The sequence below is a fragment of the Rhipicephalus sanguineus genome, chromosome 6 (assembly GCF_013339695.2).
Source record: "Rhipicephalus sanguineus isolate Rsan-2018 chromosome 6, BIME_Rsan_1.4, whole genome shotgun sequence".
Lineage (NCBI taxonomy): Eukaryota > Metazoa > Arthropoda > Arachnida > Ixodida > Ixodidae > Rhipicephalus > Rhipicephalus sanguineus.
In genome coordinates, this window is record NC_051181.1 from 123038519 (window position 1) to 123110607 (window position 72089).

At 48.3% G+C, this 72089-nt stretch overlaps 1 non-coding gene across 1 annotated transcript; it reads left to right on the plus strand.

Moving 5' to 3' along the window:
* Positions 1-7067: 7067 nt before the first annotated feature.
* Positions 7068-7140, plus strand: Trnaf-gaa (transfer RNA phenylalanine (anticodon GAA)). Its single transcript has one exon. It is a non-coding gene; the product is annotated as a tRNA-Phe (tRNA).
* Positions 7141-72089: the final 64949 nt, after the last annotated feature.

Sequence of the window (72089 nt, forward strand, 5' to 3'; positions counted from 1 at the left end):
GCGCGTACACACATACACGTTCCCGGCAGTGCGTATTCATCGCAGGAAGCTCAAGATAACGTTTTTCAAGACGAAGTCCTCCCGTTCCACGCATAACTACCCCCCTTTCTCCCCTCTAACGAGCCGTTGTCCAACCACCAATGCCTCCACGTATACTGCGCTGCTTATGTGTGAGATATTCCGGTATTACTCACTCGTCAGACCTGTGTTTTGCTGTTTGGAGCTTACTGAGAGAGAGATGCGGATATCATGCCACTCCGGGTGGCTACGACGGAAAATGTTAATGTTGTTTTATTTTTATTGTATTTTAATTGACGTTCATAGACATCTTATTATTGGCTGGGGTGCACAAATGTGCTCGCCCACTACAAAGGGTATGCCCTCAAAATAATAATAATAATAATAATAATGGATACATGCATAGCTAAATTCCTTCGAGACAGCGGCCCTTTCCTTTCATCTAAACCCGTCCATCTCTTCCTCGCCCTCCTCCTGGCCGCCAAAGTCCATTTCGTGATTGGCTCAGTTATGTCACGTGGTACATTCCGGCCGTTTGGCGGCGGCACTTGTTTCTTTAGAAGTTGTAAAGAGTGGTCTTACGGCAACGCATGCATGATCAAACGTTTACTGCATCGTAATAAAGTTTTAAAACGAGTACCGCTAATCAGTGCTGGTATACGACGCAAACTATAGCAACTGCTTGTTTTTGCTCGCGCGTTAGGAGACTTAAGTGGAATTTTTCAGGGGCGCGCTAACGGGCGCTGCACGGAGACGGATTACAGAAAGAGAGGGGTGGGAAAAAAGAGGTTATCGTTGCCTTGAAACTTATCTATATCATACAGGGACGTCGTATTTATGCGTCACTTGCTGGCTAGTAAAAGAGGAGAGACCTTGGTTCGCAGTCGCCCTTTTGCGTTCTTATAAGCGTCATCGAGCTCCATGCATTTGTTTACGCAAATAATCTGGCGGGGACTGCTCCTGTTTTCAGCGCATCAACGAAGCGTGTCACGTTTCCCGGTTGCGAAGCAATTCGTTCTTTTTAAACTGTTGCGTGCGTCGCACGCACGGCATGCGTGGCAAACGCGTGCAAGGCGCCCTCGCGTTTGGCTTTCGGCCAGATTCCTAGAGCGCCCTGTATGCCAGAGCGAAGGAACCAAGCGCAATAGGGTGTTTTTAAATGCTGTTACGTTTGGCCCTGGAATTAATCATTGCATATGTCATTGTGCATGGACCTGTCGGCTAGAAAGCTTTGCCCCCGGGATCGGCGCCTGGACGGGGGCGCTGAGCCCCGCATTTTCCTCTAAGGAGCTTATATGCACCTGTAGTGGAGCGAGCGATGCGGCCTGTCGTCGTGCTTTACACGGAAGCCCGACAGGGGAGTCGCGATCACCCCTTCGGGCGAGGCGGCTTCAACGTGAGACGGCGCCGCTGGAGAGGTTCCCATCGAATCAGAGCCTGTCATCACCTGAACCATGACCTGAACCAGACCTGAACCAACACCACCCAGCAGGCGGTGTTGCCTGAACGCAAACATAAGCGATTTCAGGTGCTCGAGACAGTGGCCGTTATCTTCTCCGGAATTAGCCTACCTTTTACCATAGTCCTATACGCTTTTACCAAGCGACGATTTCATGAGATGATGTGGCGTCACAAAATTTGGATATCCGTGACGTCATGGTGAAGTCGTCGCATGATGACTTTCCGCATCACTGCGCGTTGTGGCCGCCGGCGCCGGACTGGTGGCACCACGTGATGCGGAAGAGCTTAACCGGACAAACACATGGCTATAAACACAGGAACTAAATATAAATCATACTTCACTGCTCCATGGTGCAAGTTTTCGCGAGCGCCGCAATTATTCAAGCGCTGTTCTTGTAAAGGTTTTTGGCAATGACACTAACGGAAAACATGTTTATGAATCATTGTAGTCAGACGAGGCGTCAAGAAGATGGCGCTGCCAGCGTACTTTAATTCGCTGACGCGCAAACCCAACTGCGCCATACCGGATACGCCAGAACTTTCTTATCGCAATGAAGTGTACTTCGGGCGTTCTGGTTGTCGTTTAAAAGCTTCCAGCTTTTGGCGGCGCAGCACACAAGTCCTGCCGCGCTCGCGAGCGCCAGATAAAAAACGTCGCACGGAAGTATGCAGGCATATAAGCGGGGGCAACCTCTGCATCAGGTTAGAAGATCGCTGCAAAAAGGAGGCTGGAAGGCTCTAACAAAAGGTGACGGCGCGTCTGTTCTGTTTTGACGGGAGACACGCGAGATAGGCTCACGCGCACGCGTGAGATTGAAGCGGAACAAAACGAACAAAAACACTCTAGTACAATTAAAGAACGAGGTGAGAGAGGGAGAGAGAGGAGGTGGAGGGGGAAAACCGTGTGGTTCTGCATTCGGGCGTGTATTTCGGGATCGGGGAGAGAAGGAAGGCTCTTGTTCGGGTCTTCGAAGTAATCACCGTGGCACGGCAGCGATTCCGAGACAAAGGACTTCGGAACACAGTGGTGCGGCTTCGCGAAGAAAGACAATCCTTTAGTTTTTTTTTTTTTTTTTTAACTTAGCCTGAGAACTAGGAAGTGAGGAAACTGCTTTGGGAGAGCAACGGCGGCGCGAGGTCCATGTATATGCACGGTGGCGTTGTCTCGAGAAAAAAAAAGGGGAGTCCCGTTGTTATGTTGGAGAGCTCGAGAAATCCGCGTGGGAAAGCGTCGACAACCTGCGCGCTACGGATGCAGAGGCAGGCCTCGTGGTATACTTCCGCGCTGCGAAGCAGTTCCGGATTATAAGCCGTCAGTTCCGGTATATGCGATTGATCCAGTTAGCAGTGTCGGGGCAGACGCTTTCGCTTTGTGTACCGTAAACGTCGGTGTTGTAAAGTCTGAATGCTTGGTTTTAGGATATCGGGCCTTCCACTTTTTTTAAATGCGAAGCATTTCTTAGCGAACTTCTGCGACTTTGAGCGTATCTATCTATCTATCTATCTATCTATCTATCTATCTATCTATCTATCTATCTATCTATCTATCTATCTATCTATCTATCTATCTATCTATCTATCTATCTATCTATCTATCTATCTGTCTGTCTGTCTGTCTGTCTGTCTGTCTGTCTGTCTGTCTGTCTGTCTGTCCTGTCTGTCTGTCTGTCTGTCTGTCTGTCTATCTATCTATCTATCTATCTATCTATCTATCTATCTATCTATCTATCTATCTATCTATCTATCTATCTATCTATCTATCTATCTATCTATCTATCTATCTGTCTGTCTGTCTGTCTGTCTGTCTATCTATCTATCTATCTATCTATCTATCTATCTATCTATCTATCTATCTATCTATCTATCTATCTATCTATCTGTCTGTCTGTCTGTCTGTCTGTCTGTCTGCCTACGACTTTGTGCTCTCCTGGTCGCTTGGTTCATCGAATGTGCACCAAAATTGGTATGGCGTAACATGACTGTATGGCGAACATAAATGACAAGTCATAACGTGAAAATCATGACACGCTTGTCATAGCATGATTTACATGCTACGCTCATGGTGCGCTGGCGGCCGTTTCGCTAGCTTGATATACACCAAAATTGGTATCTTGCGACGTGACTGTGTGACGAACATAAATAACACGAGTTAACATGCAAATCATGACACGCATGTCATGTACAGCATAACTTACGTGCCACGCTCATGGTGCGCTGGCGGCAGTTTCGCTAGCTTTATATACACCAATATTGGTATCTTGCGACGTGACTGTGTAACGAACATAAATAACACGAGTTAACATGAAAATCATGACACGCATGTCATGTACAGCATGACTTACGTGCCACGCTCATGGGGCGCTGGCGGCCGTTTCGCTAGATTTATATACACCAAAATTGGTATCTTGTGACGTGACTGTGTAATGAACATAAATAACACGAGTTAACATGAAAATCATGACACGCATGTCATGTACAGCATGACTTACGTGCCACGCTCATGGAGCGCTGGCGGCAGTTTCGGTGGCTTGATCTACCCCAAAATTGGTATCTTGTGACGTGACTGTGACGAACATAAAAACACGAGTTAACATGAAAATCATGACACGCATGTCATGTACAGCATGGCTTCCGTGCCACACTCATGGAGCGCTGGCGTCCGTTTCGCTAGCTTGATCTACCCCGAAATTGGTATTGCGCGACGTGACTATGTGACGAACATAAAAACACGAGTTAACATGACAATGACACGCATGTCATGTACAGCATGACTTACGTGCCACGCTCATGGGGCGCTGGCGGCGGTTTCGCTAGATTTATATACACCAAAATTGGTATCTTGTGACGTGACTGTGTAATGAACATAAATAACACGAGTTGACATGAAAATCATGACACGCATGTCATGTACAGCATGACTTACGTGCCACGCTCATGGGGCGCTGGCGGCGGTTTCGCTAGCTTGATCTACCCCGAAATTGGTATTGCGCGACGTGACTGTGTAACGAACACAAATAACACGAGTTAACATGAAAATCATGACACGCATGTCATGTACAGCATGACTTACGTGCCACGCTCATGGGGCGCTTGCGGCGGTTTCGCTTGATTTATATACACCAAAATTTGTATCTTGTGACGTGACTGTGTGACGAACATAAAAACACGAGTTAACATGACAATCATGACACGCATGTCATGTACAGCATGACTTACGTGCCACGCGCATGGGGCGCTGGCGGCGGTTTCGCTAGCTTGATCTACCCCGAAATTGGTATTGCGCGACGTGACTGTGTGACGAACATAAAAACACGAGTTAACATGAAAATCATGACATGCATGTCATGTACAGCATGACTTCCGTGCCACACTCATGGAGCGCTGGCGTCCGTTTCGCTAGCTTGATCTACCCCGAAATTGGTATTGCGCGACGTGACTATGTGACGAACATAAAAACACGAGTTAACATGACAATGACACGCATGTCATGTACAGCATGACTTACGTGCCACGCTCATGAGGCGCTGGCGGCCATTCGCTAGCTTGATATACACTAAAATTGGTATCTTGCGACGTGACCGTGTGAGGAACATAAATAACACGAGTTAACATGAAAGCCATGACACGTACGTCATGTACAGCATGACTTACGTGCCGCGCTCATACGGCGCTGGCGGCCGTTTCTCTAGCCTGATCGACCCCGAAGTTGGTATTGCGCGACGTTACTGCGTGACGAACATAAATAATAGGAGCTAACATGAAAACCATGACACGCATTTTCCTCCATGACATACAAGACTATGTATGCAGCTCTTTGCTGGCTGCTTCGCATTACATCGATTCCCACAATGCGTGGGATCTGCCGGCTTTTCTTTTTTTTTTTTGTCGTCGTAAAGGTAGTCGCTTAACGTTATCAAGGCGAAAGCCTCAGATGCCTCATCGAACGCGAAAAGTGGCAGTCGACGTCAGCACAAGTGATGAACACAAGTCATCATCATGTGACGACGTCCCAAGATGACGTCATCATGACGTCACATGTCGCCATAATATGTGACGTCTTCACTACGTCACAGGATGACGTCGTCATTTGACATCGTCGCTTGGTCAAAGGTGGGCCGATCCCGGAGGCACTGCAAAACCACGTGAGGTGCAAAAAGCTTCCATTGCCTCCGATCCTGGAGGCAGTGCCAAAACCACGATGGATGCCGAAAGCTTTCGCTGGAAGAAGAGGATTGGGGGGGGGGGGGGGGGGGTGCGTAATACAATCTACTGAGAAGAAAAAGATGGCTTTCGCCTTCGAGTCGTCTTAGGCAAATGCATAATAAGGGTCCGCGTGACTTTTCTGATCAGCGTGACCTATGAGCAAAGCTTTTTTTTTTCTTCGAAACCCCGGGTGATGAAAAATAATCCAAAGTCCTCCCCGTTTCATTGTTTAGTCCATTGTCTCAAAAAGAAGAGAGGCTAGGGCTATCATTTGTAGCTGCGATCGCCTCAGGGAGCGCGCAAATGTTATTCGCGTATCAGTGGGCAGTCACTTGGCAAGTCACTGTGCAAAGTGTAGGTGCACCCCCATGTTTGATGATTGCCAAGTAATGGCAAGATATAGGAACAAGAGGGCACGTGAAATACATCAAGCTTTTTTTTATTCGCAAGGCAGGAACTGAGTGTGTAAGTGCCTCGTATATCAACTTGTTGGACATTTGAATACGAGTATATTCTTAGTTGAAACGTGATTTCAAGATGTGAATTAGATGTTTTGCACGTGCGCCGTAACTTTCCAATTCTCTTTGTGTCATCTCCTCGCCCTCATGATTGTATATACTTTCGCGCCATCTGAGCAATAAACTGATTGTAAGTGTGCGCTCTGTCCTAGCTATCTGACTTCTTTTCTAGAACGTTCTGCGCACAAAGTATTTTCCTTTTAGAATGCGGAAAGTTATGGGTCACCGCAATATCCTGCAGCGTTGCTTCTTTTGTCTTATAGGAAAGAGGCGGTATCGGTTCGACTACCTTTGTATGAAACAATTGCAGTGTGAAACTCGTCCGCGGTTGTTTCACACCACCTTCGATGTTCCGTTGTTCTCGCCAATCGCTTCTCGTTGAACTGTTCGCTTTCTTTTCAACGTGTACGCGCCTTTGGAGCATACACCTGGCATCTTGAACGGAAGTGAGCTTTTCAAAACTGCGTCAATGATTTTACGCAGAGTGATTTGTTTTATTTTATGCACGTGGGGGATGAGCGCTGGCTTGAACGCATGAACGTCACAACCTTCGGCGGGAGGGGATGAGTCACAGAAGTAGCGAAAAACAAAACAAACACAAACACTAAGGTGGTTATTTATATATTTATATTTAAAAATAAATAAATAAAAATAAAACACGGGCAGGTAGGATGCGCTAAAGCCGGCTAACACAGCATCATGATATTAATACGGTGAAAAGAAAAGAAAAGAAAAGAAAAGAAAGAAAGAAAGAAAGAAAGAAAGAAAGAAAGAAAGAAAGAAAGAAGAAAGGCGACAGGCTTGCGTTCTTTAGTGTACGCGTTGTTGACAATAGATACGACATTGCAGCGCAGAGCGCGCGTGTCGGCCGAAATAGCTCAGTTGGGAGAGCGTTAGACTGAAGATCTAAAGGTCCCTGGTTCGATCCCGGGTTTCGGCAGCTTTTTTTTTTTACTTTTTTTTCACGCATTATACTATAATGCTGTTTATCAGTGCGTAACCATATACAATAAAGAATATTTAAATTATTTCCTTATATATTGAGCACCAAGACCGGGATGGTATTGTAAGGCGCTCAATAGTGGGTGTCGGCCATCAGCGGCTATTTAAATCAAAGAGCACGAATTGCGTGTTTGTGTTTGTGAGTGTATGATGGCAACCTATAGCTATCCACTAATCCATCCGGCATCCTTGATCGAATGGGCGGGTAACGGGTGGAATGACTAGTGGCACACAACTGGTACATGCCAGCAGCTCTCGATTCCTAGTTGCTGATGTGTTACCGGCGTCTTTCGCTGCACTAAGAATATAGTATTTGGCGAGATCCTCGCTGACTTTTTTTTTTTAAACGGCAGAGTTGTTTATGCCAGCCGTTAGTTGTAATCCGTCTACAGAAAGCTGTCATCGTCATGAATTGGCGCGCGCTATCTTCGTCCTCTACGGCTTCGCTCTCAGAACACGTGCGCCGATTGTTCCGTCGTGTGATGGAATAACTCTGATGGCTGAGAGAACTATAGGACAGAGAGAGAGAGAGAAAGAAAGAGGAAAATTCTTGGCGAAAAAAAGTTTCTTCACGAGGCGTGATTCGAACCCGCGTACCCACGATCCGAAGGCGAGCATCGCAACCACTCGGCTATCCAGGCACGCTAGCAGAGCATAACATAGCCTTGTATACTATAGTATACCAAGGGGGTGGGGGTGGGAATTGAAGGTGAGGAGGAGGGAAATGAGGAGGGGAGAGAGAAAAATAAAGAGAAACAAAAAAAGGCCGTCCAGCTCCGCTGATCCTTCAGGCTTGGCACCACTAGTGCTAAGCTCTCTTTAATTTTTTCTTTTGTTTCGTTTTCTTGGGAAGGGACGGGGGGGGGGGGGGAGAGAATTATGAGTGTGGTTGCACGTTCGTGCTCAGGTATACAACAGAACACAGAAAAAGACCATCTTCAAGATGCTGCATCGAGTAATGCAAGAAAGAGTTAGTTTTTCCGCAAATCGTACCGTTCCTGGATTACTGTATGTTACCAGAGGCGCAAGCGCGAGCGGCACGGAATTCTATCATACAACCACGGAGCTATTGCTGCAGTATAATGAGGCGCATAGTCTGCTATATATACATAGCTGTCGCAGTACATATCCGGAAGTGACGTAGTCGTGAGCGCACAGTCTCTTTCGATGCCTTCTTTGTTTAGTGGCACGAACAACGAATGACTCTTGTTTCTCTTCCAAACACTTCCGGTTTACCGAATACTCAGAAAAATGTCCCTAAAAAAATAATGCTGCACGAGATCAATGGTTCCGGCTCAAGCTGAGGGTTACATTGGATACATATTACATCGGAGTGTAAATTTACTTAAAGGGACACTAAAGAGCAAAACGATTTTTCTCATATTAGTAAAGTACTCTTTCACGATACCAAAAACACCACGCTTGCTCCGAGAAGACGCTTAGTAAGCGAGAAAACGCGCAAAAACAAAATGTGGATGGCGACGCCACCTCGAAGTTTCCGCACCGTTCGCCGTGACGTCACATGTTCTGACGGCGCCTACTAGGGACTACGTAGTTCCTAATCGGTAAAAATGAAGTATTGTCCTCTGAGGGGGCCATAGACTTAACATACCAAGTTTGGGGTAATTTTGTTGAGCCAATGGCGCCAAAATACGATAAATACACTTTGAAATCCCTGACGTCACGCGGGGAGATTTCGGCACGAAATTAAAAAAAAAATGGATCTTAGACCTTGATTGTCTCCAGTATTCGTAAACGTATGATGGTGAAATTAACGACGTTAGAGTTCTCAGAGCACAATTTATCGATCTAAACGGATTCATTGTTTCTCTTTAGTGTCCCTTTAAAGGGGTCATGAAGCACCCCTTGGGCTGATTGAAAAAACACATCCTGCGGAAAGCTGACACGGCTATGAACTGCTCTGCCAAATATTACAGTCGTGCGCGCCGCGTAATGGCCACAAGCGGAGCGCGAAGTTGCCGTTTCCCCAGGCACCCTCTTTTCAAACAGAGGCCGGTTCTCACTCTCGTCGGTGGGCGGGGCGTCTGTCCGCTGTACGTCGCAGAGACATAGCACGCTTATTGGCCGATAGCCGACGTAAATCGAGAGCGGCGTTCGGATCAGATGCGCTTCTTGCCGCGGAATGCCGCCACTTGCCGGCGCCGCACTCGCGCAAGCGAATCACAGCGGGAGAGCGATCGCGTTTCATGACGCGCGCTGGCGTAACTTCTTTCCCCCATGCCATCCCTCCCTGTCTAGCTTCCAGTGCGCTCGTCGGCACGAGAAAAGAGAGAAAGCGCTGGGAGCGTGCGCCAAAGCCCCGTAACTCCGCTGATTCTTGACGGATTCGAGAAATTTTTGCGGCAATCGATTCGGGAGGCAGTACACTCCGATACTGAGGCCATTAGATCATTACTTGGAAAAGTGGTTCATGACCCCTTTAAAAGAAAAAGGCGCAATTAACTGTTAGGATAATTAATTAAATTAACTGAATGAGTTCATTGAAAGGGCGGACAGTTTTCTTGTGAGCAGCTTAGGGAGCCTACATGAACGACCGTTTTTAGGGTGGTGTCAGCCTTTGACCCACTACATGCCGCCAACGCTCCTCCGCCCGCCAAAACACAATGTTGCCAGACGGAAATGCCGCGGTATCACGCCATATTGTGGCCCCGCACTGCGTGTACGCCTGTCCTCGAGAGTACGGGGCCGGTAGCGTCTTGAACTGGTTGAATCAGTTGTTCTGTGGGTGAAGGCTGCCGTTAGTCTTGCAATGCCTGGATGCTGCGTACCGTGCTGCACTAATCACAGCAGAAAAGGCAAGCGCATGTTCCGCTTCCCCGCGAACCCTGGCCGACGACGACTTTGGCTGGCTCAAGTAAAGCGAGACGACTGGGAGCCCACCAGCGCGTCTCGTATTTGCTCTGTGAGTACTGCGTATTTTCTTTACTCTCTTTTGCTGCGGGACACGTTATATGTGTTGAACGGTGTTCGCGAGTGCATAGAAAATCTAAGGTGTCGTTGCTGAGGTCACGCATCGCGAGTAGAAAGCTTACATGCGGGACGCGGGCGCGCGTCCGTTTGGAGACGCGTTTGGGACGCGCTGGCTAGTCGTGAGCTGTTGCCTCCCTTCCGTGAACTCGCGTCAGCTTAGCTGATGTCGGAAGTGTCTGTGCGTGGGCTGCGTTTTTTTTTCTTTTCTGCCCTCGCTTTGAGAACTGGGTCGTCTACACGAGCCTGATAACCGGTGCTGTCAGAAGCCCAGGTGTTCCGTGTTGTTGTAAGGGATGGGCACCAACGCCGCACGTCAGTACACTCGAAGAAATCGCGTCAATTTACTGACAAAAAGGCGGACATGGAGTTAAGAAAAAACACGGACTCCAACACTTTGCAAATGTCATAGATATAGCACTCGTTGAACAATCGCAGACCCCACCACTTCGTGAATAATATTGTTGCGATCCCTAATAAGTAATAAGTAGTACGCGTACCAATATGTATGCAGCACACGTTTAACAATGATTTTCTTATACTTGCGGGAAACGCTTTAGAACGGACTGTAGATGAAAAGCAGCACGAAATACGTTCTGTCTGTTCGATTTCACATTAGACAAACACTCAAGCAACTACTTCGCATACTGGCAGGGCTGATAAAAACTACCTGCTTACGCAACCTGTTCACGGCATTGTCCTTTCGTTTTTTCACGCACATATGGTTGCATGATTGTTTTAAATGAGGTGTGGCGGTGTTGTTATTACAGGATCACTTCAAAGATTCCGACTACGAGCTGAGGAGGCAGGATGGCTTGAAGAAGCTGAGGCCGGACGCTGTTCCCACAGTGTTTCCTGTTCGCGGTAAGTGGGAAATAAAGTGTACTTTGATTTCGTGTTTGGCTGTATTTTGCACAAGCCGAGCAGAACCGTTTCAATGTTCATGCTCGCATACTTGCTATGGCTGTGTTATGAAGGAAATGCATCCAGTTCATGTGGGTGGCCGTTATGATTTTTAGCCTTGCGCATAATGAGGTGAACTGAGAATGCGAAAATAATTTGCTGTATGCGAGGAATTCTGTGTAGTGTGCTTGCTGCTTCTTTTTATTCTTGGCCTAGCTTGTGCGCGTTTGTGCACTTCAATGCATAATTGCGGTTCTCCACATTCATTTATTGTCTAGATGCGAAACGTTTATTCTTAATGGGATGTCAAGCACTGGTTAAGCTTGTTTTCTCAGAAATTCTTCTATAAGGGGTCAATTTCAGCTTCGTTGATAACTTCAGTACTAACTGTATTTACAAATGGGCTACTCTTCCTGAGTAAGTCTGAACACATACATCTCATGCATGCAATGCTGCTCACTACAGGTGTCCTCGAACAACCGGAGCCATTGGAGATGTACAGCTCTCCTGTGTTGCCGCCCTGGCATGCTCACCCCGCAGCTACTCTGCAGTCAACCCAACCTGTTAGTGACAGTGCTCGTGCGCAAGTTCTGGCTCCACCGGATTTCTCCTGTAACCCAGGTACGAAAAATAACTGTGATTTTACGTCTGTGTAGTGAAATCTCGATAGAATGAATCACAAGAGAATGCTAAAAACAATGGCCTATTTTGAAAATTTGTTGTGAAGACAGTACTGAAAATTTGCACAAAACGTAAACACAAACACGGGAGTCACCTACCTGGGCTGTGTGTACATTCGCGACTGTGTTATGTGTTAGTGAGTGCGAAAAAGCAAGAAAACACAATATTACGGAGCCAGCCCATGTTTCTTTGAGGAAATGCGTGATCTATCTTTATGTCTGCAGCTCGACTGCTGAATTACGAGTTCTTAAGTCAGGGAATTCTTCTTCTGCACTGCGAAGCATCGCGCTAAATACAGATTCCTCATTTTAATTCACGCATGCTGTTTCACCGTCGTCGTCGCTCTCGGCGCCATTTTCTTATCACAACAAATGCTATGGCTCTTATCGGTCGTCAGCTATAATCACGTGCATGCTTCGTCCTCGCTCTATGTGTAGCGTTCGAGTATTAGTGAAGCATGCACAGATAATCATTGGCAACTTCAGCCCATTGGTCATTCGCGTCGCATTTTTCACTCTGTCGTAGCATTCTTTTTATGCCGCTGCCAGAGCTGATCTTTACCGTTCAACCACCAACCAAAAGGCTAGAAAACAGCCGTTGACAAGCGTGCAGGTAATGCTGCCCGACGAAAGCAAAGGCTCTGCATAAAGTGCTCTGCAATTCTATAACAACGAAGATGCCTGCAAATGAGTATTATATGTCATTTTTGCCAAAAAGGATGCGTATATTTCGGGGCTGCCTTTCGTCGAAAGTCTGTTCGACACAATCCACACATTAGCGTCACACTAAAAAAGCCGCAAAGAACTGTGCAAAGCGATTGGGAAGCCTCATTGCTGAAATAACCATGACGCATGTTTAATTTTTGTACAACTACGCGCTTAATTATTAGGAAGAAAATGCAATGCGAATTGCGCATAATGAATGGCAAATTTGTGACATCTTTTGAAACCGTAATATAAAAAAAATATTTACTCGACTTTAACATTTGTGCGTAGTATTGCGGTGGCATCGCTAAATACTTGTGCAACGTTTCGATGCCACCAATTGCAACTGAAGCCTCCAAATTTTGCAGCTGTTCCACAGGACCACCCCCGCCACCACACCTTCCGGTACAGGATTCCTTCAAGTACTGCCGAGCTACGTCCCTTCGGATATACCTGCAGGTGTGTCTTCGACGCCCAGCCATTGCGCAGCTGCTGCTGCTTTGGAATTAGATATTGATGCTGTCACTTTTACCTGTGCTCCAGAAAAAAACACCATTATTTGCTGATACTTCCGCGGCTTCGTTATGCAAGGCAAGTCTTGGCCAGTCATGTGTTGTTATCTGCAGTAACGTTGGCGAGGAAGCTGATACAAGTTCTCAGCACACTACAATCTCTATTACACCAAGTTTGTTATCACAACCACTTCGTGCAAGGATGTGTACAGAAGGTGAACCTGCGTGTGCAGAACTGTGCAGTTTGAGTTCTCAGGACAGCTGCACTACCAGTAGTTCGGAGGGTTTGATCACATCAGAACAGGAAATTCCATTGCAACTAGTTCAAGATGCGGCGCAACCATGCCATGCTTCCCCTCAGATCTGCCATGGGCGCGTTGTCCCTACTAGGGTTCTTTTAGACACTCCAGAAACGACACAGCAGATAATTCAGGTCCTGTCAACTGTACCGTTGCAGAACTTCGTAAGAAGTGCGCTGACCTTGCGAGAAAGCACAAGAGGCTGCAGATGTTGCACAAAAACGCAAAAGCTCAAATTCATAGCCTGAAACAGCAATTGAAGTCCCAGAAGAATGAAAGGTTCTTGAATGCAAAATTTTTGAATTATGACCAAAGAAAAGCAATCACACGAAAGACTAGCAAAGGGAGTGTTTGGTCAGAAAAAACAATCAAAACCGCCCTCCAAATAAAGCATGCATGTGGAACCTCCGGCTATAAACTTTTGAGGTCACTCTCATATCCTCTTCCTTCGAACAGAACTCTGGTCCGGAGATTGCAAAATATTCATTTTCTGCCAGGTATCCTTCATGAAGTTTTTGATGTGCTCAGGCAGAAAGTGCAAGCCATGGAAGACATTGAAAAAGACTGCGTCCTTTTTATGGATGAAATGGAGATCGCGCAAGCATATGAACATGATCGCTCCCTTGATAACCTTTTTGGCTGTACAACGCTTCCCGACTCCCCTGACACGGTTGCAAATCATGCTCTTGTATTCATGGTGGGCGGTCTTAACAGACGTTACAAGCAAGTTGTCGCGTATCACTTTACCGGCAGATCTGTCAATGCATCACTGCTGAAAGACCTCATCTTCTGTCTAATAGAAATGCTTTACAGCATATCGCTCAGAGTTCTAGTTGTTACGAGTGATATGGGAGCGGCTAACAGGGCAGTCTGGCGCTTGCTAGGCTTTTCAAGCCACAGGAGTTCAGAAACAGTGCACAGCCCTCCGCATCCTCACCTCGAGACAGACAGCTCTACTTTATGGCTGATCCAGCCCATGTTCTTAAGAATGTGAGGGCTCAGCTATTGCGAGCAACATGCTTTTACTTAGGAGGGAACACAGTAACAAAACAAGGTCTTCCAGGGAGCAAAGTCGACATCAGTGATGTCCAAGCAGTCGTCGATCATGACTCAGACAGCGATCTGAAAATTGCACATGGCCTCTCTGCGATACATGTGAGCACTGGTCATTTTACAACTATGAAAGTTGGCATTGCTGTTCAGTTTTTTTGTGAAGCACCTCCAGGTATTCGGTATCTCATTCAAAGGGGCACCTTCCAGTAGAGGCAGAGGCAACTGCATGGTTTTTAGAGCTTGTCTGGAAGTGGTATACTCTTATGTCATCTCGTTGTCCAGTCGTAGCCCTGAGTAAAATAGATCCATCAAGGTACCAAGGGGCTGTAGACACGTTGATGCTTGCTCAGGATACACTTCGACACATGAAAATGGAGCCAACAGCGCATTGGAAGCCTTCCCAAGCTGGCCTTCTCATTTCTACATCAGTTGTGCTGAGCCTTGCTGAAGAGCTGCTTAGCTTGCGTGGCTACAAGTACCTTCTGACAAGCCGCCTCATCCAGGATTGCCTTGAAAACGTTTTCTCGATAGTGCGCATGAAGAAACCAGTTCCAAGTGCTTACGACGTGAAGTCCTCGCTTAAGCTGATTTGTGTGGGCCAATTTCTGCATACGCCAAAGTCATCAAGTTACGATTCTGATGACGGCCTTCACCTTGCTGACCTACTTGGCGCAAGCCTTGAAAAGAGCCTTGAAGAATTTATAAATGATGAAGAGCACCTGGAGAACCTCACGCTGGATGAAGTATCATCTGTAGAATGTGACATCCTTGCTTATGTTGGAGGGTTTCTGCTCAAGACAATAATCAAAGCCATTGGCGAGTGCCCTCCTTGTACTGCTGTTCTACTGGGAGATGGTCAGTGCTACAACGCACTGATTGAATTGAAAGAGTACGTGAAAGGGGCCACCAATCTGTTGAGGCCCAGCGCTGCTGTGATGGAACTGTTAGTTCACTACGAAGAACACTTTAAAGGATTGTGGGCAGAGGATGCCATCTTGGACCTCAAGGCACCATTCCGGACCATATCAAGTTTCTTGCAAATAATGTGGAAAAATAACCTTGACTTGTGTAACATTCACCGAGAGAAGGTTCAAAGTTGCTGCTTGAACGGTATGTCCATTGTCGTCTACGAATGCATCTCCGCAACAAAGGGCGCGGCATGTTGAAACACATCTAGCAAAAACGTGTGCAGGAGTAAACCTTCAGTAGGCTTTCATTAACCTATGTGCTGTGCTTCGACACTTAACGTCACAGAAGAGATTCTACCACACAGTAACCAACACATTAACCATTGTCCTTGTGGATCAATCCTACGCATAGCCAGACTACACTTATTCGGCTGAAGTGCATGCTGCCGAGCGTAATTAGTTGTGTGCGGTCATCAGCACATAGATGGTGGTCAGTCTCTGCATGTTAACCTGTATTATTGGTGCATTGTAATTTGTAAACCCAGTTCGAAGTTACTCTGCTGTATTAGGCACATGGGCAGTTGCGGTTTGAAATTCTTCAAAGAATACGAGTGTTGTGTATACTGTGTGATGTCATGAGCTCATGTACATTGTATTGTATTGCCACAGCGTAATGTAAGCGAATAGCACTTGATTTGAATTAATATCACTTTATGCACATCGGGGGCGCAGTTTTGCTGGAGCAAGCCCTCAGTAGGTGTTGGATAAATCCATGCAATGTTTTTTTTCTCGAGAGGTTAATCGTACAACGATGGTACCCGGCGGGCACTTTATATGGTTTCTGGTATATTTTACTCGTGGCTGCTACAGCCACCAGAATGGCTTTTTTTGCTTCGTGAATTTATGCTCCCTGGCGTGATTCATGTCATAATGTTGTGTAACTGCTGAACCCGAAAACAGCAACGCCTACCTTGGCCTAGGCCAGATGACAAGAAATTTGTAAATACTGTATGAAAAGTTATGCAATGTCCATGTCACGATTGTGAAATTTAGTATTTCGTGTCTTTGCGAAAATGCTGTATCTACAATGCGAAGCAGCCTTTTTTGTACTGTGTGATGTACGGTAAGAATAATTGTGTCAATAAACATTGTAATGATTGTGTCCAGAGTTGTGCCGTGTCTTCATAAAGTCTGTTTTGCCGTTGCCTTGAAGGTGCTCAATTTTCTGAGCTGTATTTTCAAAAGGTACGGTTTGATGGACCCACGTTGAAGCAGCGCATTTTTCTTGCAATAGTGCTCGGTTTCATCTTACGAAGGCTTGGAGGCTGGTGATAGTTTTTTTCAGTTTCAAGTTGACATTGCATCCGGGGACATGCTTAGTGGTTACACGACTCCAACAGTTATTGCTCTTAAAGGAAGAGGACAGTTGAACTGGGCTATATACAAGATCTACAGAATATAGCCTTATAACAGTTACGGTTGCTGATTGCTGCTTCGTCACATTCATGAAAAGGAGCAATTATCGCATAACACCTAATGTAAATTGACTTACGTCAACCTTCGATGCCTAAAGTCTACCAGTTCTAAATTTTTTGGCAGTGTTCAATGAGGACCCGAAGGAATTGCATTTAATATGCCTTCAATATTAGCATTGGCGAATTTTATTTCCACAATCACTATGAACTGCATAGAGGACAATGCAATACAAATTCTGTTTTGAGTAATGCAGTGGATGTGTCATTATTACCAATGCACTAACAAAACGTTACTCAACACAGCAATTGAATCGATCTTTCCAGTAATTGTGCTAACAAGTAGCCCTGACACCGGTGATAATTCGACGTAAAATTTCGGTCACCTGATCTGAACAAAGCAGTTACCTTTGCCTGTTGCATTTTCGTCGCGAAGACACCAGTAGACAAGCAAATAGTGAATACATGGGTGAAAGTATCTACCAGAAACAATTACAAATTCATTTGGCTTAATATGCCCACCCTCAACGTCCCTTGTTCAACTGTTGTTTAAAGGAACACTAAAGAGGAACGATGACTGGTTCAGATCGACAAACTGCACTCCGAGAACTCCAATGTCATGTTTCACTATCATAAGCTCATTATTGGCGACGAAAATCAAGGTTGCAGTTCAATTTGTTTTTAATTTCGCGCCAAAGTCTCCACGCGTGAGATAAATTTCAAAATGTATTCTGAGAATTTCGTGAAACTGGCCCGATGAAATTTTTCCAAACTTCGTATGCTAGGTCTATAGTACCCAAAAATGATTGATGATTGATATGTGGGGTTTAAAGTCCCAAAACCACCATATGATTATGAGAGACGCCGTAGTGGGGGGCTCCGGAAATTTCGACCACCTGGGATTTTTAGGGTGCACCCAAATCTGAGCACATGGGCCTACAGCATTTTCGCCCCCATCGAAAATGCAGCCGCCGCAGCCGGGATTCAATTCCGCGACCTGCGGGTCAGCAGCCGAGTACCTTAGCCACTAGACCACCGCGGCGGGGCAGGTACCCACAAATTAGGCGGTCATGTAGGCTCCCTACCACAAATGACAATGTACATGCTTCATTTTTATTGAGCAGAAGCTATGCAGAACCCAGTAGACATTTTCCAAATTTCTAACGTCACGGTGTTTGGTGCGGGAATTGCACGATGGCGTCGCCACCAACGGTTACGTTCGAGCTTTGCATGTAACGTGCTGACGCCGACGCTGGACGCCACCGATGGTTACATTTCACGCTTTGTGCACCTAGGTGTTCGTGTTGACACCGACGCCGGACGACGCCACCGACGGTTACGTTTCGAGCTTGATGCATGTAACGTGTTGACACCGACGCTGGACGACGCCACCGATGGTGACGTTTCGAACTTGATGCATGTAACGTGTTGACACCGACGCCGGACGACGCCACCGATGGTGACGTTTCGAGCATGATGCATGTAACGTGTTGACACCGACGCTGGACGACGCCACCGACGGTTACGTTTCGAGCATGATGCATGTAACGTGTTGACACCGACGCCGGACAACGCCACCGATGGTGACCTTTCGAGCTTGATGCATGTAACGTGTTGACACCGACGCCGGACGACGCCACCGATGGTGACGTTTCGAACTTGATGCATGTGACGTGTTGACACCGACGCCGGACGACGCCCCCGATGGTGACGTTTCGAGCATGATGCATGTAACGTGTTGACACCGACGCTGGACGACGCCACCGACGGTTACGTTTCGAGCATGATGCATGTAACGTGTTGACACCGACGCCGGACGACGCCTCCGACGGTTACGTTTCGAGCGTGATGCATGTTACGTGTTGACACCGACGCCGGACGACGCCACCGATGGTGACGTTTCGAGCTTGATGCATGTAACGTGTTGACACCGACGCCGGACGACGCCACCGATGGTGACGTTTCGACCTTGATGCATGTTACGTGTTGACACCGACGCTGGACGACGCCACCGACGGTTACGTTTCGAGCATGATGCATGTAACGTGTTGACACCGACGCCGGACGGACGCCACCGATGGGGACGTTTCGAGCTTGATGCATGTAACGTGTTGACACCGACGCTGGACGACACCACCGATGGTTACGCTTCGAGCTTGATGCATGTAACGTGTTGACACCGACGCTGGACGACGCCGACGGTTAGGTTTCGAGCTTGATGTATGTAACGTGTTGACGCCGACGCTGAACGCCACCGACATTTTACTCCTGATGTATCGAAGGCTTTTGCCTTAATAAGGTTTTAGCCTAAAAAGGCCTTTGAAATACACTGCAAATCACTACTAACCATGCAGATCATGAGTAGCTGGGAGGGAGGGGGGGGGGGGTGTTGAACGGCTGGCCCCAAAATGGCGGCGCACAACCAAATTATGCTAAATTTGGCGGAAGCTGGCAACAGCGTGCCCGATTGCCCGCTGATTTTGGCTGAGTTTTTTTGAGGGCACTTTTTGAGATGTCTCCACCCTAAAAACGGTCGTTCATGTAGGCTCCCTAGAGCAGCTGGGATCGTTGCGGCACCTGGTGGAGGAGATCTCAACCACGCGCTTCTCTCTACGTGGCCTCTGAGATCAGCTTCGGCAATGCGTTAAAACACAAAGCTTACCCAGGGAATACATCAGTCAAACGAACGCCGAGGTGGGAGTGCCACCATCAGACACAGCATGAAGGGATTAGGGTCTCCTCCAATTTGTTTTCTGTTGATTTCTACTGATTTAACACCATAGAAGGTGTTGTTAGACGATGCGTCGCACCCGCCACGGTGATCTAGTGGTTATGGTGCTCGACTGCTGACCCGAAGGTCGCGGATCGAATCCCGGCCGCTGTGGCTGCATTTTGGTGGCGGCGAAAATGCTTGAGGCCCGTGTACTTAGATTTTAGGTGCACGTTAAAGTCGAAATTTGCGGTGCCCGCCACTAAGGCGTCCCTCATAATCATATCGTGGTTTTGGGACGTTAAACCCCAGATATTATTATTATTATTATTATTATTATTATTATTATTATTATTATTATTATTATTATTATTATTATTATTATTGGCTGTTGTAGAGGAAATTAGCCAGCAGTGCGCCAAGATTATCCTACTGGTATTACGCAAGAAAATGTGGTACGTTTCACGTATTTCAGGCTTGCGACAAACTCGCACACTACGTTTTCTGTTTTGGCCTCCAACGCATTAGAACTCTCTCGAATCACGCGATGATGCCGTGTGTGCAACATGTCAACGTTTGCGTTTCGCTGTGTTTCCGGTGCGCAAGGCCATCACGCTATGGGCACATTTGTCGTCATGGGCTGCATATAGAAAGCCGCCTGCCCTCGTAAACGACCTCAAGGGTAGCCAACGCGCAGGGGTCGACCGTCCTCGTGCGGAGGATGTCGTGAGCGACGACTCCCAGCGTGTGCACATACGTGTACGCACGACGTGACGCGTGTATTGTGCGCGTCGCTTTTTTGGCCGTGAATCCTGCCAGGTTGCGGCTGCTAGGTGTTTCTGCTGCTGATGTTGTGACGACAACGTGCGATGGCGGGAGTGTGAGTCCCGATTCGACGGTCACGCGATAAGGTCACGCGCGTGTTGCCTCGAGCTTTATAATATAGTCTAGCGTGGTCTAGCCCACGTCTAGACCCCCCTCTCTCGTGACCGACGGAAGCCTTTGACAGTCTCGAATGCTGCCTCGGTTTCCCTTCGGGGCAGCATTCTTTTTTTTTTTTCTATCTTGTCGTTCAGCGAGGGCTCCCTTGCCTGCTGACATTCAATTAGCGTGCGCCTTTCGCCGTGAAGAACAACGCGGTTCTTACGCAAGAAGCGAGGCTGCTCCTATAGGCTCGTGGTTCCCGGGCACGCGTTGTTCCGTCTGCGCAGAAAGCGAACAAACAAAAAAAAAGGTGAAGATTTAAAAAAAGACAAAAGGAATGACGGGTCTCCCGAGCGATGACACCGACGTCACGTGACACCGTTTGGGCGCGCTCCTGTCTTCGCAGTTATTGCGTGACTGTTTATATTTCTCTTGCGACTTCGCTCACGCGTTTGCCTCCCGCGCGCGCGGGACCCCGCTACCTCTTCTTGGCGTCTTGCGAGCGGCGTGCCCTTGCTCAAATGTTCTTTTTAAACTACCTGCTTGCCTTTTTTTCGAGGCTAGTGACAGAATTGTCGCTTTTGCTTGGAGCAACGGCTTCTGCAGCCTAGTCGCAGGCTGCGCTATGCGAAACGGACAGCGCTGACGATGGTTTTGAACCGGTGGCTCGTCCGCACAGCATGAGAGTTCAAAGTTGAACTGAGGTCGGATTGCTGCCTCCGCACGTACCGTAGAAATAGCACCGAAGAAAGGTTTTGCTGTTGGTATATAGCTATCGCTTTTCTGTCTTTGTCTATTTCACTGCTTGTTTTAGCTCAAGCTATAACAAGCCGTCTGAAGACGTGTCAAGCATAAGCTACCAGCCAACTTTGGATGGTTTCTTGGGTACGCAGGCAAAGCCTAATACTTTTTTGGAGTTAAGTATATATTTCCTTTACGTGCGCCGACCGACTTGTACGAGACTGGTCTTCCGGTTCCTATAAAATGGTTCTGTATAACTCCTAGAGCAGGTTTTGGAAGGTAGAAGGGTACAGATATAAATTGTATAAGACGCACGCTTAATGTCTATTTCACTGCTTGTTCTAGCTCAAGAACAAGCTGTCTGAAGCTGTGTCGAGTAAGCTATAAGCCAACTTTGTACATATGGTTTCTCGGGTACACAGGCAAAGCCACCGTTAGTCTAGTAACGTTGGGCAAGGCCTCATAGATTTTCGGAGCTTAGCGATATATTTTCTTTACGTACTCCGACTCGTACGAGAATGGTCTTCTGGTTCCTAAGATGGTTCCGTATAGCTCCCAGCACAGGTTGCGGAAGGCAGAAGCGTACCGTTATACTCCCCTGTTGGCATATGCTGACGTTATGAAAAATAAATATACCGGGACAACCTAGCTGCAGTGATGATCATGTTCTGAGGTCGGGCTTCCTGGACCAAGCAGCCAATTTTGGCAATCGTACTGGACAGGTTCGGCTACCGGTCACTCTTATTGGCTGGACAGGTTCGGCTGCCTCCGAAAATGTGTACCGCGCAGTAGAGCGAATGCCGGAAGATGTGTCTTCGCGAAGGCGTACACACGTACGCCTGATGGACTCTCCGCAGCGCTCGTCCTAACTGCAAATGCTCAGACCGAAATACGCCCGCGTCGGTGACCATCCTCTCTTCGGCGAAACTTGTCAGCTGCAGAGCGACCTCCAGCAGGTCATCGTCGTCTATTCGGCCTCCGAGTCACTTGCGCAGCCACCACTTGCCTGCCACGCCAATAACGTTGGACGCGTCCTTCAGCTCGAAGTTCGCATACAGGGGGCATACGACCCCAATCACGACTACGCGCTCGCTGTCCAGCGTTGACGCAGGCAGCAGCAGACTCGCTGATATGCAGCGCGAACGAACGAACGAGTCGCGGCAAAGGGCATTCCACTTTTGCCGCTTCTCGACTCGAGAGGGCGCGAGGGGACTTCGCGCACGCGCGCCGCCGCGTTTGGACGTCCCGCGTGTGTGACGGAAGCGCGGCCGCTCGCCGCCACAGCCGTCGTGTAGGTAGTTTCGGTTGCGAATTTAGAAACGGCGTCCTTTCTCGCGGCTCTCAGAAGTGCGCCCGCTCGCACAGGCTTCGTTATCGTTACGACGAGGCAGCAGCCATATATACGATGCCTCCCTTCCATTTCCCTTGCTTCGCGCTTTTCCTTTGACGGCCATGGCAGGGTGTGTCATTCGGGCGCGAAGACAGTCGTCTTCCAGCCCCCTTTTTTTCGGAGCAGGTTGAATTTAGCCGCCTTCACACTGGCCCACACCGAACGCGAGAACGATTCGGTGTTAATCACCAATTCCGTGCAGTGTACCGAAAGGTGCGAGCGCCTGTCCCAAAGCTTGCCAGTTGCCGCTGGAGGCGGACTTGGATCTTCTGAACGGTGTAAACGGGTACCGAGCGGGGGTACACGAAGGATCGAAATCGGCGCTCGTAGTGCGCGCAGAAAGCTTGCGTTACACGCAAGTGCCGTCCGCGAATGTGTCATTATAAAGTTCCTCGCTAGCAGTCATGATATGCGTTAAACCACTGCATAGTGCGTCCGCACATATCTTAAACCTCTGGCGTTGCCTGGAGGGGGGTTGGAAGGGTTTCAAGCCCCATCCCGAAATTTTCCAATTTTACACGCGTACAAGAAACGCACGCACGAACATACATAAAGTATGGTAAACCCCCCCTCCCCCCAAACAGAAAAAAAACAAGAAAATTTCTGGCTATGCTACTGATCAGCAATATGCCCACACCTTTTGCATTGCGATGTCGATGTTCAGACAGGACAGCCCGTATCATGGCTTTGCCTGTAGATCTACACCTGCTTGCAGGCACTAAAAGTTGTTCGTGCAAACGCGGGCACGCGTGAGGCCCCGAAAAGCTATCTTGTTCACTGCGGAAGAGGTGGCAAAACGCCAACCGCACAGCGACATTCAAGCAATATATGTTTCTACTTCCGACTGACTCGGCCTGCCAGGCCCGCTGGGTTCACGTCACTGCAGGGAACTAATCAGAGTTGTGCGTGTACGCGGTGTCAAGTGGGAGGAGGCGTGTTGTGGTGAGGCGAATGCGGCGAGAGTTTTGCTGTCTAGCGAGAGGGGGGCGTGCCTGCCAGGCAAGGCGGTCCAGAGCATTTCCGCGTCTGACTGTCACTGACAAGTGTGCTGCGGGTCATTTCTTTGCGATCGATCAATTTACTTCGTGACGGACGCCCGACCGATTTGGAAATGTCTTCGGGGCGCACGCTGACTTGAGTCCCACCACCGCATCCGTCCAACTCACCCCCGTGGCCTCCTATAGTGTGTAGTGACGGGTGTCAGAGGTGTCTTTCGCGTTCCTATAACGTCGAACGGCAGAGCAATCTCGGTTCAGTTCTATCACGTTTCCATCGCATTTACTTGGAATAGGCACGTGCGTCGCAGCTCTCGGACCGCTGTTCAGCCTGTCCTCTTTCATGCGGAGATTGCGTTCTCTGTTGATCGGAGAAATTCCGTGCTCCGATTCTGCACGCGGTCACCAAATTACGGGGGTGGCGGAGGTTGTTACGGCCCCTCTTCAGATCACGTAAAGGTGGCATGCGCAGTTAAAACATTCTTGTGGAGTGTGTGCAGCCGTCAGCACGCTTTACGCGAACGCTCCGTAGCGGCCTGAAACGGTTTGACCGACGCCTGCGCCGTGTTGTGGGCATGGGTCGGCAAACTCACCCATGAGTCGACTCACCCAGACTCACTCAGACACGGATCGGGCCGTGAGTCTGGGTGAGTAATATTTTGGTGAGATTGAGTCCGAGTGAGTCCGGTTAAGGAAAATATTGGTGAGTCTGAGTCCGAGTGAACCCTAAGCGAAACATATATTACTTGAGTGAGTCTGAGTGAGCTCCACCTTTTATTGCCGTCCTGTGGTCCTGTCTACTCACCTTCATCATTACTTTCAGCCTTATATCGGCTTACGTTTATACTGAAATCTATTCACACATATCTCAACGCACTAGCGTTCATGTGCCACCTCAATGTTTACTAATCACAGGCGTGAGTTGGGGGGCGGAGGGGGAAGAGCGCCATGACCTCCACCCACCAATCCCTTTCATGGGAAGTTCTTGATAAAAATGTCTCGTGGGAGTCGCGTATTTTATAAATATGTCCTTCCTGGATTGGTACCACTGATAACTCGTATTTCAAGGTACAAGTAGAGCACCGATTAAGAGAGATATTGGCGTTGAAGAGCATTGATACCATGATCGAAAAAGCTAATTTTACACTAACGGACTCATGAGCCGACTCAATCAGGCTCACGTCAAGCAGGAAGTCCGAGTCTGAGTGAGTCCGGCTGAGTAATATGTTGGTGAGTCTGAGTCCGGCTGAGGAATATTTTGGTGAGTCTGAGTCCGAGTGAGCCCGCAGAGCAAAATATATTTCTTGAGTGAGTCTGAGTGAGCTCCAGTTTTTTTGCCGACCTATGGCTGTGGGTTCTGTTGCCGAGATGTTACCAATACATGCCGACATACTGTCCAAGCATTGCGAGGTATTATCTCGGCAACAGCGCCGTGCACTTCGCGGCTGGCATCAGTCAATTCCAGCCGAGGCCACGCTGCGGAGCGTTAAGCGTGCTGACGGCTGTAAGTACATAGCTCGGTTTTACTTGTCTGCCCAACCGGCCTCGTACCCGCCGCGGTAGTCTAGAGGTTGTGGTGCTCGACTGCTCACCCAAAGGCCGCAGGATCGAATCCTTGCCGCGGTGGCCGCATTGCGATTGAGGCGAAATGCTAGAGGCCAGTGCACTTAGATTTAGGTGCCCGTTAAAGAACCCCCAGGTGGCCGAAAGTTCCAGAGCCTTCCACTAGTACGTCTCTCATAATCATATCGTGGTGTTGGGACGTAAAACGCCAAAAATTAATTGACCGGTTTCGTGGGTCTATCTCGAAGGCACTTTAGTCTATATGATTTCTGGAAAAGCGTGCACCGGTGCTCTTCCACAAATGATAAATTGTTGCTGCCATCTGCCTGACCATTATCATTTAACCTCTTTCGAGGTGCCCTTCGATGGCTTTTTTTCTTTAATCCTTTAAGATTTCACCGGTGCTGGGGAGGAATCGAACACACGTCACACGGTTTCGTCAAGCACAGCAGCCCGACGTCTTTAACGCGCTGCGGTATACAAATGTCTCAGAACTAAAAATCCTCTCACCCACTCAGCTGAGACTGAGTTAGTAGGCTGGCACGTTTGAGGCCCGTCGCGCTGCCCTAATCAGGAACAAGAACGGATCGCCAAACGTGAACACGCTTCGCCGTATATACCAGGGGTCTCAAGAACGCGGCCCGCGCGGTTCGCGCATGACTGTTCATGAGCTACACAGGCATGACTGGCCTAAAACATATATAATAGTGTTTTCGTGAGGCACCCCATGTGGTCACCATGTGTTGAAACATAACCGTGAAACAAAAGCTATATTGCAGAATCGGCGTCCAGATATTAATCATATTGGAGATCGGTGTTGACATGTTGGAATCCTGGCGCCAAATCTCATTCAGAAATCGCCCCTATATGAGATATGGGGAAGGCTTTCTTTCACGTGGGAGCGTTTGCTGACAATTTGTACTGGCTTCTTTTTTCTTCTTAGTCGATGTACTGATTCTCCCCCGCTCCCCTCCGAAAGCTTTGTGCACCTAACGTAGTTTTTGCATTGTCTCCAGCATCGGAGGCATTGCACGTCACCTGGGTTTGCACTGCCTCCGTGATCGGCCCACTTTTGACAAAGCGACGATGTTGTGTGATGACGTCATCATGTAACGTCACGTTATCGGACGTCCTGATATCGTCACAAAGTGTGGCGTGAACATCCGAGCACCTAATCACTGTACCACTGAGGCGGACACATGGAGCGGCCGTGCGATCGCCATTTCACACCACGAGGCTAACGCGCTTCGTGTAAGGACTCTCTTTCTCACTAAGCAATGTTTTAGACGCGCGTCATGCTCGAACTGCTTTGGGTTGTTGCTGCCCAAATTTCTTAAATTTGTTAAAACTACGCTACTTTTTTTAAACGAGATGCGCAAATACGAATATGTCGAAGGGCGCCACGCAATGTACACGCGTTATAATTAAGTCAGGTAAATAAGACGGAGGTAACGAAAACATAACTGCGGATACGAGAAATGAAATGTTGTTTACCGTCTGTGTGTGCGGGCGTTTGCGCAGTTGTATGTGTGTGTATGTGCACTGGTGTTTGAGAGTGCGTCTGTGTTTGTATGCGCATGTGCGTGCGTGTATACGTAAATGTGTGTTGGTAAGCGTATGTGTTTTCTTTTTCGCTCTCCTCCTCCTCACTTTTTTTCAATCGGAAATGGTGCCCCCTCGATTTCTACTCGGTTCACGGTTGACCGGAAACCACCCTCTCCACCGCCCGCTATTTCTCATCGCTTACTGCGCAGTACATTATAAAGGAACGTTTAACGTGAAGTATGTGTGGTCAGAAACGTAAACAAGCTTCTCTCGTAAGTGACCTCGACTCGCGAATTTCTCAATTCGCGCTCGCGGCTCGGGCAATGTTTTGTTGTTGGCGGAAGGCCGGATGGAGGGTGAGGCAGTGGCCAATGATAGAACCGGCTTGTTTTTCTTTCTACCGCTGACCGCAGCAGTGGCCCGTAGGGTACACTATATATCGCGTTGTGTTTGCGCAGCGCGTCGACGTCGTCGTCCACTTGGCGGCGTCACTTCGTTTACCGCGTTGGAGGCGGTCGCGCTGAGATGAGACCCCGTAGGGAATCGGACGCGGCGAGGGCGCCGAGCGAAGGCCACGCGTCGTGTCTCGAAGCGGGCTGTTGGACGTTTATTTCTGTGGTCTTCTGTGTTGTGCCGCATGGTATTGATCTGTCCGCTAGAACCACAGTGTCATTTTTTTTTTTTTGGTGTGTGTGTGTGTGTGGTGTGTGTGTGTGTGTGTGTGTGTGTGTGTGTGTGTGTGTGTGTGTGTGTGTGTGTGTGTGTGTGTGTGTGTGTGTGTGTGTGTGTGTGTGTGTATGTTGTGTGTTTTATGGGGGGGGGGTAGGTTAGGAAAGGGGATAGAGAGGCACTAAAGACAAATATTGTGTCAGTATAACGCGTGCACAAGTCTACGAAGTTATATAGACTGGGCTCCGGTTCGGGTCAGGGACGTGTTTTTCTATCGGCCTATTGTAATTCGGTGAAGGGTTATATCCCAGGGAGCATTGTCTGTGGTTCCGTTCTTGTTTTTGTTTGTTTGTAATAACCCGCCACGGCTGTTTAGTGCGTATTGGTGCTCGACTACTAGCTGACCCGAAGGTCGCGGGATCGAATCCCGGCCGCTGCGGCCGCATTTCGATGGAGGCGAAAATGACTAGAGGCTCGTGTGCTTAGATTTAGGTGATCGTTAAAGAACCCCAGGTGGTCCTAATTTTACGGGCCCTCCACTACGGCGTCCCTCATAATCATATCGTGCATTTGGGACGTAAAACCCCAACAATGATTATTATTGCTTGTGTTCGCTTTTATCTGTGTGCATGTGAGATGTCACATGCACACAGATAAAATGGCTACCGCTGCTTTTCTACTACTCCTCTGTCCATTTTCGTTCTTTTCTTTTTGTACATTTATGCCATTGGATTTGGTCGTTCTAGCTTGGCAATTTCTATATAGCGCACTCATTGCAGCTCCTGTCGCAAGGTGTGAACTACTGTAGGAAACTATTGGGTGCTTTTTTGATGCTGTGTTTGTTCGTTTACCGTAGGCGTAACCATGTCTGTTATATATTCCGTATATATGGAGAGAGAGAGAGTGAAAGGGGGCTGAACCCTCTCCTCCCTTGCGGCTATGCCAATGACCACGATCACTGGTTAAGCCCATCGTCAGTCCATCGAGCTCGTCACATCGTCGTTCCGGTTTGCAAGAGCTCGAAGAGCTGCAGTTTCTAGTCTAATCATACCAGTAAATCGTGCTCCGAAGCCGTGTACAACTATAGTTATTGCAGATATTTGACTTGGATTACTCGCTACAGCGGTTTTTTTTTTCTATTTGAATGACCTGTTGCGTGTACCTCCGCAATCTCAGTTCGTAGAGGCGATCGTTCTTGCGTCTTTTTTTCGCCGCTGGCCGGCCCCAGCGGATTTCTCTCACGCGATCTTGTGTGTACACTCGCAGGACGAGTGAAGGCCAGCAATGGACGAAGTACTCTATACTTAGGCCCGGGGCCGTTCTTCGACGGCAACCCGCCATGGGGTGCTCCAGGGGCTCTTCTTGGCCACCGCTAAAAGTACACACCCTCGCGTCTTTTCTATATCCACGCCATCACTTCTCTCAGTCTTTCTTTCTCGATCTTTCCTCGTTCTTTTTGTTCTTCCCCCCTCTCTCTCTCTTTCTCTCTTTTTCTCTTCTTTTTTTCTCTCTCAGCTATCTTTTTCTGTATTTTTTTCTTCTTTCTTTCTTTCTTCCCTTCTCTCTTTCTCTATCTTTGTCCTTTCTTGCTTTCCTTTCTTTCTTTGTACCTTTCTCTCTCTTTTGTTCCTTCTTTCTCTCTCTTTCGTTATTTTTGTATTTATTTCTTTCTTTCTTTTCTCCCTTCTTTCTTCTGCTGGCAAAGCGGAAATTGGCTTCTCGGCCCGTCGGCTCAAGATGAGTGTTTTCCTGCCGTGCGGGGCGATGCGCCCGGCAACAACTGCAGGCAACGGCTACGCCAGTATATGTCGCCACGGTGCCCGGTTCAGCGCTATAGCGAACACCCCGGCGTTTAGTGCACGTATACGACAGCCCCTGCCGCGATTATGACACATGGTCTACGTACTTTTACGTAACTAACGGCTTCGACCGCACTTTCATCTATGGCTCGGCAAAATCACCCAGTCAACCCGTTGAGACTCGATCAAACCGACACCTTGAGCCTGTGTGTGGTGGTTCTTGGGCCCTCAGATGCAGGAAAACCAAGACACGAACAAGAAACACATTTATCGACTTGACACTCACACAATTACACACGCTTTGTCTCACTGAACAATACAAATATCCTTTAAGTCCTAAATCTCAGAGTTATTAACCTACACGCGAGAGGATCGGCGCGTCCTGACTTCTAGGGCCGTCGATCGTCACTCACAGTACCGCAGTCAGGTAGCGATGATGCCAGCACGAGGCGGAGAGGTGAGTGATGCAGTCGTGCGAAGGTGCACGAACATACGACGGACGACCTGCTCGTCACGGTACTCACAGGCCCACGCTGACGACGGCGAACTCGGACGTGGCACCACGGCCACGATCTCGGCTCCAGAACGGAGTCAGCCTGACGTGGCACCGAGGCCACGATCTCAGCTCCGGAAAAGGCTCAGCTCTGGTTGCGCCTGAACCGCTTGGACGTGGCGCCGAAGCCACGATCTCGGCTCCGGAACGGGGTCGCTCGGGTTGTGCCGGAACCGCCTGGACGTGGCACCGAGGCCACGATCTCAGCTCCTGGCCCGCACGCTCGTTCACCACCGGAACAGCTGCTAGGCCCGGCCCGTGGTGCTTCCTCGTTCCCGGGACGCTCGTTCCTGGCCGCGTTCTTCCAGCCCGGCGACGTTCTCCAGCTCTCGAGCTTCGCGAGCGTCTCGCTCGCGCACACCATCGTCGTCCTCTTTGGTTCCGCTTTCTACATCCGTTGTGGGTTACAGTCTCTTACTACACTACACTGTGTCTGAGTGAGCCTGGCTGAGCAGAATTTTGATTATTCTTAGTCCAAATCAGCACGGCTTAGTAGAATTTCGGCGTTCCTGAGTTCGAGTGAGCACGGCTGAGTAAAGTTCTGGTGATCGGAGTGCGAGTAAGCCTGGTTGAGTATTATTTTGATTCGCTTGAACACTCTAAGCAACGCCTGGCTGAGCACAATATGGGTTGTCAGGAACACCTCTATACAACGGAATGACCAGTACAACGAAGAATTCCTTCCGACCCGGCGCATATTATACGGCAGGGGCGTAGCCAAGGGGGGGGGGGGGGTTCAAACCCCCCCGAAATTTTTCAATTTTGCATGTGCATATATACACGCACACATACAAACACACGCACGAACATACATGAAGTATGGTTGAACCCCCCCCCCCCCCCCCCGAAAAAAAATTTCTGGCTACGCCCCTGTTATACGGTGCCATAGCTTTACAACGAAGTCATCTTTATAACCAAGTATTTCAAAGGCCCCGAACACTTCGTTACATAAAGACCCGCTTGAATATAGAGGGCTAGCATAAATGATTCGTTCGTTTTGAAAAAGCTATATTTCAGAAGTATTATGCGTATGCGCATGAAATATATTTGAACAGAGCCACAAACTCACCAAGTTTAATGTGCAATTCTGGGGTGCGGAAAATCGCCGTGCAATCATGACAGTTGAAAGAGATTCGTCAGAGGTGAATTTTTTCTGTGCAGTGTCACAAACAAAGATGTATGAGCCGTTTTTCTTCGCTAAGCAAGCTACGACCGGTAAGTGTCACCTGGATATGTTGCAGTTGTGGTTGTCCCCGCAAACCAGTATTGACTTCAGGGATTTTGTCTTCCAACAATACGGGGCACCCCCTCATTGGCACACTGCTGTTCGTGACTACATAAACAATCAACTTCCGCATCGCTGAATCGGGCGAATTGGTGAGAATGACTTAGCTTTGTTCCACTGGCCTCCCCTGATTGAACGCCCTGCGACTGCTTCCTGTTGGGGTACGTTAAGGATCTTGTTCGCGGGCTACCGCAATCCTTAGTCGAGCTCAAAGAACGCTTCAGGGCTGCAGTGCAGGCAGGACTATGCTACAAAATGTATGGGATGAGCTGGATTATCGTCTGGACGTGTGTCGTGTCACCAAAGGGAGAACGTAGTGAACATTTCTGGAGGGTGTATAAACATGCTGAGTAAGGAGTTCTTTTCATATATCTTTCATGCGTGTACGTGTAATACTTTTGAAAACATAACATTTTCAAAACGAATGAATCATTTATGCTAGCCCTATGTATGTGTGTATGTATGTGTGTGTGTGTGTGTGTGTGTGTGTGTGTGTGTGTGTGTGTGTGTGTGTGTGTGTGTGTGTGTGTGTGTGTGTGTGTGTGTGTGTGTGTGGTGCGCGCGCGCGCGCGCGCCACATTTACACTGTATATCGAGAGTCGCGTCCGCAGCTCTTACCACGCTCTTACGAATGAAGATCGGTTATGCAGGAGCCAACGTGCAACATGATTTCACGCTCCACTCGCCGGAAAAATGCCACGCGGGCCGTGCACCTCTCCTTTTGAACATATATACGAACGGTATAAATACAACTGCGCGTAAGCGCGCGGGACTCGCAAAGTGCACACGCGCCATCGCGTGGGCTACGTCGCGAAAAGCGGAAATCGAAACCATGTAATCGGTTGCGCGCCGCGGTATACGCACACGGAACAGAAACGGTGCGGCGACGACTTGTCGCACACACGGGTCGTATATACACGTATGCGACACGCGCGGCATTCCACATTACGCGCGAGTTTTTTTTTTTTTTTTTCGTTTTTCCGCTTTACTGGTTCCGTTAAAGCGGGAAATGCGGGGTTCCGCCTCGGAAATAGGATAAGAAAAAAGCGCGGGCTGGGTTTCCTTCGAGTGACGTCGATTGCACGAATGGCATTCGTTTCCTCTGACGGCAATCTTACATGACACGCCCGTTACGGAGTCGAGTTGGCTAATCCGCACCGCTTCGCTTCTCTCTCTCTCTCTCTCTCATTTTCCGCGTCGCATATACTTATGTATACATATACCGTGTAACCGGTAGGGAATTCCAACGCCCGCGGTATAAAGCTTACACGTAGTGACGTTTCGGATCCGTGATCTGTTTTGCTCTTTTCCTCCGTCGAGCCTGAATCGGCTGCCGTCACCGCGGTGGTGCGTAAGAAAAGAAACATCGTGGGAAAAGTTATCAAAAGGAAAAAAAAAATGCTCGGGAAAAGATTGCAGGAAGCGATCGCGAGTCGCTCGCATAAATGCACGCCCGCGCTGTAGATAGAAAACTGTTTTCTGTTGCGCGCATGCGCTATACGTTCACAGGTCTGACTTGCGTACATAACAGCGTATAAATGTATGCGTGTCATATCTTCCTGGAGATGTAATCTGGATTCAGTTGCTCTATATTGTGTAACGGTCGCTATCGTTTTGCGTTTTTTGTTTTTCTGCAGCTTTATATTTTCATGCTCTCTTCCGCGGTCCTTATTGTGTGTTTGTGGCCTTCTATCCGCTGCTGATTCGCTATTTTTAAATTTTTGCTATGGGGAAATGTCTGATGGAACATGCCGCAGTTCTACATTTGCCGCGCTTATCGCACCTATCCCTGTTCCGAGATAGCTGGTAATCTGAATCCGATCCGATCGACAGGAGGAAATGAACATTTGAAGTTCGCTTGTCCATTTGAAGTTCGATCGTCCTTATCAATTTCCGTGCGTACTCATGAACTCTGGGTGTCTTCCAATACTCACCGTATAGGCAGCTAAATAGACAGCTAAGTGGACAGCGGCCATCTTAAGTCCCACTCCATTCTCACGTAGCCTGCGAAATAGACAGCTTCGAAAAGACGCCAGCTGAGACAAATACGATGCAGGAAACTTTGCTGCCCAAACAAGACGGCGGCTCAGCGAACTGCTCGAAGCAGACGCTTTTCGAAGCGCTCGATGTGAGCTACGTTCAATTTTTCATAATTTGATCACGAAAGAAGGTAAATAAATAACAGTTAGGTTTGTTTTTCTTAGCTCTCTCTTGTCAACACGAGGTGGCGTCACTTTGTCTGGTAACGTTGGCGCAGACGTCATCCAGAAGCGTTCCATTTCTCGGAGTATACCGGGGTTCTATGCTGTCTTCTAAGCTGTCAGCGTAAACTGTCTACGATGCTGTCCAGGATTGGAACGCAGCCTCTCTCGGCGTGCCTGGAATGGTCGGGATAACGAGTTCACTGACTGGTCCAGGCTCCGCGCACGGATGGTGCCAGCTTTGTGTCGATCCCGGCCGGTGATGGCGCCGCAGTCGTTAACTGTGTTTCACGCCAAAGACCAAGATCACTTGTTTATTTAAATTCAATTACGGCGCGACCAAAGTCGCGATCAGTAAATCTTTGCCACATCTTTAATACCGGTGTCACACGGTCACTTTCAATCACGATTGGGCCTGATCTGGATCGAATTTCTTGATCGTGATTGGCTCCTTTACGCGAGCTGTGGAAGGGAACCAATTACTGTTGAGACATTTGATACTGGTCGGACTTAATCGCCATCAGCAGTGGTCCCTGTGACACCAGTACTACTTCGATAAAAGCCCTTACGTGGGTTTGGGTACGGATTTAAAAAATCGTGGTTTGAAAGAAGGAAAGAAAGAAAGAAAGAAAGAAAGAAAGAAAGAAAGAAAGAAAGAAAGAAAGAAAGAAAGAAAGAAAGAAAGAAAGAAAGAAAGAAAGAAAGAAAGAAAGAAAGAAAGAAAGAAAGAAAAACCGGCCTGCGTGGAACACGCAACACACTCACAGCATATATGCTGGAGGAGCGGCCTCTTAATGACCTATTTGCGAAACTTTTCGAGGTTGCTTACTTCAAAAGACTGAGCATATATAAAATAGTAGTTTACCGTAGGTGTTTGCCGTTAGGTGTAATGTTTCCGCTGTCTGACCACCTTATACGGCGAAGGCTTTGCGCACCGTGCGATGCACACTGCTTCGTAAACAAGAACTGGAGCGAAGTTGGCAAGGCCGCACGGCGTCTGCAGTCGCGAATGGCACGACTCAAAAGGAATGCGTGCTATCTCGCTATACCTCCACTCTGTAGATGCACTCCGCTTCTATCGTGAATAATATAAGCTGTATGCATCAGATTTCGATCTCCATGATGCCATGCTTGACGCTATAATAACGGACTAGTCGATCTGCCTTTTTCTCTTTCTTGGCGCGTACAGCTATTCGTATCGATGCGTCATCTTCGCTCGGCTCCTCTTCTGTCGAGCTGATTCCACTTGCGCATCGAAAGTGCTGCGATAGCACATCCCTCTCCCCCTTTCTCTCCCCTACCCCACTTACCCTTATTTAGGAGAAATCTCGCGTCCAATCTCTGGTCTCTCCGCCGCCGTAGTTTGAGGAACTGAACTGTACTTATTATATTACCTGCCCGAAACTTTCCCTCATTAACCCTCGCCACTCTACCGCCCGTATTTTTCCTCTGTACTTTCTCGTTTTCGTTTTCTTTTTATGTTTCTTGCAGCATATTTTGAATTGCTTTCTCTCTTCGCTTTCGCCCGTTTCGTCCTTACAGTGTCCCTGCTTATCCTGTTGGCGCGCGGCTAACATTGCGACGACCTACTTTTTTTCCTTCTTTCCTCTAAGGATTCAAGAGGCGCGCCTTCGATCACTCAAAGCTATTGATTGAATTCGCTTTCGATTTGCCCATTACGGACGCAGCCCCTGTATTGGACCAGTCCAAGTCCTATTTTCGCGGCAGGTTTGAGCGAACGATTGAACGCGTGCGCGTGTACCCGCGCAGTAAATCGGGTGAGCCGATGCGATGGCTCAGCAGCGCGGCCGCGCGGCGATGTGGCGCGGAGAACGAGGTCGTGGGTTCGATTCCCGGGCTCGGTGGCCGCATTCCTCTCTTATAGCGGAATGGCGAAAGCTCGGCACCCAATGTTCTGCACCTAGAGTTCAACACTCAAAGCACGGCACTCGAAACACGGCACGGCACTCAAAGAACGGCATGCACACGTCCGTTATGTATGCTGAGTTTGGGTGTGCGTTTATTGACTTCGCGCGATGAACACTATATATACACGAGTTATAAAATAAGTATTCGCACTGTTTTGCTGCATTTTTGCTCGTCTCGTGAAACATATGGAGCGCTTAGACAAGTCAGACGGATCTCCGGCATGGGACTGTGCTGACACGCGAACCTGGGGAACATTTCAAGACCACTACAGGCGCACGTCCTATGCTGCGATACGATTCTGCACCGGTTTATATAAGTCTGTATAACACCGGTTCAGGACTCCGTCGTTCTTGTTCTTCGGGATTTCTCATCTATGATTCACGCCGGAAAGATAAACTCATCCACACTTGCCGCTTTGACCTTACGTAACCCGCGGACCGTTTATCTTTTACATTGCGAACAGATCGTATACGTATTTCTGCTTATCTGACCTCCTATACCTAAAAGGAGGCTCCTGTGGAAGGACATATATCCTCGAGAAGGCGGTGTCTGGCAAGCCCCTTGCGCGGAAGATCTCTGACTTGTTCATCTTCTTATCTCTCGCACCCGCATTCTTATATTTTCTTGTTTCTGTGTAATTCCACCTTGCGTATACGGCAGTGTTTTCACACGTTATCGTCTAATGCCAGCTCGCTCTATTATGTCCGTGGCGTGGTCTAGATACACTGCCACAAGTGTCACTAGTGTGTGTTTATCGCATTACGGGGCTCTATCCGTATCTAATGAAAGATGTCTCGCTCTCGCGCTGCCCGTTTCCGGTGATTGTTCTCGGAGGTCAGCACGCACACGGCGGTGGAGGCAGCGCGATAACGAACACTGCGACACAGCAATTACAATGTCTGCGCTTTCATTCATTCTTTGCTTTTCAGTGAGCACAAGAAGCCCATACCTCACATGGTGATACCCATATTTCCTGTGAAACCGCTTCGCTCTCTCTCTCTCTCATTTCCTATTGAAGACATTGTCTTCCTGTGGGCCTTTTCCACGCACTTTCTGTAACAGATTATCCTGATGTCCGATAACATGATGTCCGCAAGGTATCAGTAGGAGTTGGGGTTCATTTCTAAGTACATATTCGCACTTTATAGACAGCTCGTGTATATCTTGGGTCATGCAAAACAAGGTACCCCTTCTATCAGAATGCCTCCATAAATATTACATGTTCTTAAGAATGGTTCAGGAGAGGAAGGGGGGGGGGTTGATTGACGATGCATAAAGTTTAAGGTAATACAACCACCAAATGATCATTTCTCTCGTTATTTCTCGCTCTAACCTGTATGCTCTCTCGTCGCAAGCACCAATGTCTAAACCCGTGGGCGTAAATTACTGCGGTTCTATTTTTGCGGAGGACTCGCATGCACACAGTGAAGATAACGGCGCCGTCACTCTCTGTGTGGCCTTACATCGTCTCACTTGACCATCTATAAACGCTCCGATAAAATACTTCTGACGTCACGCTCTGTATACGATCTCGATCTATACCTATCAACGGATATACTTTATGCAAGAGCAACTGCAGTTCCTCTTGCATAAAGTATACCGTTTAGTGTTTTTCGACCTCCCGAGGTGTTGCCCGCAGTATACTAGTGTACTGCCGGTAACGCCTGAAGAGCTGGAGAACACACACCGTATATACGCCGTACTCTCGTGTACAACATACGGTGTTGTTCAGGCAGTGCGCAGAAATGCGGCCCGTTATCGTTATACAGGGTTCATCCCTGAAATTGCCAACGTGGCGGGTTTTCGCAGGTGAATTATAGATGTTATGGTCGCGTCTAAGAAAGCGAGGTATGTGTAGTATACGCTTCGCGTATATATAACTCTCAAGGGAAAAAAATAAAGAAAAAAGCGAGGCCGCGCACTGCGGAGTTCGCAGTTTCGCGCGGTAAACAAGGTCGTTTCATTACCTTAATGGGGGGCGGCTCATCATACCCAGACGTTCTTTGCCGAGACTGTGATTGCTCAAGAGCAGGAACTGGGGCGCACTGTATGTGCCCGTCTGTGCACCGTTGAGCTGATCGCACACGGTTGAAAGCAATGAAACTTTTCTCTTTCTCCTCGTTTTCGCCCCCCGATGACCTTCCTCGCCGACCGGCGCGAAATTCCCAGCCGCTACTGCTGTTCTTACATCCGTAGAGCGTCCGTATATTGTGACTCCGCGTATAGGACATGGAACACCGTTCGCAGTAGACGTTAACGTCACTGCCCACCTCTGCACTTTTGATGACACACACAAAAAAAGGAAGAAACTGTAAGGACAAGACCACAAAGAATATAGTGCCGCTATACATACTAAAGGGAGAGAGGGAAAGAGCGAGAGAGTTGGAAGGGGAGGAAAGCCAGTTCAACTTGCCGTTATCCAGTTCTGCTATACCCTACACGTGGGGATGAGGATTAAGGTGTAATCGAGATAAAAAAAGGCACGAGCGTGTAACCTTCACAGGCATGGTGCAGCGGATCTCTAATACAGCAGCGTACTTGACAGAGGCGTAGTCAGACATTTTTTTCGGGGAGGGGGGGGGTCCAACCATCTTTTTTGTATGTTCGTGCGTGTGTTTGTATGTGTGCGTGTATCGGTGCTTTCAGGCCTGATGAGCTACGATGCCCGGCTCCCGAAAATCTCTTTTTATTCTGTAAAAGGATAAATAGCGTGCATACTAACGATCCCGGCGCGTGCTATTTGCGCACGAGAAACATGCACTGCCATGCAAATTAGCGTGCGTTGATTGGCGAAACAAAGAAAATTGCACGGCGAGCCTTAATGGCGCGTGAAGCACTAACGTATACGGCGTTTGTCCTCCTCTTGACGAGAATAGCCGTATGAGACGGCACACGTTTCTAACGCGTTCTGGTTGGGCATATCGCCGGTAGCTGCCGCCACTCACGCGCCTGCTGCCGCCTCGGTATTCCGTAAACGGCAAATCGAGCACGCCTCTTTACGGTGAAATGTCTCGTATATAACGAATGATTCCTTATTACGTTCCGGTTATATTGCGTGTGCCGCTGTGCGCTTTCTGTACAACGAAAATACCTCTCTAACAAAATAGTATGCTGGAGGCCACGAGAAGTTCGTTATTAAGGCGTTTGGCTGTATATGCGAAACCATAGGCGTGAGCAGGGTTCCCCTTCAGGGGGGGGGGGGGGGGGGCAAAGGTTCATCGCGGTGCGTCCCCCTCCTTATTAAGTCATTGTATGGGGCAGACTTTGCGCCCCCCTCTTCTTAGGTGACTAGGGGTGGGGGGGGGGGGGGCACCTTCCCTCTGCGCACGCCTATGCGCAAGACACTCTGAAACTGTCTGATAGCCCATTGCCCTATAATGTAAAGCGTTTTCCAGTGACCCCGCTTACAGTATGACAAAAGTCTTTCAAAGGACTAGTCTATATAACTCTGTGTTGCATGACGGGAAGATCTCACATTACACAGATGCAGTCTGTTGTTCGACAAGCGTGGGCCGTGCGATTTTCGGGGGCGGCCGCGAAATTGAGCAAGATGTGATCAGCGTGGGGGACAAGGTAATCACCCAGAGAGCTAGCTGGCAGGGCCCCGAAAGAGTGCGTGAGCTCTGGGTCGAACGGACCCTCACCGAAGCCTTGTTCGTATTGCTGGTGTCTTCTTGTTTGCAGCGTCCCTCGCGGCTTGTTTAACTGACCGGTAGGCGATGCGGAGAGAAAGAAAGAAAAGAAAGAGAGTACGGAAGAAAGAAAGAGAAAAGGCGAGTGGTTGGACTTAATGGACGAGATCGAAGGCCAGCTTGAGAAGCCTCCGCCCGGAAACTGTTTTTCCCGATGAGGTTGTAAAACAAGGAACCGAAGAAGCAGCCTGCTCAGCGAAGTCTGTCTGAGTGCAGTGCACCGTTCGGTTCACAACAGTCGACGATGCTGTCAAAGTTACAAAATAAAAATAAAATAAAATAAAGTGATAGAGAGAAACCGTACAGCCGAACTGGTTACTAGGTCGGGTGGATGTTATAGCTACAGACTTGGAGCAGGTGCATTTGACGTCACAGACATGGTAGACGTATAGTGTGAGGGATCTTTAGTTTATCCGCATGCTTCTTGGTGTTTGTGAATTACAGGAGGCGCAAGCCTGAGTGACCGGATAGGTGGCGCCGCCTGGTGGCGTGGATCTCGACCAGGCGAATAATATAATAATAATAATTGTTCGAGTTTAACGTCCCAAAACCACGCTATGATTATGAAGGACGCCGTAGTGGAGGGCTCCGGAATTTTCGAGCACCTGGGGTTCTTTAACGTGCACATAAATATAAGTACACGGGCCTCAAGCATTTTCGCCCCCATCGAAAATGTGGCCGGGATTCGATCCCGCGACCTTCGGGTCAGCAGTCAGGTGCCATAACCACTAGACCGCCGCGGCGGTTACTAGGTGAATACAGCTATTATCGCAGTGTATGCTATTTTGCTGCAGATGTAAGTTTTCCACAGCGGCGTAATCTTGACCGTGTTGCCTCTTTTTACACCTTTCCTTTCGTCACGAACACGCGCCAAACTGAAACATATTCAAACACGCACAAACATTTCTATAATTGCGTATCAGTAAAACATTTTGCGGAGATATTCAGGATAGATGGACGCGCAGATGGCTCTCGAATCTCTGAGGCGCAGCAGTGTGTGTGAAAACAGCAGTGTATTAGATACAGGTTGCATAAAAAGGGACAGGCGCTTCATACAGGCTGACCGGCGTTGTGATAAGTGGATTTGTCGAAAGGTCGGCCAGCCTGTCTCAGGCACCTGTAGCCTGTTCATACAACCCATATAACACAATGAGTTTCCACCAGCCGACTCCCACATTTACCTTAGTATTAGATGTAGAAATGGCAGCACAATGCGAAGAGCATAAGTAAAAGCGCAATAGCCTAAAATTACAGCTCGTGGAATTATGGACGGTAAACAAATAGCCTGGCGTGCGAATGAAGCTAGGACGCTTAACAGCTGCCATACTATATAGCTCTGACTGATAGACTGACCTAACCTGTGCCGAGTCCATACACTGGGACGGCCGGTTCAGCGTCATAGTTAACGACAGAAACCGTCCGAGATTTAATCGGTGCAGCCTTCAGCGTGCAAGCGGTGAGATGAGCTTTTCATGGGTACAGAGTGGACGTGTGTGCTATTCCGATCGGGAAGCAAGCGCGTCGCTGCACGCAACTTCGGCGAGCCACGTAAAAGACGCGGTAGCGGCGTCAGAAGCCCGAGTAAATGGCTTTCTCCGCGCTCCATTGTTTCCCATTAAAACGGCCTCAATCGATCGCAATTCCATTAGGCTGGCTTTGTATTGGAAGAGCTGAAAAGAGACGGTGCGCGAGCGAAGGAACGTATCGCACTCAGGCAGGCATAGCTGGGTGCACGTTTCTTTTCTTTTTCCCCGCTGTCGCGGTCTGTGCATTGCCCGTCCTTTTCTTGTGCACCTAACTTACGGTATTTGTTATCTCATCGGATTTTTGTCGTTTCTCAGCTTCGTGCGCGGTGAGCACAGGTCGGAGAGATATCGAACTCGGTGGGGGAGAAGGCTTTTGTGTCATATGTACCCTCTCTCTCTCTTTTTCGATGGTTTTGTCATGCCAGAGAGGTCGCCGGTGTGCGGAACACTCCAGCTAGACTTTCGATTGCGGTCTCACGGCTTCGGTTAATTTGCGATCTTCGCTCGTGGAGTCTCATTCTCATTTCCCGATTTCGAGGGAATTGCAAATTGAAAGGAAGCGGGGAATCACTTAATCACTTTGGTCGAAAAAGTTTGTGCGTGTGCATGTGTGTGGGTGGTTGTGTGGGTGCGCGCGCTATGTCAGACCAATCTTCTTATCCGCGCGTGGTCGTCGTCTTCTTGAAGTGAGGGTCCCAATTTCGCCATTCCATTTGCTGAGGGACGGTCGGCGGGGAAAATTAAAAGGTTCCAGCGAAATTTGAGCAACCGCAATGTGAGTGACCGTACGTTCCACTTAATTGCAAATCGCATATCCCGAATTGCAGCAGCTGCCAACGTATTTGGGCCGTCTCAAAGCAAGAGCACGAGGCTTGGCATGGCTTCCGACTTCGATTGACGCCTATTTTTCACGAACCGTGCAACTCCGTAATCGACTTCATCCGAGGTCGACGTGTTTGCTCAGCAAACACCACAAATCGCTCGGCTTTCGGCGTGTGTAGGTTTCTTTCTTTCTTTCTTTCTTTCTTTCTTTCTTTCTTTCTTTCTTTCTTTCTTTCTTTCTTTCTTTCTTTCTTTCTTTCTTTCTTTCTTTCTTTCTTTCTTTCTTCGTATGCCAAATGGTGCTGAAGACCACATTGACCTTTATTGTGTCTGCACGCGTGTAGCGGTTACCTTTAAAACTGGCTTTACCGCAGCAAGAGTCTTTGTCGGGTGAAGACCGCTTTTTTGTTTCACGGCCGATTGCCTCAACTGCAGACCTCATGCCACTCGCCTGGGTACGTGACTAGGAACGTGTACCGGGATAACGGCAATCTCCCTTATCAGTAAAACTTAAGCGTTGGGCTGCAGTTGCTGCAGCATTACACAACTTTCGTTACGATGCAGAAGGAGAATCAATACAATCGACTGGAAAGAAAACGATGTCTTTCACCTTCGAGTCGTCTTAGGCAAATGCCCAGGGAACCGTGTGAGTTGAGCGGTACACAAGACGAGGATTCAATAGCATGCCGTTACTGCACAGCGAAAGATGTCACTCCCCAGTGTTCCTTTTGTCGGTTGTCACGCTGTGCATCTGAGCTCTTCTACACCACGGACGTGAAGGCCTCTTTCTCTCTCTCGGTCCTCTCGGCTTCGATTCTCGCGCTTTAAGCGAGCCCGAGATTTCGTGGATCCACAGCGTATATCGAGCCCACTGGGCGAACCGAACCGATTCGGAATTCTCCGCATACCAGCGCGCAAAGTGCGGACGCAAAGGAAAACGAAAAATGGGCGGATAGCAAGGTTTTCGCGCATTGCACATTATCTCCTTCTTTCTTTTGTTCCGTATCCCGCCGCGCTTCGTACTTCCTACATACGAATCCTCGCCTTCCTCTGCAGTGCAGTGTATGTGTGTACGAGGTTCTCCACTGAAACCGAAACTACTACTACCGCTTTCCGTTTCGCACGAATATACTATGTATCCCATCACGGCCTCCATCTTGAGCGTTCTTGGTCAACGTTTCCTCTTTCTCTTTCTGTATACGTATACGATTCGCGCGTCAAGAAATGACACGTAGCAACAGCGCGTTTCCCGCGCGCGTTAACACTACACACGATGAGTGTATAGTACAAGCCTCTCTGGGAATGACCGTTCGCACACACACACACGCACGCACACTTTGAACCCTCAGAAACAAGGAGTGCTTGGCCGTGGCCACTGCACGGGCCTTCTTCCTCATTGTCTTTTTTTTTTTTTTGTTCACCGAAACGCCTGTGACCCGCTGAGCCGCTACCGCTCTGCACTATACGTAGCATTGCTGCAGTCGTGCCGTACCCGAGAAACGGCTTGGCGCATTGAGCGCGCCCGAAAATAGGTATGGGGCCTGTACCCGCGCCGCTTCTACTTTCTCGGACTTTCGCTTATGCATGCCGAACGGAGATAGGGAGAGGGTGGGCAGTGTATGAGGAGGATATGTACAGACTACGCACGCACGCACGTACACGTTCGTCCGTTCGTTGCTGGGTTCGTGTAGCCTGACACAGATACAAGAGAAAGCGCGACTGCATATCCTCGACCAAAAAACATGACCGGAGACTCCCTTTCCTTTGTATCTCATCTAGTTTCCATAGGCTGACGCCTTCGTTCGTTTTCCTACCTGCCTGCCCGACTGTTTGGCTCCTTTTGCCTGCGGAGACTGTCCGGCCCTTCTTTGATACCCATTTGAACGACGCGAGAGATGTTTCGTGTATACATGCGGGACGTTGTTTCAGATTGTAGGAGCGTTTGATTCCTGGTTCGTCGCATGCCTCTCCTTTCAACAGGTGGTGGTTGCTGCGACGGGTCCCTGAATTTCTCTCGCACCGTGTTAGGCCATATACCGCGTTCGAATAGCACGCGCGCCCACGTCTGTCGCTCGGTTCCCTTTCTGGACAGGAGTGTTTTCTTGTTGTTTTTGCGGTTGCTGTTCTCGTTGTGAACGGTGTCTTGATGGTGCAGAATGGCATTGGAGGCTCTAGGGCCTTGAAATTCGCTTCGAACGGCCGAGCGTTAAGCGTCTCCGGCATTGCCGTCTGTATATCCGCGTTGTTGTGGCCGCTGATGTTATTTATACGATAGCGCGTTTACTGTGAGCCCCGCCGCGCGCGCGTTCTTTGTCGAAGTTAGCGGACGCTTAGCTCTTGTAAAAGAAGACATGAAAGGGTCGTAAAAGGGAATAGGAAATACTGGTCGAGCTGTTCGCACTTCGATCTAGGGCTGCACTTCGACGTATTTTTCGCTACCACGAACGGCATCGACTCTGCGCTCGAGGGTGCGGGTTCGATTCCTAGTCGCGGAGGCCGCATTTTGGTGGGTGCGAAATGCGAAGAACACCCGTGTGCTTAGATTTAAGTTTACGTTAAAGAACTCCAGGTGGTAGAAATAAACCCGGAGTCCCCCCACTGCGGTGTGCCTCATAATCGTATCGTGGTTTTGGCACGTAAATTCCCAGCAGTTATTATTACTAAAGTGCACTGCTGAGGCAGCAACGTCGGTCTTTGTGCTCCCTGCTACAGTCCGGAAAGGAGGTGCTAACCTCTCCGATGCGTCTTTATGCGGCGAAGTAGAGTTCGTGAAAGCTGGCTTCGCCACATTAACACCTCTTGTGCGGTGAAGCTCGCTTCCGCCATTCTCGGGTGACCGAGGTGGCGCGTGACTTCGGTGAGCATTTGTGCAATTAAATGAATGGGTTAATACTACAAAGGCGCACCAATCGGACGTCCAAGCTGGACCTTTCGTGGTTTTCGTTCTGGCCAACTGTCGGCGGCGGTATGATATCGACCTTTATGAAAGGGAAGGACCTTGCTTGAACCATGAAACTTTTACTGGTGCCGAAAATAGTGGGGCTTCATTGTCAGCTCCTACTTTTTAAAGGAAAGACAGAAAGAAAGGAAACGTAGGCTCGTTACTGTAAAAATGATTTCCGGCGTCATGTGCATTCCATTGTGTATCAAATACTGCGATGTAAAACGTAACGGTAATTGTACCGTAAAACTGTACCGTAATTGTACCGTATATATACACACACACACACACACACACACACACACACACACACACACACACACACACACACACACACACACACACACACATATATATATATATATATATATATATATATATATATATATATATATATATATATATATATATATATATATATATATATATATATATATACACACACACACACTTCGTGCTTACAGTTCATGGGTACATTGGTAAACTTGTTACCGTACCGTCCTACGTTCGACTTTTAACGCATATTTGAATATTTTTAATTATACTCCCATCCAATACTAATCGAGTAACATATGCAGGTTGCTTCGTATTTGATAAATTAAATAAGTATGCAAGCTAGTGACGCAAGACTACATATCGGTAAGTTGACTATCGATACCATCGATAGCGTGAAGAAACTATCAATAGTACTACTGTCGATAAAGTATTGATAGTATTATCGATAGTACCATTGATGATATCATCGGTAGTATTATTACCAATAATACTATCGGTATTGCTGTAAATAATTATGCTGTTGTCGGCCAGCGATATTGCGAAAACATTTGCGATAGCGTATACTGTCAGCAATACTCAAGTCGCTTAATTTATGAGTGATTTTCTGGCGAAAGAAATAAGTTATTTGCGCTGGGAAAATGCCAAAATATATCCATCAGTAAATTCATATTTAAAAGTAACCAGTTACACGTTACAATAAACAAACTTTAGATCTTGATACTTTTATTTTGAAATCACAAAATTCAACTTAAATTTGAATCCGCGCATTTCAGCCACATGTAACGGCTTTCTTTCCGTTCAGCTGAATTGTGATGTGTCAGCCAGGAATTCTGGTGAAGGAGCCCAAAGATGTAAACTTTCTTGCCCTTCAGCCTGCTTCTCCTGCTCCTCACTCACGGGGAGCCAAGTTTATGCTGCAATGAGTTCGCGCGGTTGATTTTATACGATCCATAGTACTATCGAATTGATTATCGATAGCGCTATCGATAGTTTTTGTACCATCGATAGTTCGATAGTGACTCAGCTATAGGTAGTATCGATAGTACCATCGATAGTAGCGCATTACTAATTCGAACGCACCCAAAAATTAAGGAGATAAGTAAAACGTCGTTAGTTATGGGAAAGAAGCGTAATTGAGGTCTTCCCACAAGTAAGTGTGACTGTGTGTCTTAGGGACGATTAGGGACCGAACGCGACCAGATTGTGTCTGGTCGAGAGATTAGTCGAGGGTTTGGTGGTGCCAAGCTTTTCATAGTTCAGATAACCGCCGATCTTTTGTGATAATAGATGTCGGACTAAAATACAAGAAGAAAAGAAAGCGGGAACGCGTTAGAGGACGAAGGCGCAGCATTATATGAAGCGATTAGATTAGGATCTTTTCCGCGCAGGATGGTGGTTGCCGGGTTTCTGCAGCACAGAATAAATTGAATTTTATTTCACTTTTTTTTTCTAATACCAAGTTTTCAAACACTGAGTACAAGGAACGATTTCTTCAGGTTCTAGAAAGTCAGATATTCAATCAACGCTTTAGAACTGAACAATTCAGCAAATGTTAAATAGTGATATATCATATAGTAACACTATAGTTACCGCTTTTTTTTTCTCTCTCTCTCTTTCTCTCCCCCCCCCCCTTTTTTTTTCACGTCTTATTGAAGACGTGATTGGCGATCTACAATTCAGCAAATGGTAAAGACACTAATTAGTAACGGCGGCTAAGGATGTCCGTATATGCGCCTTCTGTTGAAATCAACTTTTTTTTTCTTCGAACACAACGGATATTGGAAGCTTTCATTGACAGCCTCCATGCGTTACTCGCGGCACAGCCACGTCGCGGCGTTAATCAACCGACGGCTTATGCTAGACCCCGAGCCGTTTTATTTTCCAGTCGCAATCGGGAGTATCCGTTAAAGCAGTGCGAATTTCGCGCGGCTTCATCGCCGAGGCCATCAGCTGGCGACCGCCGCCGCGCCGTTGTTGCCCTGGTAGCGACGTCACGCGTGACGAAAGCGAGACTGGGTCAGGTGACGAGGGAAGCCCCCTTCTTTGCTACGGTTGAGAGTGAGGAGGCGTTGAGAGGAGGATTGAGAGTTTAACCGTACGGGGGGAGAGAGGTTGTCTCGGGGCATTTCTCCTTCTCTCCGCTCTTGTCTCTCTCTTTCTCTCTTCAGCGCTCCGCTTCCAACCCGCGCAGTCCAGTTAGTCTCAGCTGTGAGGAGTTGTGCCGCGGACGGCGTGCGCGAAACTGTGCGCTCTGTGACTGCGCTCTTGTTGACGTCGCACGCGAACGTTCTACGTTGCTGGGCTCAAAAACGTTGCCGTGTGTGTGCGTGTTAGCCTTGCCTGTCGGCCAAAGAGCGTCGTTGTCGCCCCTTTTCGCTGTTAAACGCTTTGCCCGTGCGAGGAAGAATCGTGCTTGTTTGTTTGTTTATTATTGGTGGTGCTTTGGTGGCAGCTGTCATCTGTGACATCGACGCTTCCTTCTTCGTGGATCTGTTTCCAGTGCTTGCATCCTGAAAACTAGCGAGAGAGGGCACCGCTCCCGCTGTGACGGCGACTACTACAACTACTGCTGTTGGGGATCGCGTTCACCGACCGACCTGCCTGTGTGTGTGTGAAGCCTACGACTGTGCGAGGTCGCTTTGGTCAGTCGGTGTGTTCTACGCCGTTGTGGAAGAAGTGACCGAATCGGAGGGCAAGCACAAGCGCGAGGATATCGGCATAGTGAGGAGGAGACTGTCGCACTGACGGACTTCCGCCGTACACCTTCAGCGGTTCACGACCTGGTGAGTTGGTATACTGCTCCTTCTTACTACTTATTCCTAGCTTTTTCCGTGCGCGCGGACATATTGAGAACGAGGAGCCATGCACCAAGTAGAACACCAGTTATATGAGATATTGATGTTAAAGAGCATTGACGCTATGGTCGAAAAAGTAAACCTCGATTTGTGCGTGTTGGTTCGTCTTGAAACTGTTCTTAAGACAGTGGGAACAACGAGGACGCAGATATCGCGGACGACAGGACGAGCTCAGTCTTCTAATAGAAGTTCTTTGTACAAGGTTCAGGCGACTCACTCTAAACCACGTTTTTCGGGGGCGATCGGACAGTCAGGAAGCTAACGTGACTTCGGGCTCCACAGTCGCTGACGTCAGGCGTCATTTGAGACTTCCACCGACGAATAATACCCAGCGACGCTGGGCCAGCGTCGTCTTTAGCGAAGCCTGAGCGAGCGCAATACAAAGAAGAAATGACGTGTGCGCGCTCCGTCTTATAATCTCTCTCGCTGTGAACACTCCTTCCTAGACGTAAGCGATCGACTGCTGGGAGGCACGTCATTAACCGCTTCGCGCCGTTTCGACACGATCAAGTCGTTGCTTGATGATTGCTGCAACGAATTTAGGTTAACGTAGAATAGGTGTCAAGTGCACGGAAAGGTTCTGTAGACATAGTGCGAGTACAATGTGACTAGATGGTTTACCGTAACTTCAGGTTCAACTGCTCAACTGCTCAAGTCTTAAGTTTTGCGGACCAGAATTTCTTACTTGTATCGTTAAATTACAAAGTGTCGCGGAGGACCGAATAAGCGAACTGATTTTTGAACCAGAACGCTAGCCAGCGGGACTGACGGCGTTCTAGCTCTCGATAGTGAAATTTGCTTAGGTGCTATACAGACGATTTCGCATAAGATACATGGACGCCGCCACCTTGGGCTGAAACTCGCATAAGGTACATGGACGCCGCCACCTTGGGCTGAAACGTCGAATGCACCAACCCAACTGTTTTCATGCGCATGCGCCTGCGCCTGCCGTATAGCACTGTTCGTTTAGTTGTTAAATGCGTACAAAACGGCAAGGCTATACAGCCCAATATGGCGGCACCCAAACCCATACGTAAGTCTATATAGCACAAACTGAAGCGATGTTTAAGAGATGTTGGTACGGACACCTGTTCACAGGAAGTCCAATTTAGTGAACGCCACAGACATGTGAAAATTTCGCAAAGTCATCTCGTATAAATTAAACAGTAACCGTCTTGCAGTCGAGCTATCAAAGGAACGACGCAGGTAAGAACGTGGTCGAGTCACATAACTCAAAAGATCGCACAAAGTCCATTGGTACGAATATGTTGACACACAATCACCAAGTCCGGTCACGTACCGACACTTCGGAAGTTTCGAAGCTCTCGTGATTTTGGCGCGCCAAGCCCCAATTATTATCGTTATTATTGTCGTTAAACAACTTCACGTGGTTAAAATTAATGTGGTGCTCTACTGTACGCTATAGCTCGTAATAAGGTCGCGGTTTAGTGCACGTAAAAGCGCGTAATCGTTTCTTGTTTAAGCGGAAAGCTGGGCTTGTTGTTGGAGTGGGGTTCAGTGGAGCTAGCGGTGCTTTCCATACACAAAGGAGCAGCAGGGTCGCTTACGTCTCTCTCCAGTGTGACCCCGAGTGCCCGGCGGTGAAGTACGTTGGACGAACCGGTTCGCCCTCCTCTCCACCACGCCCGCGATCAGCTGAGCTGACCGCAGCGAAACTCTAGAGAGGTGGTGGTGTTCAGCGAAAACGGACCGAAGTGGCCAGTGTGGCCTGTCGTTGTCATTCCGTCGCGCCAGCAGTTGCGACACGGGCGCTTTCGGGGCCCTTGGGCAGAAAACGAGGGCACCACCGTAGTCACTCGTGTATAAGGCTCCCGTCCGAGCCGTCTTGAGCAGCAACCCGCTAGCAGTGAGCAGTTACCTTGAGCGTTACCTTAGGTAACGTTATCCATGTTTCATTCACCTGTACCAATGATTTGTGCTGTTTGTTATTGTTCTCTAAAAAAAAAGTTATGTATGCCCTTGTATTCTGTACTTCATTCCTTTAGAGCCATGTACGGCAGACAATGTTCTTACGTTTTAGCCTTGTCATCCAAGACCCTGGCTGCCTGAAACAATCTCAGGCAGGGCGGCGTATTGAGTCCAGCTCTCTTCAACCTCATACTCATTGGTCTTGTGGAACGACTACCGAGTGTGGTCGAGCTATCAATGTATGCTGACGACATCTGCGTCTGGGCATCTGGCGTGACCCGGCCTCAGGTACGCGCAAGGCTTCAGAAAGCTGCGACGTTGATATCGATGTACCTCAATGAACAAGGTCTCAAGATCTCGCCAGCGAAATGTGCATTGATTGCTTTTAGCCGCAAGCCAATGAAACCATACGCTATATCTATCGACGGCCAAGTCATACCTTATGTCAGGACGCACAGATTTTTAGGTGTGATCATTGATAGGGACCTCTGCTGGGGTACTCACGTGGCCTACCTAAAGAGGCGCCTGACGGACATTGCCCATCTGTTCAAGTATCTTGGAGGGAAAACCTGGGGGACCTCAGTACATGCAATGATGCAACTGTACAAGACGCTTTTTCTCGGCTATTTGCGATACAGCCTGCCTGTGCTGACCAATACCTGCAGAACCAATATTCGCACACTCGAAAGCGTTCAGGCTATGGCTCTTAGAGTTTGTCTGGGGCTACCGCGATGTTCGTCAACAGCTGAGACCATTGCGATTGCAAACGACTAGCCGGCCAAGACGCATATTATAATGGAAGCGCTCAGAGCACACGTGAGGCATCTTGCTCGCGCCCCTACCCATCATTTAGCCTCTCTGCCTAAAGACCGACCTCGTGCCTCATTTTGTCAGACAGTCCTGTCCTACCGTACACGCCTACCAACAGGATATACAGCTCCAGCAAGAGTTCCAACTCCCCCATGGTGTATGACTCATCCACAAGTTCGCCTCACGGTTCCAGGTATAAGGTCAAAAGCACAGCTTTCGTCACCAGCACTCAAGCAGCTTTCTCTTCTTTTGTTGTACGAGACGTACAGCGAGCATAGCCATCATAGCCATCATACTGACGCCTCAACTACCGTGGATGGGTCTGCAGGGTCGGTGATTTTTCCTGCAAGAACAACCACCGTGAAGATTAGGCTATCCCACCAGACTACATCGACACCTGCGGAACTTGCTGCTCTGCGTAGCGCACTTAGAGTAATTTATGACCAACCACCCAAGAAATGGAGCGTGTTCACGGACTCCAAGGCAGCTTTACAGTGCCGGATATACGCCTTACGCCGTGGACCTCACGAGCAACTCGTGTTGGAAATTAGAGAGCTGCTCCATCACCTCTTCGTTCAAGGGCATGACATCACCTTTCAGTGGCTTCCAAGTCACTGCGGCATATTGGGCAACGAACATGCCGACGCTGTTGCTCGAACTGCACACGAAGACGGCGTACAAGAATCCATCCCGTTATCAAGAACGGATGCTGCGATGAAAATTCGAGAGATTGCCAATGAAGACATAAAATCCTTGTGGAACACACCAAGTTTACAGCACACACGACTGCATAGACTGGACCCGTGTCGTCGACTTCGGCCTCCGTCCGGACTCTCTCGACTCGAGGCAACGGTGCTTTGTCGACTGTGGTTTGGTGTTGCTTTCACCAAATCTTTTGCCTTCCGAATCGGCATGGCAGAGAGTGCTACTTGCAGCCAGTGTGACAGCGAAGAAACGATAGACCACGTTCTTTGTCGCTGCCCTCGCTACAGCTCGCACATACTGTCGCTAGCTGCTGTGTTGGCCCGCCTTGACGACAGACCCCTGTCGGAACAGTCAGTGCTGGAATGCCGACCTTAACTGTCTGCACAGCGAAAATCGTTTAAGGCCTTACTGCACTTTTTGCGTGCCAGTGGCCTATTAAATAGGCTTTAGTACTGCCGATCTACAGCTTCCTTTTGTTTATATCTTTTTTTTATCGCGCGCCTGCTCTTCTCTCCGCTGTCCTTTCCATCTTTCTCTCCCTTTCCCCCTCCCCTTAGTGTAGGGTAGCACACCGGATGCTACAATTCTGGTTAACCTCCCTGCCTTTCTCTCGTTTTATTATCTCTCTCTCTCTCTCAGAAAATAAAAATACGTATCGCACTTCCTCAGCTACTTCCCCGCAATTTCAACCGACCGACATACGGGAAGTCTAGCCCCACAGGACCGGATGCGGTTTAAATACGTATAGTCGTGAGTGACGTCACACACGCATGTGACGTCAGCGTATAGCGAATGCTGAATAAGCTTAAATAGCATTATTAAATATGTACCGACTAGTGTACTTGAACTGTGGGCCCAATGCTTCAAACAATATATACATTGACAAGTTTGTCATATATATATATATATAGAGAGAACAGCTTTAAATAGCTTAACCCCGTAGTGTTGTCGAGTCGCCGGTCGATCGTTTGTCAGTGCAGATTCATCGAAAAAAGAAGTAGTCAGCGTCAGTGATATACGCGTTGACTGTTAAAAACATATTGATATGATTTCTACCGTAACTTTTTCTTGGTCGGATAACTTGCAACTTGCAACGCCTTCATTTTTTACCCAGTAATGGCAATCTCTTTACGGCTATATACGCAAACAGACAGTTGTATACAGTCTAACAAAAAAATATTGTATTTTAGCGATGAACTATATGCTATTAAATCTAATGTCGGTGCTGTGGGAGGCTTGCACGAAGCAGACTTTTTTGTTAGCTGCTCGAGAAGCAAATTGTGTTTTCCATGGACATCAAAGTAATGTCAATGACGACCTAAGACTGTATACAATGACGCACTGCCAATCTACGTCCGCTCATTTCCGTGACGTTACGCGCTTTAGTATTCTTCAGTTCCCAGGTGGTTAATTTTCCGTACAGATTTACCTTACCGTGTGGCGGGTTTCAAGATGAAACAGAAACGGTCCTAGGAGATTAGATCCCCCAACGATGATACTTTAGCTGAAGATAACAAACTCTTAGTTTCCAATAAGCCTAGCGTTTGCACTGGTAGAGCAATAACATTTATACTTGGAGCGGACTCCAGCTGCCAGGTCTCTCTTACAGACGTGAAGGACAGGTTCGCCGAGGTTCTGCGAGTGGCGCTTCCACCGAATTCTTTGTTTTTCACCGAGATGACGTGGAAATCTGAAGCGACGACGACGTCCTAGAAAGAATTTATTCCCAGAAAGTCTTCGAGGTGACTCTGCGTTGTGATAAATGGGGGGTGAGGACTTTGCTCACAAGCAGCGGCATCTCGTGCGTCATTTTCAGACGTGATCGCTGTGGCTGATAATGCCCTCACCCCTTTTGTAGATATTCTTTTTGTCGTTTCGAACAAAGTAAGTGCGCTTATGAAGCATGGGGGATGTCTGAGCAGCATCCCGTCACGAAGGGAATATTTATTGTGCTGCAAGCGTTTCGATGGCTTATCGCCGGAAATTCGCGAAGATCAGAGATGGGTGGTTTCAGCTATAGCGTGGGTTCGAAAGCCTATAGCTGTGTCCCGATTTTATCTGATGTGATCGCCTTATCTGTGTCCAGTTGGCAGCGTTCAATTGACGGAGCCAAGTACGGTGCTCCGATATATAGCGGTCGAGACGATACACAGGCGTGGAAATTGGACAGACTTTAGTATCTCGCGGCATCGAGCTCGGACTTGTCTTCACCCAGCTTGTTCAGTTAGATGACATATACGACAGACTGCATTGTTCTGTTTGCAAGGCATGTGTGTAACTGAAAAACGGGAGAACAAGAATGGAATGAGCGATCGACCAAGAAGGCCAGAGGAAGAGAAGTTGGAGATATGAAGAAGGAAACGAAACTGATTGATTGATTGATTGATTGATTGAATGATTGATTGATTGATGATTGATTGATTTGGTTTCACATCCCAAAGCAATTCTGAGGCTATGAAAAACATCATAATGGAAGGCTTACGATTAATTTTGACGAGCTGTGTTGTTATATTTCACCGTCATCTAAATCTAACTACACGAGCGCTTTTGTTTGTCTTTGTTTTTGCATTTAGCGCCTTTCGCAGTGGCAGTGCATGCAGTGGTTGGGAGTCGAACGGTGGCATCGCGCTTATTATTATCAGGCCACCGGCCGCCGCAGCTGGTGAAAGAACTCACAAGGTCAGAGATCGCAAGTATTCAAGTAAAGCGTTGACTAATGCTAGGTGAAGTGCCAGTGTAGGAACAGAATAGAATCATTGCAGCTCAAGAAACTAGATGAGCATTCGACAGAATACAACCTTCGCGGTAGCAAGCTTCAACAAGCACGAAAAAAAAAAAAAGATAGAGACGTTTGGTTCGTGCTTAGACCTCAGCTTATAACTGACAGAAGCATGCGAACGAAATTATAGTCGACAGCACGCAAATTATTCTAATATATCCTTACGAAATAAATATATATTTTCGATGCAGAAATATTTTAGACATTGGCGACGCTGTTTTCGGCAAAATGCTATTCATGATCATACATATAACGTTCAAATATTGCATTACGTGTAACTAAATGGATAACGCGTTGCGCTCGTAAGAACGAGGTCGCATGCTCGATTCCCTGCCACTCCCGCCGCATTTCGACGAGAGCGAAATTTGGCAACTCCTTTGCACTTGGAATTAAGTTCGTGTTACGAAAGCTCAGGTGCGTGTTTTTTTTGTTTTTTTTTTGTTTTAACGTGTAGCGTAATCTAAAGCTGTGTAGGTAATAGGGGTTTTTAGCTTTTCCGCAAACTTCCTTGCGTCAGAGTTGCACCGGGTTACCGTAGCCGTAAGCTAGAAAGGTCGGATTGGTGGTGCCACCTGGCGTGGTTGAGTTGAACCAAGCAAGCACAGAATTGTTATTGCAGAAGCGTAGTTCATTGTACTTGCTACTGGGGTAAATTCTCGGCAGCGGCGTAATTCCTAATGAGTTGCCTTTCTAACCGTTTTTTTTTTTTCCTCAAGGAGAATCGGCGAAGACAAAGCGCCACAAGATGTCGATACCATCGTCCGGCAACTCGATATTCCTAAACCCCTTCGCGTATGCCAGAATACCATACACGCTAAAAAAAAAACATATACTAACTGTCATCTCGTGAGATATTGCCTTGTGCGCTGCCCCATCAGTCACGACACCTGTTTACTTTCTTTGTAGCTTGTAGGCAATGCGCTACAGGTAGGCAAAGAGTGCAGCTTTCTTCTACGCCTTCTCAATCACCAGCTGCGCGCACAATACTATATGGGCCCGCCGCGAAAGGTTAAATGTATAACGAACCCTATACCACGTGTGGTCTGACGACCTCCCGTACAGTTGTGTGTATGCGTTTCTTTTGCGAATCGGCCGTGTTGACGTGTCGTGTTCACTATCGGCTTGCTTTTGCACGTTGAAAGGAATCGGACTCTGATCAGTAACCGTATAAATGTGTAAGTGTGTCTTTTTTTCTTTTTTTTTTTTTGTTATACTCGACGTGTGGACTTAGTGGCTGAGGTATCGCCTTGCTAAGCGGGAGGATACGGGATCGATTACCCTGGCCACGGCGGCCTGCATTTCGATGGGGGTGTGTGAAATGCAATAAAACGACCGTACACTTTGAGCTAGGTGAGGCTGAAGAACCGCGTATGTGGTTGAAAAAAATCCGGCTGGTCTATTGCAATAGGACTAGGTTATCCTGCTAGGAAGCCTAGCCGCTTACTAGAAGCGTAGTTATGGAATATAGCAGTAACGTTAATTGTACGGCACTGCTGTGTGTTTCAAGGCCTAATGGTAATCGCTAATGATAGCGCATATCATTATTTAGCGCCATATTAAATTACTGAGCCTGAATGATTTGCTGCAGAATCACCATATCGTTCCCGTCTGTTTAATTGCATCGTAATGGGTTTCGACATGTGCATGTATAAATATATATTGCTGCCGATATTGAGTGGTGTGCACGTTGCGGCGCCACTGCCCAGCCACTAACATCGACGTTCTACGATGTGAACCCGTATGGCGAATAAATTATACCGCGACTACGCTAGTTAGGCCGTAATGGGTAGCGTTCCTAATGCTCCGATGTATACTTCATGACAGATGCAGGTGGCGTTGAATACTTCCCGTAATCGTGTATCCGGGCTTCTTAAAGGGGTACTGACACGAATATTTGCAGTTGTCGTTTTTTTGCATCAAATGAAAGGTCAAGCCCTCAAGAGCCTAGAAAAGGTAGTGCTGAGCGCGAGTGCGCCCTGAAAAAGTAATTACAGTATGTTTTTAAAAGCTAGTTTCTGTTCCTACAGTACCCTGACGTCACAACGCGGTATGAGCTTCTCGTGACGTTCTCACACAATATATAGTGACGTCTCTACGGCCGCTGCGCACTGTGGCTCCGTTGGTGACGCAGAAGCAGCCATTTTGAAAGTTTTGATGACGCACAAGCGGCCATCTTGGAAGTTTTGCTACCTAACGTCATCACAACCAGCCAGACTGCTGCGTGAAGTCACCAGAATTTGTACTGTAGCCTGACGTCAAGCGAGTGTCGATGTCAGTGGGTGCGCCATGGAAAATTGACTTTAATATCAAATTAAGATATCAAGATTAGCAGCACTTGCTGAGCTTCACTTGCTCAGAGCCGTCTCTGCATACAGGAGATTTTTATGGCAGAGTAAACTCGCCTTCGAAAAAAGGTGTCAGTACCCCTTTAAGTTGTATCCGACGGTAGATACCGCCACTCACCAGATATAACGCAACATCAGTTAATCATTGACCGTAATCGTGACACAGCAAGAAAGGAAGGACGCCGACGATTGCACGAACGTGTCACGGACGGGCGCCCGCGCTATATAGACCACGAGTGTATATAGGAAACCTTCGCCGACTTTTTCGTCGGGCAGCACACGTGCTAGGATTCTCCCGTGATCCCGCGGTGGTACTACGTGCTCTGTTGTAGGTCGTTCCTTCCTGTCTACCCACCTACTTTTTCTGTTTTTGTTTTTTACCTCGTTTTCCTGCGGCGACGCTTACACCCGGCTGAACGGCAAGCGTCGCTTTTTCGTCTAGCGCTGCCGCCTCCTGCTAGCTCTGCTGTGTCACTCCGCGTTTCTTGTCGAAGCCTCTACCATTCGTTTTAAAAAGTGTAGTAGCCGTGGGTATAGACCGTATTACCGAGCGCCTCGATTCATTTTAGGCAAAGTATAATGGCGTGATTTCTTTTAAAGTTTTGTTTGCAGGCAATCACTTCTGTTCAGGTGTTAGCTGCTCGAGCTAGACAGTTATGGTGTGGGCACCAATATTAATTTGCCTTTTTCCTTCCATCCTTTTATGTATATTTACTTAAATAAAAAATAACCACTCATCACGACTACTACTACTACTACTACTACTACTACTACTACTACTACTACTACTACTACTACTACTACTACTACTACTACTACTACTACTACTACTACTACGACTGCTACTCTTTGACCTTTTCCACCTGCACAGGGTAGGATGTCCCATCTGCGACGGGAAATATATGGGCCCATCACGGAGGCGGTGCAGTCTACAGCACGTCGTCTCACCAAGTCACGTGACTTCAAGTCCCTCGCGTACTAGCAGAGCTCATTAGCACTGCTTAAATATGTCGATTATCCGCTATCGTAACAGCAATATTGTCTTCGTATACGTCACGAAATTGCCCGCACTTTTTTTTTTCTTATTGAGTGCAGTAGAAGAAAAGCAGGAGCCACGTGTAGATAGTATACACAGCGTCACGCGCGGCTGAACGGAACTCTGTCTCCGCCGAGCCGTGTGGCGCCGCGTTTCTTTCGAAAACGGGAACAAGGCGAGACCGACAGTGAACCGGGCAGAGCAGTATGCTTTTTGTTCTTTCTTTCTTTATTATTATTATTTCGGTCTCTTTCGTCTAATCTTTCCTGGAACATTTTTTTTTTTTTTCCCTTGCGCTTTTAGGCTGCGTGCTCTTGCAGCAGGAAGTGTTTTTCGCGCGTCGACGTGGGGAAGTCGGCTGCCCTCCACCTCCCTGTTCGACCTCCTATATGCCGCCGCTGCTACGCGGGCGGGCGCCGATTTTTCTCCGGTCTGTCGCAAGGTCTGCACACCACGTCGAATCCGCTCTTGCAACGAAACCCAGCGACAGCGTGACACGTTGCTCCACCTCTGGTAGCTGAATACCGAGCGCGATAAAATGTCCGCTTTTGTGGGGGGTGGTAAATAGAAAGCACATTAAATGAAGCGAAGGCGAAGTGTAGTCCCTTGGATACAACGTCGAGAATGTTGCCGATGCATTGTAGGAGTTCGTTAATGGTTCACAGAGATTTAGGGTCAATGATCAATCTTTACATTAAATCTTTCTGTTTTCCAAACTGCTTTATCATTTCTTTATCTCTTCTTTTTTGTGTTCAAGTTCGCCCCTTCATTGTTTATATCCGTATTTTCCTATTTGTCTGCTTTTCATATTTTAATATTTTGTTTACGTTATCTTTCTTTCATCTTTTTAATAAAGAAAATATCAATTTTGACATAAGCATAACAGATTGGACGACCGACCTTTATCGGTGGAAATAATGCTATATACGCTGTCGTTCAGACTTAATGTCCCAGAAGGCTGTACCAGTGCTATAGGCTTCCTGCGGTATACTGGCCTGGCTGAACGGCTCTAATTAGAGAACGCCCTCGTGTGTGGGTGTGATTGCGTGGATGAATGGATAGGTGGATGGACGGACGGACGGACGGACGGACGGACGGGCAAGCGGGCAAGCGGGCGAGCGGGCGAGCGGGTGAGCGGGCGAGCGGGCGAGCGGGCGAGCGGGCGGGCGGGCGGATAGATGGATAGATGGATGGATGGACGGACGGACGGACGGACGGATGGATGGATGGATGGATGGATGGATGGATGGATGGATGGATGGATGGATGGATGGATGGATGGCAATTTCTAATGACCTTCCCGGATGATTTCCTTTAATGACATTCTCGGAGATGTTAACTTGGTTTATCGCCTGGCTTGCTGAGATCCATAGAATCCCACGGGTGTTTCGCCAGTGAGATGACATTATTTCGTTGTCGCGAGAATTTCGCTGCTGCGCGATTTGTTATTGCGGGTTTCGAGTGTACCTGTATACGGACTCGACTGGCTCTATTTAAGCTCGCGCGCCGGCCTCCGCCGGTGCGTGAGTTGTCGCGTGGCGACGTCGACAACGAGGCGTCGAGGGCGTCCCGTCCGTGCGACGCCGCGGTTGCCGCATGCCATGGCCTCGCGTGACCCTGCTCCAGTTGGAAGCGCGAGTGGCCCGCTTCGCTTGCCGCATCGTGACCGCGACCGACGACGACAACGACGACGCGAGGTTGAACCCTCTCTCCATTGTTGCTTCCCCCGACGGCGGCGTCGCTCCAACCCCGTCCGTGATGACGGGGCTTCAGTCCGCGACAGAACGGCCATAAATATATATCCCGCTGGTGGCGACGACTGTAGCGACGACAGAAGACGTCACATTGCGAGTTGTGAGGTTTCCGCATCTTCCGCAGAGCAGGATCTTTTTTTTACTAGGATGGCACCGCGACGAGTGCGTTCCTTCGAAAGGGGGGAGGAGGAGGTGTGGAAGCGGGAGAGGGGGGGTGGGGGACATATGCGATGTGTTTTGACTAGCGGCTCAGGAGGATCGGAAAAATCGACGTAAATTAGCAGCAAGCATTGCTGCTAAAGTAAACGTGTCAATACATGGTAAGGAAAGAGGAACATGACTTGCATGCCTTCTTGTTGTTTGTAGAGCTTTAGAGCTGTTGAATTCACCACTTGCAAACACGGTCAGAGCACTCCCAAACGACCACCCGAATGTGCCATATGTATGCTTTTCAGGGGAAAGGGGAAGGGGGCTCAGTAGAAAATTGGAGGAGGGGGGTACACCCCCCTCCTTGCGCATCCTCCTGGCGCCACGCCTGATTCTCCCGAAGCTCCCGGGTCTCGTGGTGGCTGTAGTTTGGTCATCGTCGCAGCGGCGACGATGTCGACAGATGTTGTTCATTTCATTTGCGACGATCGACGAAGGGATGTGGCAATCGCTTCAGAAAAAAAAATGACGTGGCAGGAAACGGACCGTGCGAACTGCGGAGGATTCGCCAATGGCTAGTCGTTTGGTTTCCTTCCCGGAGTCATTGGCCGCTCCTTTCTTATTTTCTTTCATTTTTTTTCCCTTTCAACTCTCTTCCGCGAAACTCTTTACCCGCTTCCGTTGTCATCTCGGCTGAACAAAAAAGAAAAGAAAACCAGAAGTACTATTTTCCAGGGATTCCGGCAAGTGACCCTCTCGTTCAGCTCGCGATATATCGTGCGGTCTTTATTATTATCTTTTTTATTCGAGAGATTACGCTTACGCGCAACATATTTACATTATATCACACGAGGTGCGTCACACGCAAACAAACATGCCAGATTCGCGCATGGAGTCTAATATGGATCAATCGAATGGTCCTTGTATCCACTTTTGTAAGTCTGGAGGGCGACCGGGACGGTGACCGGCCAGTGGGCGGTCACTGCATGCAGGTGTAAGCGCAACCCCAGCGCGAAGACTCCGGTTTCCGGTTTGTACAGCGGTTTTTCTGTGGGCTGCTAATAGACAGATTTAGTTGGGCGTCCGCAACAACGCACGGACGCAGCCTACCATAGGAAATGGCTGGCAGGCTGCGTCCGTATACGTTGTTGCGGACGCCCAACTAAATCTGTCTATTGTGACCTCAGAATATTCGAGTAGGACTGATAGAGCTGTCGGTAATACAACAGCGACAACGTGAAAAGGCTCTGCTTCACTCGCAAAATCGACGTGCCCCGTCGCATTAACGAGACCTCTCTGACCGATGAGCTTTGGTGCATACTTATAAAGCGCGAAAGACACGGGGACGACGCTGAGAGGCACACAGGACAAGCGCTTTAAGAGCTTAAGTCATACACGCAGGACAAGCGCTTTAAGCGCTTTTCCCGTGTGTATCCCTTCTTCGTCCCCGTGTTTTTCGCGCTTCGTAAGTATGAACCGATTCCAACTAGCTCAGATCGCTGTGTAGCTTCGGGACGTCTAGCGCACTGCAGGAACCCTCTCAGGAACCCTCTCACAGATAATAGTTCGGTTCCGAGTTCTTTTACTTCCAAATCAAGCATTAATTAATTGCTGTCTATAGTGGCGCCTAACCTAACCAAACGGGAATGAAACCGCCGTGATTACCCACATAGCGATCACGTATATACCAACCACGCTGGTGCAGAAAATCGTGCGCGTAGGGGCTTCACCGGAGCTCGCCCGGTGTCCTGACCGTGTACCTCTGCTGAGCGAGGCCCTCGTGCACGCGTTCGTTGCTGCGACAGGCACTTCCGGCATCGGTCGTCGTATACGTGGGATTCATTACACGCCGCCGTGATCACTGCGCAAGTGCATTACGTTCAGTTCTCTGATTGGATAGCGCTGACCGTATTGCTTTCTCTTTTGTTCTTTCGCCTTTTTGCGCGACCTGGACCTGCAAAATATTGTTGAGTGTTATAGATTCCATTATCCGGAGGTGCGGGAGACGGGGGGGGGGGGGGGGGGAGGGGGAGGTGCGGGGATCGCTCGTTGACAAGGTGACACAGGTGCGGCCATAATACATGTCTGCTTGTACGACCCCATGAGCCGTGGTGGATAAGAACAGAAAAGCAATTAGCACACTGGTCGTGGGAAGCGCGACTCTCGGATCAGGCCTTGGGAAGCCAACTGGCAACCCTGGACCAGGCCCGGCGAGCTGCACTGGACGAATTCGGGCCCCACCCACTTTAGTTGCTAATAGAAATAGTTAATAAACTTTTATTTTATCTCTTGGCCCATATCACGCGCGAGAGATAAAGAAAGAGGGAGAGAGAGTTGAATGAAAGGAAAGGCAGGTAGATTACCCATAACGAGTATATATGCACTCCTTCTCTACCCTGGAGTCGGGAAGGAACGATTAAGATAAGAAGCAAAGAGTCGTTAGATGGATGGATGGATGGATGGATGGATGGATGGATGGACGGACGGACGGACGGACGGATCATGCCTTATCCTATGGGGAAGGATAAAACTGGTGGAAAGAGAAGTGAAACGGGGAATAATATAGTGCACATGCTTAGATTGGGGAATCCAGAACTATAAAGTAATGCGCTGCATGGCAATCAAACAGCGGTGACGTTGTGTTGTCCTATGCCCTTATTTCCCCATCTGCCATGTCTGCTCTCTTTTATTGCGCTTTTGCTTTTTCTTGCGTGTGCGGGTGCTTGCCCGCGTGACTTACGCACGGGTCTCTGCAGGGTCGTGACACTGCACTACACACCGACCTTGAAGCGCTTTTAGAGCTGTTGACCTCCGCGGTTCAGGGCTTTCCGCGCGTGCGCGACAACGCCGCGGCTGAATTAGACAAAAAAGAAAAAAGAGAAAAGAAAAAGAAGAGAAAGGAAATCGTGGTGCAAGGGGACTTAGCGGCTACAGAGTGACTCCCCCCCCCCTTTCTCTTTCCCCGTCACCTGCTTTTTTTTGTTGTTGTTGTTGTTGTTGAGACCGCAGAGCAGGACAAGGAGCATTCCCACGCCGCCCCCCTTTCTATTCGCACCGTCCCACTATTTCTTGAACGCGCCCCCGAAACTAGATAATGATAGCATCCTGTATAAAATCCTGTCTGAAGCGAAGCTGCTGGATGCTATTCTGCCGCGCACACTCGACTATTTCAGATACTGCCGAGTTCTGCAATGAGGGCGTTTTGAGACAGTCGAGCGAGAGGTCGTTGGAGACGTCGTATCAGAGATTGGAAAATAGCAAATTTGGCAATGTGGATGAATTTGACACTGTTCTAGATCTGAAGGTAAAGTGCGAAAAAAAAAAAAGAAAACACGGCCACGAAAAACAAACACACAGGGCAAGCTTGGCCTGTGCGTTTGCTTTTCGTGGCCGTGTTTTTATTTTTTTTTCTTGCGCCGTTTATCTTCGGTGTGAATAACCAACTAGCCAAGCCAGCTACTTAAATGACGTTCTGGATTCCCCTCTCCCCCTCCCCTAAGTTCTCCCTCTTCCTTTCTTCTTTTACTTTTCTTACTGCTTTCGTTGCACACTAACCGTATCAAGGTTGCATGCAGGCACAACGACGGCGCGCGACCGTGGTCCATGGTGTCGCGCAAAAAACAATAACAGTCGCAGAGCTCGAAGCTTGTGCGCGAAAGAAACTCCTTAAGCATGGAAATGGCGAGCACTAGCGCGACGGCCGTTAACGACGTTCCCCTTATTACTCGCGGGTTCCTTTTACACGTTGTACTCCCTCCCGTAGTGTGTTTCGCTCTATACCCCTTGCGAAGCAACGCAGTGAAGCCAACCTTCTAGCCGGCAGGCAGTTGCGTAGGCTTGCTTCTCGTGCGGTCGTCGGACTGCCCCTTTAATAGCGCGCGTTGCATGGTCCGTTCGACGGGGCGCTAACTGCGCGTCGTTTCGTGGCTCGCACTCCGCAACGACACCTGTGTGCGCATGCGCGGGTCGAGCAGCTGTGTATATATAGAGAGAGCGCGCGCCATGCAAACGATGCAACTGGACCCCGGGGGGTCGTTTTACCTTCTTTATTGGCGCGCACTAATGATTGCTCTGTATTACTCTCTGTATATTGTATGCCTCCCTCCCTAGTACTGTGTACATCTTCCAACGTTTGCCCTCCACCGCTTCCTTTTCCTACGGACGCTGAGTTGCGCTCACTTTCAAGGGCCGCAGAAGTTGCTGCGTCGTTTCCTCTCCTCCCCCCTCCCCTCCTCCGCTCTCTCCTCCTTGGTTGCTAGTGCATAGATTGCTACTTGGAAAACCAGCGCGAAGAGGACAGATACACAAGTACAGTGGCTAGAATACCCTATTCTAGGCACTGTATAACGCAAGAAAAGAAGGACGCAGGATGGTTTTCCAAGCATGCATCGATTCCAACTCGCCCACCTTTGTATACCTTAATGCAATAGAGTGCTAGTGCCAATAAAGCTGTCTATTATTTGTATTATCTGTGCACACTCTTTAGTAATGTGTTATTGCTATTACCGTCAATATATATATATATATATATATATATATATTTTTTTTTTTTTCCTAGAGCGCACGCCTCGCACCGGTGTTTCGAAGCCACTTGCACTCATTCGACGGCCCCGTCTTCTCTGCAACCGTTAGCGCGCTTTATTATTTTTTTGTTCCCCGTGTCGCAAATGGCCGCTGTTATACGGTTTCGTCGACACGGATTTCGCTTTGTCGAAGCTAAGTGGCCTTGTCGCAACGCCGTCGCTCTTCAGCGAGAAGCTAAGAGTCGGTGGTTATTGGAGACGGCGCATTTTCGAGTCCCGTATATCGCTTTTGTGTGCTCTCGCAATATGCCCTCTCACGACGCTCTCTGTCTGGTTCCGCGGCGCGGCACTTTTAGTATGTCGAAGTTGTTCTTCTTTTTCGTTCGTGCGTCGTACACCTCTGGGCACCTTCGTACGACACAGGTGCGTCAGTGCTCGTTTTGCTCAAAAGTACTACGCTAGACGTGCGGGGCGCTTGCGCCAATTCTGCTTGCTGCTGCTGTGGCGCTGGTTCTTGTCAAACGTGTATTTCTCGGTGTATTTTGCAAGTATTCATTCCGCTGAGGCTTTCTTTCTTTCTTTCTTTCTTTCTTTCTTTCTTTCTTTCTTTCTTTCTTTCTTTCTTTCTTTCTTTCTTTCTTTCTTTCTTTCTTTCTTTCTTTCTTTCTTTCTTTCTTTCTTTCTTTCTTTCTTTCTTTCTTTCTTTCTTTGTCTCTTCATGGATGTAGCAATCCCGTGTAGGTACTCAATACATGGAAAGACTGCACTTTTCGAGAGCGCTGCAACATTGAGAAGTGCCAGCTCTTCGCGTAGGTGATGTTCTACCTGTCGTGGCATTGTGTTGTAAATGTAGGGGACGCTTTTTTTACTTTGTTGTGCGGATTGACGGTACTAAGTAAGACAAGTCTAGCGCCGTATTCGAATTGAGTGTGCATTACCTTGCGTACCTACAAGGTGGAGTGACTTCTCGCACTTGCTATTGGATTTTCCGGCTTTTCTTCATACCTCGAGCTAGTGTGCTCGAGAAGTGGGCTGTAGTGGACATTCTGTGTAATCGACCGCTTATCTAGCCCATAGGTAGTCGTTTATCTCGCCACTTTAAAGTTCCATGTGCCAACTAGTCTATATGGCTCTGTCTAAAAGGTCTATTTCTATTTATGTTTACAGTTCGCAGATTTACTGTTTCTTACTCAACATAACTTTAAACTTTCATATGCTGACCACCGCTATGACTTAAACGCGAAATGGGTTATATATTTTGACAGCTGCGCGATTTGACACGTAGTAGGTTTCGTCGTGTTCTACGGAACCATTTGTCTGGAGATACATTGCGATAACTACGCAACACTGACAAGTTATCACTTCCGTAACACTGTTGCAGAAGTGATAACTATTGAGAGTGAATTTGTACTTTTATATCCGTGAATACTGGTATATAGAGGAGCGCACTGCGCGTTCTTTGTATTGCATCAGTTGTGCATAGAATGGCGATATAACTGTCTCAATTACTATTCCACCTCTGTGCCTGCCAGCATACGCGGAGGCCTGCTCGATAGCACACATTATCGAAATTAATGGCGTACTCTAGCACTTGTCATAGAGCACGTGCATACACGTTCAACGCACTCGAACTTGAGTGCTGCGACAGTAACCGAGGGCATCCGCTGCGTTATGACTTTATTCGGCATGAATGCGTATTTATGAGAACGTGCACGCACCTGTGTACAGGCTCGACCACTTCTAAAGGGAACACATGCACTCGTGCTCCGCGAGGCGCGTCGCGGACCGCAGGTCACGCGCTGGAGCGTGTTTCCGCTAACATCGGTGGACCCTGTATGTACTATAGCGTATACGTATTCGAACTTGGAGGCTATACACAACACCAGGGAAGGCATCACTGAACTTTGTAGGCGGTGTGCTATGTCTCCGAAAGCCGCGACACACATTTTACATTTACATTTAAAAATATGTTTCCGTTGTATCGGTACTCCATTGTTCGGAGTAGTGACGTGACTAACTATAAAGCCGTAAATCTCTGAACTAGATAGACGTCACTACACCATGAAGACGCCGCAGTTGTATTCTCGCTTAACCCTTTATCTTCCAACCGTGTACACCTCTCAAAACGCCGGCGTTCCCGCACCTCGTTCTCCTCAACCGGCTCCTTCCATTATTCGTGCCTTTTGCCTCGCGTTTCTGTTGCAGTACGTATGCACCTCTGTAAGTAATCGCTTACACAGCGCCTTCTCGTTACGGAACAGCAATTAACGTGCCCGGCAACCCGTTCGCGACTTCGTTATCTATGCGTTGCCATCTCCACGCGGCTCTTTAACCTGTCACGGCGGCACGAACCGTGGCATAACGCACGCGTGCGTCTTAAAGGACTGTATACATATATATGTATGCAGGCATGCTTGCATATCGTGCTATTCGTCCCGCACCGAAGTACCCAGTTCCTCTTCCGGCTCGCGAGCGAATAGTGGAGTCGCAGGTGCGTACGTCGCGTATAGCGCATTTATTCTCCCGTGGTGTCAGAGCTAGTCGTGATCGTTTGCTGCGGTAGGTTGACAGGAAAATGGCTGCTCTTTCAGGCTTCTTTAAAGGCTTGTTTCACATCAGCTGAAACTGTCAACTCCTCGCGTACCGCTTCATATAAGTTGGCCGCTTTATTTAAACGAAAAAAGAAGGCCCCCAGCACGTCTCCGTTTCATCTTGCGTAAGTGGCGCTTTCAATATGCTTTTCAAGCTTCTGTGTGTACACCGTAAACGGCGAGATTTCAAGACATTTTGTGTGGGGAAAGCTTCCGCTTGAAAGTTCGTCGGCTGTGCCTTTGTTGCACTCTATATGTCATGCACTTAATTAAGCTTCCACATTATTCTCTTTCACTCCAGTATTTGAGACTGGCGAACACCGAACGAGCCATATCGTCGGCTTCCTACAAGGCGTTCACTGTCAAAAGCACATCAATCAATCAATCAATCAATCAATCAATCAATCAATCAATCAATCAATCAATCAATCAATCAATCAATCAATCAATCAATCAATCGATCGATCAATCAATCAATCAATCAAATTTATCTCCGACAGATTATAGTTGGAAGTTGTCTATAAAGACGTTCCCGGGGTCCTTGAAAGGGACACTAAAGAGCAAAACGATTTTTCTCGCATTAGTAAAGTAGTCTTCCACGATACCAAAAACACCACGCTTGCTGCGAGAAGACGCTTAATAAGCGAGAAAACGCGCAAAAAGAAAATACAGGTGGCGACGCCACCTTGGAATTCCTGCACCATTTGCCGTGACGTCACATATTTTCGACGGCGCCTGCTTGGGCCTACGTATTTCCTAATCGGTTAAATCGGAGTACATTGTCCTCTGAGGGGGCCAGAGACTTGACATAGCGGGTTTGTGGAAATTTCATCGAGCTAGTGGCGCTAAAATACGTTGAATGCTGTTTGAAATCTTTTACGTCACGAATTACAAAGTTCGGCGGGAAATTTAAAAATGAAACTTTGAACTTGGTTTTCTCCTCTAATAATAAGCCTACGGTGGTGAAATAAACTACACAGGAGTTCTCAGAGCACACTTTATCAACCTATACCAGTTCATTGTTTCTCTTTAGTGACCCTTTACTATTCTTCTATATTCGGGTCACTTCGATGTGAAGGTCGCGCGCCATAACGCTCACAATAAAGCCGGAAGAGTTAACGAATTTTTCGTTATACAGAGGCATTCATTTCAAATGCGTCCGTTGTACAGAAACGTTCGAGTGCACCCATACCTGCACGCGGCGCGTTGCCGCGGCGCGAGGGACGAACACGTTGGTCTCGCCCGGCCCGGCCCGAGACGCTTTTCAGGAGGCCACGCGTCCAGATATATAAACTATACAAGCCTATATAATGAAGGCGAGTGAGGGGTCGAAGGGGAGGGGAGGCACAAGTGGGGAGAGGTTAAGATGGAGGGATCGCGGCATAAGAGGCGTATAAACGCCTGCTGTTCCTTTTGTTGATCCAGCGCGCCGTCTCCGACGGCGTTGTTCAGGTTTCCATGCCTTCTCTCCTCCTTCGCTTCCCCCTTCTTCTTCTTCCTCTTCGATCTGCAGCCGGCAGCGCGTGGTGATGGTGGTGTGCGCTATTGTCTGTCTGCTGGAGTGGCGAGTGCAACGGGTTGGGGAGGTTGCGTTAGAGAAGGCGGCTCGACAGTTTGGCTCGTAATAAACAAGAAAAAAAAAAAAAACGGGGCCACACTCTCAAGCTGCTGGCAGCGCGCTCTATAAAGGCATGAGCGCGTGCTCTGTTCTTATAGAGTGCACTTTGTCGAGAATGAGAGAGAGAGAGAGAGAGAGAGAGAGAAGCGAGCCAGTGTGACGTTCGCCATGGCGGCGTGTGCCTTTTGTGAAAGGCTCCAGCGGGCCGTAGGGCGGGCTGCAGTGCTGCGTGGCCTTGGCTTCCGGGGTCCCCCGGCCGTGGCAACAGCGCGCGCGCGTCTGTGTGTGTGTGCGCGTGTGTGTGTGTGTGCGCGCGTGTGTGTGTGCGTGTGTGTGTGTGTGCCGGCTGATCTGGCTCCATGATGCTGTATTTTTTTACTTCCGACACGTCGACTTCTTTTGCACGCTCGGTCTGGCGCGCAGTCTCGGTCGCCGCGGTGGTGGCGGCGGCCTGGTTGCAGACATAACAAGATAGTTGTAGCTGTGCGAGGACATGTACGGAGTCAGAGTGACAAATTAGGCCCGCGTGACTTAGTGTGAAGTTAATGGAGCGTCTCTCACATTTTCTATCTATCTATCTATCTATCTATCTATCTATCTATCTATCTATCTATCTATCTATCTATCTATCTATCTATCTATCTATCTATCTATCTATCTATCTATCTATCCAGGCACGTAGCCAGGATTTGTTTTCGGGGGGGGGGGGGGGGGGCCAAGGCCTAATTATTCGAAAGAAAGTCTTTTCATGGCAAAAAGAAAAAAAATTGCCCGGGAACATAAAAGGCTGGACGAATTTCGGGGGGGGGGGCCGGGCCCCCCGGCCCCCCCCCCCCTTGCCTACGTGCCTGTATCTATCTATCTATCTATCTATCTATCTATCTATCTATCTATCTATCTATCTATCTATCTATCTATCTATCTATCTATCCTATGTATTTATCGGTATTGTATGCATAACTTTCAGCGTAGCTGCTTCATATCGCTACACATGCTAGCTGTTGATTGATTGCTTCTTGTTCGATAGAAGCCTGCGCATGATCGACCGCGGAGCGCCGCATTTCTTTGAAGAAAGGTACTCGCTGTAATGGTGTCGCCATATTATTGTGTCTTGTTTTTTCCTTTTACTGACAACCATCCCTAATTTACTGAACCTATAACCCATATGATAACTGTCGTAGTTATAGATTGTGTGTCGTGAACAAGAGTAATCTATTCAACGCTCTATATACTTGCAGCTTATATATGCGACATTCACTCACTGCGCATGCCGACGTGAACCTAACGTATACTTAAATTACTTTTAATATTCCTTGTTCTTTTTAGAGCGGAAGCTCTACTGCGCTTTGTCTCCCAAGGTCAGTCATCGCGTCGCAATCACCTTGAGGCGCCGGAGCGCAAGTGTGTTAGGCGTGACGTCACCTCTCGTGATTTGCGGCGGAGAGGCGTCGCAGATGCTCTAGCTGGTCTATTGGCCTCGAGATCTTGGAGTGGCGCCCCCTCTCGTGTGACGTCAGAGCGGGGACTCCGCTCTCAACCGCGCTGCAGCAGCCGCTGCTCCTGTATGCGGATCCTCTGCTTCAGGCGGGAACTTTGTCGTACGAACAGCCCCGCGACGGTCAACTAACGCCTGCAACGAATGTTTTCGAGTGTAATCTTGAACTGTTTTAGTTGCGGCCTAATCGACAGGGCCAAGAAATTCCCCGGATGGCCGACGAGTGCGCCGATGCCACTGACCGCATTGCTGGTAAGAAAGTGAAACTATGTGTGAGTGTTCTCGCTCGTTATCTTGTTTCCGCTGTACGATACTAATTAGCTTGGATGTTTCGATATTTCAGTAAGCGTGCCGTTCTCCAGCATCTACAAGTATGTAGATAAAGCTTGTGAAAGGTTGCGGTGCCTCATCGAGGGCGAGGCGGTGTACGACGCAGGCCACGTTGTTGAATGCGCGGTCGAGGCCGTCAACGGAGATCGCATCACCGTCGCAGCTCTCGTCCTGCAAACAAGTGTGCAAGTGCCGCCTTGTTGCACACCCCCTGCCGATGCCCATGATCGCAGTTTGTCCCGTAATGTTGGTTCAGTGAGAACGATATTACGTCGTAGTTCATATTAACACCGCACAGGGCCGTCGCATGGGTATTAGAATATAACAAATAGTTAATCGCTGATTATACCACGCACAGGACCACAGAGATTAACGTGGCAAAGGCAAGCTGGGTCGAGTTTCACGCCACGCAACCTAACGAAAAGTATAAAGAGCTCCGCTTTTAAAAAAGTGTCTGCACTGCCTCAGGTGAAAACTTTTAGAGAATGTGCGCTAAACAGCGGCAACAGGTTTCGCTTATGAATTTATGATAAGCAGTCCGCTAGGCGCACGCTTGCCTTCATAAGTAAAATACCTATGTACACCATCCAAATGCAGCCGTAGTCTCAGATATCCCGCGCCGCTCAGCTGAGCTCACGAGGCGCGCTTTCCTGCGAGGCGATTCGGAGGCCGCGTCGTCGGCTACTTGTGGCCTTCGCGGCAGGTTGTGGGACGGCACCGCAGCTGGTGTAAGTCGCCTATGCTTATAGCCTGCGTGCAATAAACGGCTTAACTATTGGCGAGGCGCTAAAACGTGGTCACAAGCTTACCTAAGAGTCGCGCGTACGGTGGGTAGCAGAAGTCACTGTCCGCGAAGTGCTTGCTGCACACTGTCGATGAAGGCGTGGGTCGCTTTCCCAATCTGAGCTTGACTATCCACTTCTTCTTCAGATTTGGGTCCTTAGCGTAGTTGTAAAAGCTAACGCTTTTTTCACGAGCGGACGAAGTACACTGAGGCACTGAGCAGTACTTCACCATTGCGCAGCACTCGCCGCGGAGACAAGCGGCCGCAGTTCTAAAAAACAAAGAGCTGTAGTTCTCAATGAACGTTAAAAGCAGACCCATGGTTGTTCGAACAGCGTCAGTAGCCACCATACGCAAGATAACCAATTGAACTGCTTTTTTGTTGAGATTTACCACAGTGGTGGTTTCAACAGGGCGCTGGGCCTACGTAGCAGACGAAAGCGCGCGAATCCCCGCTCTGACGTCATACAGGCGCCGTTCGCAGCGCCGCCATCGGTCGTACACCAGGCCAATAGCCTCGCCGGTGCTATAGCCTCGCCGCTGCGGTACCACGTGACTAGGCGAAGGTTTAATGAAACACTGTGTGCATAGCTTTTGCAAAACCAAACCAGACGTATACTTTCGCTCGTGCTGACTATATAGGTTTAAAAAAGTATTTTTGACACCTTCTTGGTCGGCCTCCTGTCTTTTCTTTCTGCAATGCAGGTTTAAAAAAGTTAAACCTCCGCCAGTTTTTTTAGACACTTTGCTCTCGTAGCGCGGACACGAAACTTTTTTTTTTTTTATGATCGCTTAGTTCGTAAGCACGATATAATTCACATGCTGTCGATTTGTAATTGGCGCCGTCGTCCACTGCCTTGTCGTCGTTGGCTGAGCGAACGGACCCTGAGACCCTGAAACAGCTGTATATATATATAGTCCAGGCTTCTTCATGCACAATTATTTTGCTAATATTTTCTCCTCATCCTGGTCGCTCTCTCTCTCTCTTTAATTTGACATAAAAATCGTCTGCATTAATCGCTGTCGGCCAGTATGAGGTCGTAATGTCGATGGTAGCGCGCCCTCGCGATCAGTCACAGTATACAGTGGTCAGCGTGGCCTCTAGCTGTCAAATACTTGTTCGAGGCCACTTCACCAGTATAATTAAAATTATAAAGTATACCTCGCATAAGGAAGCTATACGTGGGCGCAGCGTTTCCTTTTTTTTTTCTTAACCTATTCCTTCATATCACTCGGGTTTTTCAATGCTACATGCACCTTAATGTACTGCATGAACTTTTTTTTCCTCTGGCCGACGCATATATGTATAGAGAACGTGTGCGGGCGGACGCGCTGTGTAAGTGGGTCATGAATAATTGAGTCACACACTTCTTCGGACTTTCTTTTTAATATTTTGTTTTCTTTCCTCGCTAGTCAAAGCCCACACATAGAAACTCGCGGGCCTACCTCTCCCCCCTAACCCCTGACCTTCCACCCACCTTTCTCGCTCACGTTGTGCGGGCGCGTGTAGCAAAATGCGCTGGTTCTTTCGCGTTCGCGAAACGCCTGCGCATGCGCAAACCGATACTCCGTGTTGTATATATGTGACTCGGAGTAATCCTATATGCCCGAACGGGATGGAAGTGCACGCGTTACGGGGGGTGGCGGAACCCACTTATTTACATTTCTGTTTTCGCGCTTCGGTTATGTGTACCGTATACGCCAGTCGGAGGAGCTGCATGCCCATAAACCACGCGAGATTTCAAGGATGAATCGAGGCCGGGGCCTTCCTCCATATACGTGCCCGGTTCCGCGTTTCTGTATACGTTTGTGTCGCCGATAAACCAAAACATCATCCGGAAAATAGAAAGAAAGAAAGAAAGAAAGAAAGAAAGAAAGAAAGAAAGAAAGAAAGAAAGAAAGAAAGAAAGAAAGAAAGAAAGAAAGAAAGAAAGAAAGAAAGAAAGAAAGAAAAAGGAGAAATGTCTGAGTTATTGCTTGTGCTAGGGACTTACCGATCTCCGACGTCAGTAAAAATCCTTTTCGATGGGCTGAACGTCGCTCGTGCTTGGGATTTCGATATTTCTTTCCGAGTGCCCCGGTCTTTCCGTGGGTCAAACGCTGCTT